The sequence below is a fragment of the Acartia tonsa genome, chromosome 6, assembly GCF_053477335.1.
Source record: "Acartia tonsa isolate MP-2025a chromosome 6, ASM5347733v1, whole genome shotgun sequence".
Taxonomy (NCBI): Eukaryota; Metazoa; Arthropoda; class Copepoda; order Calanoida; family Acartiidae; genus Acartia; species Acartia tonsa.
This window is the reverse complement of record NC_137265.1, coordinates 27884791-27956879: the sequence shown is the minus strand read 5'-3', so window position 1 is coordinate 27956879 and position 72089 is coordinate 27884791. Positions and strand designations below refer to the sequence as shown.

The 72089-nt window shown below is 31.4% G+C and overlaps 1 protein-coding gene across 1 annotated transcript; it reads right to left on the bottom strand.

Moving 5' to 3' along the window:
• Nucleotides 1–22703: 22703 nt before the first annotated feature.
• On the bottom strand, nt 22704–58766 carry LOC145322257 (uncharacterized). Its single transcript, XM_080164130.1, has 14 exons — nt 58465–58766; nt 57434–57506; nt 56856–56985; nt 56320–56506; nt 47627–47771; nt 46970–47170; nt 41933–41969; nt 41294–41336; nt 36590–36663; nt 36154–36196; nt 30435–30527; nt 27319–27390; nt 26343–26389; nt 22704–24527 (listed from the first exon to the last, which is right to left on the bottom strand). Exons 1-14 carry the CDS (start codon nt 58564–58566, stop codon nt 24401–24403), a joined length of 1374 nt encoding a protein of 457 aa, XP_080020256.1. The 5' UTR covers nt 58567–58766; the 3' UTR covers nt 22704–24400.
• Between the last annotated feature and the right edge of the window lie 13323 nt (nt 58767–72089).

Sequence of the window (72089 nt, the reverse complement as noted above, 5' to 3'; positions counted from 1 at the left end):
GGGACACGAGTTTTTCTTCTCCCATAGACAGGGAATAGCATACAGAAATTAGTGTCAGTGCTAGGAACACAAGTTTTTCTTTTCCCAGGGACAGGGAATAGCATACAGAAATTAGTATCAGTGTGCTAGGGACACAAGTTTTTCTTCTCCCAGGGACAGGGAATAGCATACAGAAATTAGTATCAGTGTGCCAGGGACACAAGTTTTTCTTCTCCCAGGGACAGGGAATAGCATACAGAAATTAGTATCAGTGTGCCAGGGACACAAGTTTTTCTTCTCCCAGGGACAGGGAATAGCATACAGAAATTAGTATCAGTGTGCCAGGGACACAAGTTTTTCTTCTCCCAGGGACAGGGAATAGCATACAGAAATTAGTATCAGTGTGCCAGGGACACAAGTTTTTCTTCTCCCAGGGACAGGGAATAGCATACAGAAATTAGTATCAGTGTGCCAGGGACACAAGTTGTAAAAAATTTACCATTCTATTTCATAAAGATTTGCTGTTGGTCTTATTTTTTTACAATCTGTCTGAATAAATAGCTTTAAACAACACCAATATCAAAAGTTATCATATTGGCTGTTCTGAATGTATGTATGTCTTACACCCTAAGGCTCTACACTCCCCGATGACAATGCAACACCTCTCTTGATGTTTGTATTAATTGCACCAACCTAAAGTTCACATAACCTTGGAATCTGGTAACGGTGGGTGTAAAAAGTTAACGTGCGCTTCATGGACCCAACTGGGAAATCCACCCGCAATTTTACTAAACCTTTAATAAAACCCGCATTTTTATGCTAACTTTAGGTTGGGTTAGGTCAAGTTTAAGTTTTAGAGCCCTCCAGATTCTAAGCCTGTCGTAGGAACCTAAATCTATTTAAAACAAACCAAAAAGCATCTTATTCTTTCGTATCATAATTTAAGAAATCCATAAAAAAAATTAGTCTTACATCGAGTATAATTTGAATATGTTAAATTCCATATTTTAGTTATGCATGACTTAAAATTTGATCGCTAATTTCCCAACGGTAAAAGGAACCATCCGTTAGTTTTAAATCACAACTTCTTAATAAACTATGAACACGATAGATATTAATTAGCTCGATTCTCAAATCATGAAAATACGTAAAAACATAAATAATAAACCCTTAGAGGTAAAGATAAACCATTTTTAGCTTAAGTATACAGTTTAAAGGAGCAGCTTTTGTTAAATAGTAATATTTTGCTTGGACGAGCATTTCAATGTAAATTCCTTTATATGGCATCAAGGGGCTCCGCCTAAAAAGGAGGGAAGGGTATTCCCAAAAAAAATTTTCTCTATTAAATACATATAATGGCGAGGGGGGGGGGGGGGGGTGATGAGTTTTGTTAATAGTTAATCCTTCCTTTCACGTTATTATTTGTTTTAAAATAAGAAACACCTTCCCTCTATATAGAATAATATTAGGATGTACTGCATTCATGGTAAAATATTGATGGTAACGAATATTGCCAAAAATCTATGAATTTTAAAGGCTGCTAGCTGCCAAACGGCTGAACGTACAGATCATACCCGCACATATTTTAAGCGGAATAAGAAGGGCTACAAATAATCTGGAATAGCCAAGATCCAATTATGCACAAGGAAAGGTTCACTGAAAAAAAAACGCGTAAAATAGGCCTTTTTCGCGCATTTCTATGCACTGCGAGATACTTATGCATTATTGATTTATGGTTATTCCAGATTATTGGTAGGCCTTCTTATGCTGCTTAAAACAGTGTGCGGGCATGATCTGTACGTTCAGCCATTTGGCAGCTAGCAGCCTTTAAAATTCATAGATTTTTGGCAATATTCGTAACCAGCAATATTTTACCGTGAACTGCAGTAGATCCTAATATTAGGATACTGAACAGGCCCAACTTATCCTAAAATAACAAATATTTATGGTTCCTTTTTTGTATATTGGGTGCAATCTTTCATTAGAGTATCTATAATAAACAATAACCCTGCTATTTTAGTATAATTATCACTTAAAAATATTAAAATAATTAAGTTAATTATAAAATAGTTACGCCTTTTAAAATAGTTGTTTAGAATTCTTGGTGATATCTATTTGGTTAAATAAACCCCTCAACAATAGAATATAAAGTTTTCAATATAAAAATGATTTGCAAAGTTTTATCATGTTCTACTTGAGCACTTTATAATATTGTTAAGAGAGGGGGGGGGGGGGGGTTCTGTATGTCCACATGTGATTTAGAGGAATATTTCAATTTTTTTTTTGTATTTTGACAGTAAAGTTAATGAAGCAGAGAACAACATGTCACATCTCATTTCTTCTATCTATCTATTTATCTATCATCTATCATCTATCTATCTATCTATCTATCTATCTATCTATCTATCTATCTATCTATCTATCTATCTATCTATCTATCTATCTATCTATCTATCTATCTATCTATCTATCTATCTATCTATCTATCTATCTATCTCTAAACTTTATTGAAAAAATCTATGAATGCTAATATTATTGGCAGTATTAAATTGTAACTGAAGATTGCTTAATGCATGAAACATGATGTTTTACAAATAAACTTTTGTTCATTCTATGTGGACTATATCTATCTATCTATCTATCTATCTATCTATCTATCTATCTATCTATCTATCTATCTATCTATCTATCTATCTATCTATCTATCTATCTATCTATCTATCTATCTATCTATCTATCTATCTATCTATCTATCTATCTATCTATCTATCTATCTATCTATCTATCTATCTATCTATGAAATTAAGTCATATCCACCTGTCTTTGCATATATAATGCACTTCCTCGGTGCGAAGTTGTTCAGTTAAAGTTGCAAAACAAATAACTAAAAGATTTAGAGATTGATTGGGTTTATGACTGCAATAAAGAATTAAATCAACTTTTATGAAATTAGTTGCTACGGCCATCATATCTTGGGGCTCTATATTCAAATAGAGAGGGAGGGGAAAGCTCAAAACCATCCCAAGACTTTAATTTGAAATAGAATAGACTAAAACTATATATTATACTAGTGGCTTCTCATCGTATCTAAGAGAAGGGACTGAAAAATAAGCTAAAACCATTCCAAAACAAAAAAGTGAAAATCTTATTTTCAGTTAAGAAATATATTTTGCCAAAAATTAATTCAGCTGGTTGTCCTCTGGTTGTTCCAAAAATAGCCTAAAACTTGCATTAACTATTATAAAGCATTCCTGAAGTTTCTAAATAACTTTATTTAAAAGGTTAAGCCATCGACTTGAAAATTAAAAGTAAACATTAGAATTTGCTATTTATCAAAATTTGCCTATCCATCTATAATACAAAGTAGAACGATGTCTGTCTGTCTGTCTGTCCGTCTGTCCGTCTGTCTGTCCGTCTGAAGCTTAAGATCTCAGTAACCACTGAACCGATTGGGCTCTACTCTTCAGGGAATATACCTACTGGTCCTGTGATGGTTTTAAGCTATTTTCTTGGGGGGTGGGACACCCCAAACCCCCCCAAAAAATGAAAAATACCCCCCTCAAAAAAAAATTGTTTTTACTTTTTCTTTTTAAATCTAAAATACGAAAAATTAGGTTGATCAAACCTCTTGGGGCACAGCCCCTAGAGGCTAGGGGCGAAGCCGCTAGTTTATCTATAATTCACATGTGGAGATGATCTTTAATTCAGAATATCATAAAGAATTTATTATCTCAACTCACAGATAAAAAACTTAAGGGTTTAAAGAAGAATAGGCCTGAGTTTTATTCTTAAAAGTACATTAATTGATTTGTTTTTATTGAAGGATAAGTAAAATTAAAACCATTGAAATCAATAATTTTTTTGATTTTTAGTTATTACATTCCCCACAAATTGAAAGCAGCTTATAGTTCGTAATAAAAAATTGTCTATAATTTGTATAATTGTATGACGTCATTTTTTCTTAGGCACCATACGCTGCTTCCAAAATTTAAAACTTTTTAAAGGTTGGGTTAAGTTGTATTTTGTACCACAGGATTTTTGCTTTTTGCGCACATATACTCAACACATCTTTATAAAGGAACTTCTACAGGGTGGCTCATAATAAACAATATAAGAAGAAAGTAACAGTATGACTGTCCGTCTGCAGCTCAAAATATAGTAAACTGCTGGACCGATTATCGAGAAGCTGAAAAATATCCTGTGTGATGTCATAAAAATGAGTTTTTTTTTTCAATCTCTTTTTTTAAGGGTTTCCTTTCCCACTTCTCCTCTCACCCCTTCTTTTTAGACTATTTTTTTACGTCAAATATGACTCATTTCACCGCTTCATTAACGATATATTGTTCCCCATTACAGTAAAGCTTCTTATACATAGGTCCAGAAAAGATCTATAACTATTTTTGGGGAGGATACAATCACCCTACCAGGAGGAATCCCTAACCTGAAACTAATAATTTAAAAGTAATCCTATGGCATAGGTAAGCTTCACATAGGTTCAATGATGGTTTTTTGCTATTTTATTTTCAGATTTAAGTCCTTGGATGGTTTTAAGCTACTTTTATAGCCTTGTATATTAAATCAATTTTCAAAAGTTTTCTTTGCCTTTAGGTAAAAATATATTTGAAATTGTGTATTCTCTAGAGCAATTTACTAAAGAACTACAAATGGATATTTTTTACAATTCACCCAGTTAATTGTTTAAACCTACACTACAAGCTCCAAATGCACAAAAAAAAGCACTCACTCACTCACACATTATATTTTCAGTGGGGCATTTGAATAGAAGAATGTTTATTTGTGTGGGTATGTTTTTTCATCTAGTTTGTAGATCTTAGTTTCGTATAAATTTGATTTTTAAACTAATAATAGTTATTAAGGTCATAACCAAGAACATATTCATAGTTGCCGATGTCTGTTTTATTGGCCCAGGCCTTTGTCCTTATTAATTATTTTTTATATAAAATTGGCTATATCATGATACTATACATGAGTTTTCAGTATGGATTTAAACCAGTTCATTAAAGCTTAAATTAATCGGATTAAAAAATCTCCAGCCATGTACCAAATATAACCTGACCTAAATTAGCGTAGAGAATCAATTACCAGAAAAAACTGACCTTCCCCCCTTTTCTTCAATTAATATAAATAGAATGGTGGTTGGGGAGATTCTATGCTAGACTAGGTACAATGAGTGAAACCGCCAATTCTTTGCTACAAACTTAACGTCCGAGTCATGGTTTCTGTTAATTATTGATAAAACTAACAAAAATACACATGGGGGCCTCACTGGACTATGCATACCACATTCAGTTGAAAATTAAAAACATTATAAAAATTGAATTATCGATATGCGTATGGATAGATAGATACATATAGATAGATAGATATATATGGATAGAAAGGTATATATGGATAGATAGATATATATGGATAGATAGGTATATATGGATATGTAGATATATATGGATAGATAGATATATATGGATAGATCGATATATATGGATATGTAGATATATATGGATAGATATGCATTTCAAACTGTTCCTTCTTTTTAAAGTCACGACCAGAAGAGATATTTTATTTGGAGAACAACTAGTTTACCAACATAGCTCAAAATTATAATAAATAAAAATTAAATTTTAAAGTCAAATAAGTATACTATTATATTGAATTTGTAATAAAAAGAAAAGAATATTATTTTCACTGGCTGAAAGTTCAAGCTAAATTTTTCAGTTTCTATTTTTATGAATGTTATGTTGAAAATTGTTAATATCTTCACCCCTCCCCCCAACCAATAAAAAATAATGAAATTCATGATGTTGAATAAAATTGGTAAAGGTTCATAATTCATATTTGATTTTATAACCTCTCTTATATAGGTAATTTAATACGGCCTGACCTTTCCTTATGGCTCTTTCCTATGTATCTTATATTATTATTTTTACAGTGTAAATTTATATGTTGCAAGTAACTGTGCAATTGTGAATCTGAAATAATGTACCCTTCCATCATTTGCAAAATATTTTTGCAAGCAAAAAATGTGCCAATACGAAGAGCTGTTGCAATTATGTAAGAATGTTATAATAGTATAGAATGAATTATGTATTTTCTCTCAAATTCACTTGTCAAGCACAAAACCCCATTCAAAATAAAAACATGGGGGGAGGGGGGTCAAGTGCTAAATATAATAACACATTCTCTTGTTCTTGCTCCTGTAGCCTCTAGCTTATATAGTGTTAACTGTTCGCCTTTTCTAAGATCTTACATGACGTATGAACTATATACATTCAACTTATCGCTTCCTTCATATTTACAAGGAATTATTATTTTTGAACTATTTATAGATGATTCGTTTTTTTCATTTATGAATGGATTGTGGTTAAAATTGATAACATCATTAAATAAAAAAGATTAATATTGTGTTTATTAGATCATAATTTTGTAGTGGGGATGCTATATATTTAAACTAGCGACTTAACCCCTAGAGGCCTCTAAAGACGCTTCAGGGAAGGGTTGGGTGGAAGGCTACATTCCCCCTTCAATTTTATTTTTAATAAGAAAATGTATGATTGGGTGGAGTTTTTTTTATAACCTCTGAACATCTGCTCTATATCTACCCTTGTCAGTTTGTCCATTCTTGAACTTTTGTGCTTGGATACTTATGGATGTTTTCATCCTTGTTTTATTGTGAAGATTAATAGTTTTTACTACAAATACATATGGAAGTAAATTAAAAGATGCCCAATCATTAAAAACATAATTTATTGACATGCTACAGTTACATATAAATTAGCTAAAAATAAAATATTATTTCAGTATGTAATTTAAGCCTTATATTGATTTAAATACCTATAAATCATTATTAGATAAAAGTGGTTTTAAGGGACATAGACGTCCAAGGGAGGGGTTCTAGGTACTTTTCCACAAATCGATTCCCCATAATCGAATTCCCTCTTTTAAATTCCCAAACTTCATTTTGCCAAAGTGACAGATTCCCCCAATTTAAATTCCCATTAAAATTTATACCCCCAAATTATGATATCCATAATGCACTCATCCTAATTACACTTTGGCGACAGATCATATATCCTAAAGTTTACATTTCCACGTGTCCTTCTTAAATACCCTAGAAATTATTAATTGTCTCTAAATTAAGAAGGGGGAGGGGTGGGGGGGTGGGGGGGTGGGGGGGGGGGCTAAACCAATAAAACTGCTCAAATTCTACATTCATTTGCCTATTGCGAAAGGGGTTGTATTGTATTACATAGATAAATAGTGAAATAATGAAAAGGGTAAAATTAAGCACTGTCCACTTTCACTTTTTAAAAGCGAAGCTTTTCTATAATTAGGGTCAGTCCGTCCGTATGTCCGTCCATAACAGATAGCTTTTTTCATTAATTTAGTCATGTTAGAATTGTCCTATCGATTTCAAACTTTGCACGGTGATTCCTGTAGAAGTTAGGTACGAGTTAGAAAGCGTAGCAACTCTATAATCATTACCAGAATGTCCGTATGTCCATTTTAAACATGTTGATTTTTTTCGTTTTTAACAACAAATTTGTATGTAACCTATTTATCCGATTGGTCTGATTTTTGGTATACTGATTCCTGGGACAACAAAGTACAATATTATAAGCGAAGCAACTCTATAATCAAGTCCTAAAAATGTAATTTTACATTCAACATATTTTCATCAAGTTTTATTAATATTTGTCTATTAATTGGGGTGCTAGATTCCTAGAGTTTTAGGTTTTCGTGATTTTTCTCGATTCCTATTCAGGATTGACGACTGAAATCATCAGAGATTGAATATGCTTATATTCTACATATTTCTATCAAAGATTTGTCTATTAATTGCGGTGTTAGATCGATTCCTACATTTTTAATTTTTCATGATTTAAAGGTTTTGTGATTTTGAAGTTTTCGTCATTTCCCTATTTCATCAAATATATTGGATGACACTGCTCTATAGTAAATTTATTCCCAATATCCATTTATATTTAATTAGCTTCGCTGCATGTTGTCATCCTTGTTTTTTTTTTTAATATGTTTTTTTTTGGCTTTATTGAAAAAACACTTGACTGCATTTTAATGGGGGAATTTTATGCTTTAATGAAAACTTTCTAATTGTTAAATGAATATATTAGGAAAAGGAACAAGATTTTACAGATTTTAACTAGACAATTTACATTGAAAAAGAACGATTTTGTTTAGTTATAGTAAAACATGTTAGATCACTTTTGTTTACTTTTGTGTGTGTCAACCTTACTTCAAGTATGTGACAAGTGCAGCATCAATTTAAAAAGCCATGAAGTTTTAAAACATATCTATCCTTTTTAGAAAAGCTTTTTATTGGCCCTGGATGTAATCTTTGGTATTTTTTTTATAGTAAAGGTCAATTATAAAGTAAAATTAAATAAAAGTTAGAAATTTTAGGTAAGAGGCAAAATAAATCTAAATTGATTTTTCGATTGGATGTGCCTGTCAGGGAAGCTTAATAAATGTCATCTTTTAGACTATTTTCTTAACTTTTCCTTTCCTAGAGGATAGACAAAGGAAAATATTTTAAATTATAAATACCTAGCAAAATTGCTTCTAATACTTATTTTAAAATATCCTAATTTTCCCTTTTAACTAAAATGTTTAAAAATAATGTGGAGTATAACTTAGGGAGGGAATTATGTTGTAAAATAAAATAGAAAATGTCAAAGAATGAATTTTATTTTTCTCAGTATTTTGACTTAAACAAAAGATAAAGTATTAGGTAAATTATCATAATTTTAATGGTGCTTATTATTTCAGATTTTGAGTTCAATGCTAAGAATCAGGGGAAAGTGCTACAAACCTTAAACTCATTTCTTATTATTTACATAATTTTCAGAAGGTATTTAGGAGGGTTATAACCTTAACAACCTTGCTAGCATTTATGAGAAGCTTCACTGTAAAGGAGAACCATATGACGCAGACAGAGAGACACACATCCCTAGAACACATTTATAAAAAATGATAAGCTTAAATTTACCAATTTCTATATCCCACTACCTTCCAAATAACACATACACGCACACACATCCTATCTGTAACAACATACAGTCAAATATCCTGTATTAATGTAACAGGTTTAATTCGGACACTAATAATAAATATTTTCTAATTTCTATGTGTAGTGGCAGATTTCAAATTTCCTTGATATATTAATATTCTTTAATAATTTGAAGGTTTTGCTAGTACAAAAGCATGTATTGGATGAATTTTCTATATTGTTTGGATAAAAAAATAATATTTTATTGAAAAACTGCATTTTTATGCATAGGTTAGGTTAAGAGAGCTCAACACTAACAGGATATAATAGTGTAACACTTTGATAATTCTGTGTGTCCCAACCATACCTAACATACGGTAGAGTTGCATGTTTTGAAAAGATTATTTAAGGTAATATTAAATGGGTCAAACCTACTACGAAATGCTTTTACGTTGATTTAGACAACGAAACAAAGATGACTATGATCAAAAGAGTAATGCTTAAATTTGTTTGATTTTACAGCTATTTTCTTAGATGAATAAAGCACACCGAAACAGTAAAAAAAATTTAATTACATAAATTTGAAGACTAAATGTACGAAAATACCTAACACTTATTACTAAAAAATTGAGGTTAAATATGTGGTAGCGGCTGAAGTTTGTCAACCGCTTCCCGAGTACGGGTATTACGGCGGTGTGAACAGACGTGGACAAGTGTAGTTATAGAGAAGCTGTGCTTCTCTATGTATCACCAAATAACAAACAGAATATAATTTGGGACGTTACTTTATTCAGAGCTCACAAGATACTAATTTATAATACAACAAAATGGTCAATGCATAGATTGGAATAATTAATACGAAAATCAGAGGTTAAAGATATACATACAATAAACATAATAGGCAATATTTATCCCCCATCCCTGAAAGGGGTGGGTAAAAGCAAGATAATCAGATTAAACACAATAGGGTTGTCAAACTATAAATACTTTAATACAGGAGGGGTTTCAAATGGCCCCACCTCCTACTTAGGGGAGATCTCTCGGACCGCCCGCAAGTTGGGAGCGAAGTTACTATACAATTAGGGGCTTAGGGGTGGCGAATACCACAAATACATAATTTTCCATTTACTATATAATAATTTACAATATATATACAATTTTCTTCATGTAACAAAGTTAAGTAACAAAACTGCGTGTTAAAATTTCAATAGAACAATCCCGCAATCGGACAAAAAACGGATTTAAATTTTCTTAAACTATTGTCTGTTCTGTTTAAATTGAATTTCACAATTCTTTTCTATTATGACGTATTATCAAATTCTATCCAATCAGGAGTTTATAAATTTGATTGAATGTTTAAAATTTGATTATCTCCTCTTCTCTCTCCTCTCACAAGATGATTTCTTTTATTTTCCTTCTTTTAAGATTGACAAAAAGTATTTTCCAGTATAGCTTCGAAACCGATTGATATCCGCTGGTTTAGAACCGGTTTTTAGCTATACTAAGAAATCATGTCTCATCGTATTATAGACAATTTTTAATGAATGATAAAATAATAATCATAAATTAATACCAGTTTTGTTAGCCCATGCCTTTGACATCTCGGGCTAACAAAACTAGTTTTGATATTACAATTGTACATTTTTATATTCGCGGAAAGCTGTTTATAATACGATTCGATAAATAACTATTCCTTCTTTTAAGATTGACAAAAAGTATTTTCTGAAACGTCATGCCAGTTTCACATTATATTAGATGAACAAGGACGAATATCTATAAAAAAAAGCATAATATTAACAAGGGCAAATATGACTGAAAAATTATAAGAAATAACAAGGTATAAACTTTAGATTTTAAATAGAAATAAAGAAGCATAAAGTAAAGAGCATAAAAATGGTCATCATGGCTGACTTATTATTAACATATCAATATTTTAATAACAATTAGGCAATTCCTAAAAATTTTCCAAGGAGTTAAGGTTTCCTTAGCATTACATGGTTTAATTTTAGGAATATATAATACTCAGGATACTCTAACTCATAGACTAGATTTTCAAATTCTTTAGGATTTGATTCAATATTAAATTTTTATTGTTCATCCGCTTTTTTTTCTGCGTTGGTAAAATGTCAAAAAAAATAAAGATGTATACCTGGAACCCTGCAATTAATGGCATCCTACGGCCACCCAAAACGTTCCAATTACTTGGTTCAGGTAGATTTCACCTTGTGACACGCTCTGTCCAACTTAGAAACATCCAGAACATTCCATATTAATCCATGAAATTTGGAAATGCATCATAAACATTCAAATTTGTTTAACTAATTTAAATTTTTCGCCAGGGTTTACCAGCCGCAACTGTTTATCTTTATGCATTAGAAACTTGAATATTAATTAACAGCAGAGCTCCGATTCTTTGCCAATAAGCATTAAAATTCTCAATAAAGCCATAATCAGTGTCGACAAATCGATGACATTATCTAGTTTCAACTACTGAACATACTTGAAATTTATAATCGCCAAATTTAGCACAAGTTGCAACTGTTCCGCGTAAACTACCGCAGATCCTTATATAAAAGTAACAGAATGTATGTTTGTGTGTCTGTTTGTAATAAAAGATCTTGCTAACTGCTGTACCGATAGGTTCTTCTTTATAGTGAAACTTCTCATTGGTACTATTTTAGAGGAGTGTACTGTACCTCCACCCTCCCAAGAGAAATCGACACTGGAAAAAAACAACCCCCCCCCCAAAAAAAAAAAATTACTTTTTCTAATTAAAACTAAAATTTCCCCCCTTTAAGTGCCCCTAAAAGCCTCTAGGGGCGTAGCCGCTAGTTGTATATAATATGTTTACTAATGTATAATATGAAAGATAAACAAAGAGATAAATGAACTAGAAGGAAACCCATGTTCTTATGTATTTATCAGGGAGGGAGGATACAATGGAGTGTACAATGCTCAAAATCTTTGGGTACTTTTAATGTATTTATTGGTTGGATCCAAACTAGTAGTGTCCAAAGTTTTTCAACCAATGAATTTAAAACACAGAAATTGTGTTGATTATTATTGAGGATGTACATTGTACATCTGTTTATCGTTCATTGTCTTATCTCTTAATATCTCTTAATATTGGAGTGTAATTTACACTTGTATTATTCTTCGCTTGCTCAAAATCTTTGGGTACTTTTAATGTATTTATTGGTTGGATCCAAACTAGTATTGTCAATGTTTTTCAACCAATGAATTTAAAACACATAAATTGTGTTGATTGTTATTGAGGATGTACATCTGTTTATCATCCATTGTCTTATCCCTTAAGATCTCTGTTATCATTACTGGTGTCCCATTCTTTCCACCAGCCTTAATTGAAGAGTATGCTTTAATAGCTAAAATACACAATAACAAAATAAAATGGAATATGAGAAGCAAGAAAAAGTTGCTCCACAGATTATGACGTCATACGATAGAATAACCAATGAGAGGCCAGCATAAATTTTACCATTGGTGCATACTGCCCTATCATTGGCTATTCTATCGTATGACGTCATAATCTGTGGAGCCACTTTTTCTGGCTTCAAATATTATCAATTATATGATCTAACTTAATTGAATTGTTTTTTTTCTATCATGGTATAATGGATAAATTTTAGACAATATAAAAATACAAGAATTTATGCGAAATTTATGTTTCACAATATATACATCATATTATTTGCTTTTTGTTTGTTTGTTACTACGCCTATCTTGGTTTGAGACAGCCATACAAGTTACTGAGACTTCTCTATAAGACAGAATATTTCAACTGACCACTGTCTAGCTGCTACATGACTGTTTCTTGTGGTCAGGATTGTATTAGTATAATTTCTAAGCTGTCATACAATATAAATGACTAATGATAGACCAGTATACATTTTAATTGGCCAATTGTTAAATATATGCTGGCCTATTATTAGTCATTTGTTGGTCATATGACGTCATTTTTATTAGAAACTATTTGCTCCTTTATTCGCGTGTCTACAAAAAAAAATATTTATCTGCGGATTGGTTCTATACTAAAATTTGCAAAATTTGTTATTCCTACAATTAATAAACTTTTTTGTATCCATTTTTATAAATAGTAATGTCCTTGCTTGGGTTTGTTTTTATACGCGGGAAAAAGGATACATTAGTTTTTCTTATAATTTGGTAAACAACTATTATTCTTACACTTTTTACTATCTTGTAATTAAGGTAGTAGTTTAGAAACATTTTTTTTAATAATCTTCAAATATTTATTTTATCTATTATTTTTTGTGCTCGTATATATGTAGGCAGGCATTGCAAAAATAATTTGTTAGTTAACCTTTTTAAGGGAAGGAGAGGACATTTATAATTAAAAACATTGTGTGCTTTTTATGAAATCTTGATAAACTAGTAATGAGAAATATATTTTCAATCAATAAATTTAATCTGCAGAAGTGGTAAATTTTGTTTTTACAATAAAGAATGTATACCAAGTTACCCTACATCGTCCAATTCCTTCAGATTCCTAATCTAAAAGGAAAGAACTTAAATAATCTTTCTTAAAGCGTAGGCACTAGTCATAACTATAATACAAAGAATCTTCCTTTAATAGTATATTGTGATATGTATTATACAAAACAAAGATATTTTCTGAAATTGTAAATCTGTTTTTCCAGTGCATATTGATCCATTCTTTTACTTAACTATTACAGGAGATAAAGTAACGCATACCTGGTTATTATCCATCAATCTCCATTCTTTTACCTAACTATTACAGGAGATAAAGTAACGCATACCTGGTTATTATCCATCAATCTCCATTCTTTTACCTAACTATTACAGGAGATAAAGTAACGCATACCTGGTTATTATCCATCAATCTCCATTCTTTTACCTAACTATTACAGGAGATAAAGTAACGCATACCTGGTTATTATCCATCAATCTCGCAACGGTCAACACAAGTACACATTGTTTGCAGGTGTTCAAATAATCCCGCTAAAAATAGATACAAATTTAAGCAAGGGAAAAAATTATACAGATTTACACATTACTCGTTCCCCAAGACTTAAATAAAATAGCTTAAAACCAACGCAGAACCTATATCTTCAGACAAAAATTTCTTACTACTTTATATAATTGAATGTTAATGATCAGTTGTATGCAAAGGGTTTTGCCTTAGCAATTTGAAACTTGAGTGGGTTAAAAAGAGTACCCTTCTTAATTAAAATTTGAATGGGTGTGTGAACTAACCCTTATTCCCCTCCTCACGCCCATTGTTGTTTTAATAAAAACATTAGAAAATGGAGTCGGTTTGATACGCATTATAAGTTAGCTGCTCTACTAAAGTTAAGTATTTTGTTTGTGTGTTAGATCACCGCTCAAAATAAAAAGAAGGGAGAAAGGGGTAAAGGAATTACGGGGAATTTTGAGCTAATAAAGAGAAAGGGAAAGTAGTGCGGAAGTGGGAGGGTATGAATGTAGGTAAGGAATGTCACATATTAGGATCTCACAGTAAAATTCAGATGAGAAAAGGGGAAATAAGGAAAAAATAGGAAGTTAAAAACAGGGGAAAAGGAGAAGAAAAAGTTTAATTTTAGAAAAGTTATATACACATAAATAAATAAGAGAAATGAGTAATAACTCTAATGGTTCTTACTTTTTTACATGAAATATTGTTATTGCTGCACTTATTATGAACATTATTAACTTCATAATTAAAAGCTAATCCTTACTCCGTGTAGGTTGAGAGGGATATGATATGTCAATGTTAGTTAAGTGGCTTTGCATTAACTAACTTAATTCAATTATGCACATATCAAAGTACTTCCCCATACCTTGACTTTACATATATGTATATGATAGTAGATTCGCCGCTAGCCTCTATAGGTGATTCGCAATAAGAGGAGGTCGGGTTAAACCCCTACACTTTTGGGGGGAAGATTGGTGTGGTGCCTTACCCTCCAAGAAAATAGAAATAGAGAAAAGACTAAAATATATTCGTATAACCAGTAATTATAGAATTTGAAAAGTATACTTTATATGCAGCATTTAACAATTCTTTGTGCCTTCTAATTGGTTGAGTTAAGGTAAATAATGGTTAGAAGAGCCCCATGGGGATTTTACCTCGATAGGTTAGATCAGTGCTAGATATATAGTAGTTTTGTAATAAGAAGTAGTAAGGGGGGCGGATTCAGAATTAAGTTTGAGTGAAAAATAAATATTTAATAAAAGGCAAATAGCATCTTTAACGGAAAATATGCGTGTAATTACTATACGATGTTTTGGCTATGACACAAAAATATTTTCTTGTTTGCATCTGTAATAAGCAGGGATCTAAAGGGATAAGATAATGGCAGATAAATTGATAAAAAATATCCTTCCCTAGATTACAATTAGTGGTTGAAACGCTTGGACACAAACCTTAATAAATAAACCGATCAAAATTCAATAAAAGTCACCAAAGTATTTAAGCCAACGAATAATAAAACGTGATTAGAAAACTTTGGGGACTAGTGTCACCTCCCTCCCTGGTAATAACCTAGAAAATAATATTATTAGATATTTACATTACAGGATGTTTCATGTAAATTAACACCGACTTTAGAAAACTTCATTAACATTATTTCTCGTATTCATTCGAATCCGGTGGATAGGAACCGGTTCTCATCCATACGAAAAAACCATGTCTAGCATCGTATTATATCCAGCTTTCTACGAATATAGAAATGTACAATCATAAGATTAAAACTAGTTTTTTTTAATTGTACACTCTATATCCGCGGAAAGCCGTTTATAATACGATACGAGAAATAACTATTCTCGTATTCATTCGAATCCGGTGGATAGGAACCGGTTCTCATCCATACGAAAAACTATGTCTAGCATCGTATTATATCCAGTTTTCTACGAATATAGAAATGTACAATCATAAGATTAAAACCAGTTTTTTTTGTAATTGTACATTCTATATCCGCGGAAAGCCGTTTATAATACGATACGAGAAATAACTATTACAGTATTGACGTACAAGCTTTTTATATTAAAGGGGGGTGTGGGCTCTCCTTTGCAGGTAATTACACTTATGGGGCAAAAAGAATCTTGGGTGTAATATTATTGTGGGGTAGTCGGTTATTACCCTAAACTTTTTGGGGGTAAGTGTGGGGGTAGAATCAACATATTGGAAGTAAAAAGAAAAAGAGGTAAAAGAAAAAGTTTTTTGCTAATTTGTAAAATCCAAAGACGTTGAAACATGACTAGAAGGGGGTAATTAATTATCCATTGATATCATCAATGGTCAAAGTTCTATTTGGACGAAGCATCCTGTATAAGATACAGTATTATAAAAGACATAAATCATATTTTATCCATAAATGTTTTCCATGACAGAAATAACTACCTTATTTTCCCTTTACAACAGTATTACAAGCGTTACTACTTGCTGTAAAACTAAAATATCAAGGCTTTATTTTTATGGTTTGTTTAAGGAGAAAATAGTACTGTAACCTCAGTTAAGTTTAATTCTTAGTAGCGAGACTACTTTATTAGACAAATATCAAATATCCGTCTGTATGTCAGTTACGCTAAGGCAAAGTTTAATTTTGAGGCTGTAATGTAGAAGAGAGGGTTAATTTTTTTGTGAAGATTATCCTGAACAATGAGCACCTATACTCTATTCCTCATTACCTGTCCGTCTGTCTGTCATGCTCTAGATGGCATTGAACTATTATTTATTGCAACAATGTGTTTCTCTATGATTGTTTTGGTGAGGACTTTGCTGGGTTCCTACTCTATAAATCATTCTACTTTAATGCTTATTATGTCTGATTCGCTACATAAGATGATTTCTACCTTGTTGCTTTTTTTAAATACTAAGGGCTTTGTATTCGTAAAGGGGATGGAGGTGGCAAAAATGGCCTAAAACAGGAAAAATATAAAGAAACCCTTAATAGGAGAAAGTAATCGGTTCAGTGGTTAGCAAGATTTTAACTGACAAAGAAACAAAAAAGTATTATTTAATATAAAAGAATTACATGCAAGTATGGGGCTTTAGTCTGACTATCTTGAAGTAATTGAGATATTGAATGCAGATAATTTAATAATATAACATAATAAATAATAATTTATATCAGATGTATTTTCAATTATCATGCACTTTCACTTGAATAGATAATTCATCTAATAAAATATTTACTACCATTTTTTTCTGAATTAAATTGATGTTCATACCCAATGATGATATGCATAATTACCCTTTTTCTGTACAGTTACAATTAGTGGTTGAATCGTTTGAACACTTAACTTAATGAACGAACCAATCAAAATTTACTAAAGTCCTAAAAGTTGTTAGCTAACTAATAAGACAACATTAGTTTAAAACTTTAGGAACTAGCATTATAAACAGCTCAATGTCCCCTCCCGATCCCTGCGTTTACATGGAAAATATCAATAATTTATCATAATTGACTAGCGGAAAAGTGCAGGGCAAAAGAGTCATTCTTTAGTTGAAAAATTCCTCTTGGATAATTGGTTTCAATTTTTTCACAATTTTTAATTAAGTTTGCAATTCTTGGTTTAAACGTATGAACACTCAATTTAATAAACCAACCAATCAAAATTCATTAAAACTTACTAGAGTTGTTAAGCCAAAAAAATAAGAAAACGTTATTATAAAACTGTGGAGACTTGTTTATTACACAATGTGTATTGTTTAATAAACAAACCCTTGTCCCCCACTCTCTGCTAATTAATGGCTTGGTCCCTAAAATTTGGTTGAAAAACCTTCAACCAAAATGAATAAAAATAAACCTGTTTGGCACATATGTGAAGATTCCTTACAAGCAGAACCAAAGATTTATCCTTTAATATAAAGTAGTAAAGGTTTTTGTCAGAAGCTTATGATCTTGATAACTACTGAACTGATTGAGTTCTTCTTTAGGAGGAAGCTTCACATAGGTCACGAGGTGGTTTTAAGCTATTTTTATGTCCCCTTTCCACCCCTTTAAATATTGGGCCCCCTAGATGCTAGGGGCGCAGCCGCTAGTAGTAAAGAAATACAAATAAACATCCTACCTCTTTTATAATTATTTTATATACGACTAATATAAATATAAATTGCAATCTTAATGACTTACCAGAAATAAAAAGTAAAGAAATTTGATAAATTAACTTTATACACTCAGTTTATCAATTCTACAAATTAATTATTACTTTTTATAACAGCAATAGTAGAAGAAATCCAGATTCTTAGAAGCGAAGTTTCTTCGAAATGTCTACAATGTCCGTTTAAACGTTCAAAATTATTTCAAAAATAAAATTTTATTCTGTGTACAACTAGAAATTAAGTGCTAAGATAATTGTGAAAAAAAAACTTTTATAATCAGACAAAAAGCAGTTAAATAAGGAAAAAATAAAAAGTATGTTTTTTATTTGTAGACCAACTTTCCCTAGATATTGATATTATTATTACCTACAAAAATTGTGAAAATAGGAACAAAAGCATCAAAAAAAACCTCAAAATCAAAGTTAGAGCTAATTTTCCCTTTATCTATAGACTCAAGAATCGTACAACGGGAAATCAAACTTAATATCTTTACTTTTTTAATATCGGACAATAAACATTAAGCACCTAATTTTAAAAATGTATGTTGAAATCAGAAATAAATGATAAAATCAGCCAAAAGACTGCATAAATATCTTCACAAACATTTTAGACAGGGACTTTTCGAATTACAGAGTTCCTCAGCAACTAATAAACATTTAACATAAATGCAATATAACGATAATACAATTTTAAATATCTAAATCTCCAAATTAGTCGCTAAAATTTACTATTTACGTGTTTTTAAATACCAGCGCATTATTGGATGTCTTTTGACAAAGAAGTCACGTGTTTTTAGCAGCAAATTCAAATTCTAAAATTTAAAATTGTGTCATGACTTTAAGGCCACCATAGTATATTTCGTACAAAACAATAATCTGTAGACAAATGTCCAAATATTTACCTAAATGTTTTATATTTTTTACCAAGGCTAGTGGGTAGCAGGGATCTTAAGTGATAAGACAATGATCGAGAAATTTATATACTTCCCCAATAATGATAAATAAAATCACCCCTTCTGTGAAATTGGTTGAAAATAACTTTAAAAATTATCCAAAGTTTTTAAGTCAACATATGAAAAAACAAGCTAATAAAACTTTAACTATCAGTCCAAAATTTCCTTCCTCCCTGATGGGTAGATATCTTTCATCGGGCCAATATTATAATATGTTGGTGTGTCAAATATATGTGTCGTAAAGTTGATACATTGTCAAGAGAACGAGAATGATTACATCCATAATTTACGCGGAAATGACAAGCAAACAAAATGCATGAATATTTAAAACTCGAGAGAAAGTATCTAATAAAAAAGTAAGAGGATATCTTCCTGAGTATTTTATCAAAAGATACCACATATCCGTGGACTGATATGGTTTTCCTTATAAGTGAAGTTTTGTATAGGGGTCCCTTCTCTCATTTGGAGGTGCACCTGGAGGCCTCTATAGATGAAACTGCTTATGCAATCCTTTTTATACAAAGTAGGTAGGTTTTTCTGTCTAGCTTAAGATTTAAAAAACTACTAAACAGATTGTGTTCTCCATTTAAAGGAAGCTCTTAATAGGTCCCGGGTTGGCTTTAGTCTATTTAATTTTAGATTAGAGTCTTGGGATGGTTTTATGATATTATGCCCTTCCCTACCCTTAGAAGACCCTTCTTACCAGGGGGCAGCCACTAATTAATAGAACATAAATTTATATACTTCTTTTGGACAGATATTGCACAGTCAAAGAATAGCTTTGCTAGAAACTAGAGAATAAGATAATGTCCATGCCAGGGATATACTTAAAGATTAAGAAAAACTATAGTTAAGAATTTTTACTTAAAGGAGGTTAGGCTTCATGTATTGGCATTTATTTGAATACGTATAATGTATACCTCTAGAAATTGTTGATGGTAATAAGATGCACCTGTTTTGTGTCAAGCAAACCTGCCCACTCAAACTATTAACGTTACGCATGGCAGAAAGAAGTTTTTATCGTCTCTAATTATAGGTCGAGATTCAAACCAGACGAGAAAAAAAATAAAGTTTCCAGTTGTCGCCTCAAATAAATAATAATATAATTTTTCATGATTATTGTCTTTGTCATTGTTTGGTGTAGTGTTTTACCTACATATTTGAAATATTTCTAAAATGTGTAGCCACAGATTATTGTAGAAAAAAGTTATGCACCTAATTTGACAATACTATTCAGTCTTTACCCATAGAAAAAAAAAATATATTATCTTTTTATCATTGCGCATAGTAATGTTTTTAAATGCCGCAATTACGTATAAAACTATAGAATTGTTCGATTTAAGGAATATGCAGAAATCTGTCATGTGTGACGTCCTAAAACACATCTCTTTTGTTGTAGGGATTTCCTTTCCCACTTCGATCCTCTCATCCTTCCTTTCTAAACGTATTTTTATGACGTCACACGCGACACTTTCCGATCAGATTTAAATTCGAACCCATCGCATCTCAGAAAGTTCATTTGAAGGCGACGCAAATTACAATTTCTTATTTTTAGGCATTGTTGTGTTAAATTTAAACTACACTTTTATACTTTCTATTCTTACTTTTACTCTTTTAAGTTTTACTAAAAACAAGGATGACAACATCCATAAAAGCGAAGCACTGAAACGGTAGGACAAACGGACATTAACACTTGTATAGTGTCAGAACTGAATAATCATAATATAAATGTATAAGAGTCAAAGCAAAATTGTAAGTAAATTTGTTGAAAAACTGCTTGATTCAGGATAATGATTATGGACATACTTACATTTTTAGGACTTGATTATAGAGTTGCTTCGCTTATTACATTATACTTTGTTGTCCCAGGAATCAATATACCAAAAATCAGATCAATCGGATGATTAGATCACATAAAAATTTGTTGTTAAAAAAGTAAAAAAATCAACATGTTTAAAAAGGACGTACGGACATTTTGGTGATGATTATAGAGTTGCTACGCTTTCTAAATCGCACCTAACTATCAAAGGAATCACCATGCAAAATTTGAAATCGATAGGACAATTCTAACATGTCTAAATTAACAAAAAAAAAAGCTATCCGTTACGGACGGACGGACGTACGGACGGACGGACGGACCCTAATTATAGAAAAGCTTCGCTTTTAAAAATGAAAAATAAGGTGATTTAAATTCCTTTTTAGTAGTGAGGCTACTCATAAATAGAATTAGGTAATGGATATAAAATACGTGTATATTGTTGTCGTTAATTTGGATTGCTAATATAGTCCTCAGACGTTTGCCTCCAAGGTTAGGGGTAAAGTCATAATAGCTGAGGAAGTGAGGCATCGTTATAGCCAGATGGGAGAAACATTTTATCAGGGTATGCGAAAACCTTTCACAATGTCTACGTATTCTATAACAATTAATTTAGTGTAAGAATTGATCTTAAATTTGGCCATGAGGGGAGAGTATTTAAGAAAGAAAAGATGAAATAAATATCAATACAATTTTTTAATAATGATTTCTATGACAAAAAGGCAATATTTTATAAGCAAAGAATCAGTCAGCATGTCCGTATTAAGTACTCTATATTTAAGTGATTTTGTGAAAGTTCATAATAAGACTTCTAGACAATGTTGAATATTGAATGTGTTGTTACTTTATATTTGTTGATGTCCGTTTGTCTGTCTTGTAGGTTGGTGAGCTTTGCTTACATTGATGTTGTCATACTTGTTTTCTTACAATCTCATCTTAGTGCTTAAGCGGGTTAATCTTTAGTTGTGTAAATTTTAGTACACTTTAAATAGTCTAGATAATACACCTTGCTTTGAAGTTGCCGTGAGTAGTGGCTAGACATGACTCAGGGTAACATGTTTTAAATAGTCTAGATAATACACCTTGCTTTGAAGTTGCCGTGAGTAGTGAATATACATGACTCAGGGTAACATGTTTTAACAACAGTTTTGTAAAACAATCAATTGCATCACAAAATTCTGTGATTTGAATGTACCTTCAATAAAAAAAAACAATCGATTTTTTGGAATTTTTAAAAATGCGAAACCAACGCAATTAACCAACGCAAAGTCGGACTGTTCTAATCTAATTGTAAAATATCTTCGTTTATATAAATAAGTTTTAGGACATAAATAATTGGTTTCTATCATGTATGCGTAAGAAAAATATGTATGGGAATTAAGTGATAGAAAGTAAATGTAATATTGTGTTCCACGTAGAAAAAAAGGGTCGCACTAAGACATACTGATATGTAGAGTAGTTCCGCTAAAAAAACTCTAAACATAATATATGTATTTGCATCAGTTTGACTTTCTTAAAGCGTTTGATAATATTTCGCATAGGTATTTATTACCGTATTATCTAACTTCATCGCATTTGGAATGACTTCGCCAATGAAGAGGCGAAACTTAATACCATGCACCAGTTAGGACTTCTCAGACAAAAGTCGTGCAATAAAAGGGTTGGTTGTCTGTTGGATATTACTTAACCTAACATCCTTGGGTGTTAGAGTATCGCATCCCATTACAAGCAGATGATGCTCTGGATTTTTTTGATGGTCACTTAAAAATCAAAGGACAAAACTGCTCTTACGAGGTAAGGTATCTAATTTATATGAACTAGAAAGCAAATATTCATATAAAACTTTATTTAATTTATTAAATATCACATTTAACATAAAAACAACAATTTTCCATTCTTCAATTTGATTATTAAACCCAACCCCTAACTATGATATAAAAGGTTTTTTGTTTGGAAATCCTATTGAAAATAATCAAATCATTCAAAGCATATGTTTATTATTATATATTTTGAAGCAAGTCCTTGCCCATGTGGGGTACATTACAATTGAGTCAGTTTAATCTCTTCATTAGTCTTACCTAGACTTTATATATAAAAAATCAAATAACCTTACCTAACCATGATTTATAGATGCGATAGAAGGGTAAAATGTATGATGATTTTAAGCCCCTCAATAAAATGCCCTAACATATAAACTAAACAAGTTTCTTAGATTTAGCATGTAATAATAGCTACGGATGACGGGCATAAAGAATATGTCTTTTCACATTTCATTTGAAGCAGCTTATAGAGCCTATGAAAAAATCACGTCATACAATACAAATGACCAATGAAAGGCATTGGTTATTTTTATTGTTTGACTTAATTTTTATAAGCACTATAAGTAGCTTCTTTTTATTTCTTTATATTAATGGAAACCCTTTAAGATTTGTTTATATGTGGTAGAGATTCCATCCAACTATTTATATTATTAATGAAGAAAACCAAACACATTTCATTTCTCAAACAATATCTCAAATGTCAAAATAATTTCACAAATATAAATTCATTATTCATTAATGATTATTCCAGGCTTCGAAACCGAATAATATCCGCTGTATTAGAACCGGTACTCAGCCATAATGAAAAATCATGTGTAGCACCGTATGACAGATAACTTTCCACGAATATTGAAATAATAATCATAGAATTAATAACAGTTTTGTTAGCCCAAATCTTCGGCCCCTCGGGGCTGAAGAAACTGGATTTAATCTATTATTTTTTTCATTTTATTTCCGCGGTAAGCTGTCTATAATACGATACGATATATGACTATTCCTTCGTCTGACTTAGATTTTTAAGATTTTTAATGAAAAGTTAAATATTTTGGACTACAATTTTTCTACAATTTTAATATAAAAAATTTGAGGTAAAGTTAGATTGCTACAAAGCTATACTAAAAGCCAGATATAGAATCGCAGCATTACTCCAATAACTTGACTCGTGCGTCTTACATTTTTGTAATTTTAGGCTAGGGACACTCTGGTGAGTCCATTATTTTATCTCAAATCTAGCATCAGCAAGGAAATAATGCTTCGAACTTTTCCACCATTCAAAATAAAGATTTCTTTTTAAACTATTTGCTTGATATATGTAAAAGTTATATCATTGTATTTTACATTTCAAATACGATAAAATGATCATAGATATCAATATTTAATTAAATTGACTTGTGAGATAAGTTAGAAAATAATTTTTTTATAAGACAAAAAAATCTTTTTTGAATAATTCTTTAAAATTACTGTTGCTCTGCTTACAGACATAACTATCCTTGTATTAAATATTTTACATGTATTCTGATTTTGGTAACCCTGTTTTTTTCTGTATATAAATATCTTAAGTTTTTATCAGAAATTTAATAATGTCACACAAGGTCTTTAAACTATTTCATGATATTTTTCACAATAAAACTTCTAAACTAAATCATTTTTGTCACATTTTTCACAAAAGTTTTAAATGTCATTTTTTTCTTCATATTAAATTTATTGTTTATTCTGTGTCTGGATGTCCATCGTGGTGTCCATCTTGGAGTCCATCAAGTCCATCTTGTGATAGTTTGTCATCATTTCCATTATCAATATTTTCCCCATCTCCTTCAAGGTTATCATCTTCGCCTCTGAAACAATTATCATGATGAGTAAATAGGATTGATACGAAGTTTTTTACAAAATGGCGCAATATTGGCCTACCATTGGTCCATTAAAATGTATACTGGCCTGCAATTTGTAATTAAGTCTATACATTGGACTACCATTGGTCATTTGTATTGCATGACGTAATTTTTCTATAAACACTATAAAGAACTTTTCTTGTTACTTCTTATTGCTCCACTACTTGAACATTATTGTGTACTTTCACTCAAACCTACATTTGGATCACCACATTCCCCTCATCCTCCATCCCCTTATTTCCACTTTTTAAAAAAAAGCATATAACACATCCTGCAGCGCCTTCTATCCATGGTATAATACCCTGCAAGGCTTTTCGAACCCTTACTTAACCTAGCCTAACCTAAAATAAATTTGAAAAATATTCTCAAAAGACCACTGAATACCTATCTTATAGCTAACTTTGTCCGTTTGTCCATCTCTGATTTGTTGAGCTTCGCTTCTTAAGGATGTTGTTATCCGTGTTTGTTTATTTATTTATTTACCCATTTCATTTTGTTTCAAGTTTGTGTCGAAGAAAAAGTTAAAATATCTCCTGGGACAAAACTAATGTTTCCAACCTTTGATCAATATTTCATCTCAATTTACCCAGGGATATAGGTATAGAAAAAATAGGAAATAAAATAATCACCCATCCCCCGAAAAAAGGAATTTATGTGTGAAATTCAATATTTTTAGCTTTCAAGAATTGGGGGAATGAGCAGGAGGAATATTAATTTTGGGTTATCTGGTCCCTTTTTTCTTGCAATTTCTCTTTTTCTACATCCCTTCATTTTCTCTCTCTCTCTCTCTCTCTCTCTCTCTCTCTCTCTCTCTCTCTCTCTCTCTCTCTCTCTCTCTCTCTCTCTCTCTCTCTCTCTCTCTCTCTCTCTCTCTCTCTCTCTCTCTCTCTCTCTCTCTCTCTCTCTCTCTCTCTCTCTCTCTCTCTCTCTCTCTCTCTCTCTCTCTCTCTCTCTCTCTCTCTCTCTCTCTCTCTCTCTCTCTCTCTCTCTCTCTCTCTCTCTCTCTCTCTCTCTCTCTCTACCCTTCGCTCTCTTTACTTTGACGTCATATACCTCTTTAGTATAGGGATTCCTTAGACGTTTTGACAAATACTGAATTTATGGATTTAGGAGGGAGGCAGGGTACATTGGGCTGTGAATTACACTTCCAACTAAAGTTTTATTACCCCTGGGCCCTGGCTCAAAACTTTTTCAACATAGTTTTAATCTGCAGAAGGGACAATATTGTTTATCATCATTGGATATGTATATCAATTTATCGTCCATCGTTTTATCTCTTATTCACTCCCTTTTAACTCAAGTTCGAAGCCACTAGTAATTCAAAATACAAATATAATATTAGTTTTAATATTCCATCTGTTTCTGTCATTTATACAATCTTTTCTTCCTGTCCTGTTTTTAAATTTTTTTATATCTACGTTTTTTATACGAATTGTAGCTACTCTATAACTAATGTAACTGGTAAGATCAGATTATGTTGCTTCATTATACAGCGGTTTTTTTTACAATGGACCAAAAGCATTGCTTAATTAAATCAATTACCATTGACAGAAATAATGAGCAATATCTTATTTTCTTCATTGGCTTGGGGCATTTTATTATAGTTCTAATTAAATTCTGTCAATGGTAAGTGGGTTTCATTCTTGTTCCATTAAAAAACACTGTATAATTCTTTACTATATACGCAATTTTTCGTGTAACTTTTTTTATTCGTCGATTTCTACATTTGATATTTATGGTAATAAAAAATAAAATAAATACCTTGGTATAGGATCCAAATTTAAAAGTTCAATTCTCTGTTGTTGTCTAATATAAAATTAGCATAAGTTATATTATAACTGAATTTAAAGAAATTTTAAAATTATTTTTGATAACATGAATGGGGTATTCCTATCCAGTTTTTTGTTTAGGAATGAATATTTTTATAAATGATGGACCGATAGGTCATCATTTATTCACGAGGGTAAAAAATATTCATTCCCATATAAACGACCCCTTAAATAGTGGATGTAAATATTCATTTATTTCCCCGGTATGATCATTTATATCCCTGGTATCATTTAGAAGATTTTTAATTTTTTTTGAAGATTTTAGAATTTTTATTAATTACTAAAAGAAAGAAAAATAATACCAGGGAAATAAATTAAATTTAAAAACCAAAATTAAACCACATTTTAGCATAAAAATGAGTTTTTGTTTAAAAGAGAATGATATTCCTATCCAGTTTTTTTTGTTTAGGAATGAATATTTTTTTATATTTCACATAATTTATTCACGAGGGTAAAAAATATTCATTCCTAAACAAAAAACTGGATAGTAATACCCCATTCCTAAACAAAAACTGGATAGGAATATCATTCTCATTTAAACAAAAACTCATTTTTATGCTAAAATGTGGTTTAATTTTGGTTTTTGAATTTTATTTATTTCCCTGATATTATTTTTCTTTCTTTTAGTAATCAATAAAAATTCTAAAATCTTCCAAAAAAATTAAAAATCTTCTAAAATTGATACCAGGGATATAAATGATCATACCGGGGAAATAAATGCATATTTACATCCACTATTTAAGGGGTCGTTTATATGGGAATGAGATATCATCAACATGATGTTTTTTTACGCAAATTTTCATGAAAATACATCAATATTTTGTCTACCAAAACATTACTTATTACCTTTGATTTACACTATAGATCAATTGCCAATGATATTGTAATTAATATAACTTGTAATTCCTGATATTATCATTCTTGTCTGGTACCAAATACTGACGGATTTCTTGGAGTGCAGAGGAGATTCTTCCATACACCTATATAGATAGATAGATAGATAGATAGATATATTATCATTCTTGTCTGGTACCAGATACTGACGGATTTCTTGGAGTGCAGAGGAGATTCTTCCATACACTTAGAAAGATAGATAAATATATAGATAGATAGATGGAAAGATACATAAAAATATAGAAGGTTACATATTTTTTTGATTAGTATGCAATATCTACTTTCCATTAATAGTTTAACAAAGGTTATTCCTCCCCCCCCCCCCCTCCCATATATAATAATCTGTGATAAAATATCATAATAACTTTATTATCTGAAGTAATATAATCTTATTATATGACAATAACTTATCAATTCTGTGAGATTCAATATCACTTTAGTTATTTAAGAATATTACAGGATATACAGGGATAGGACAAGGAATTATAGATAAATTTCCACTTAATTTCTTTTAAAAATAGGTTCTCCCCTTGAACTGCTTGTCAATCACCAAATTCACCCACCCACCTTAATGTTAAAATAAATTGGAAGAAAGGGAGGGGCATTTATTTCATGTACCAGTTGGGGGAACTATACTTGTGGTGCGGGGCTATACAATACCCAATATAACCTAAAGTAATAAATTAAACAGCTTTCTGCTGATATAAAAATAAAGATTATAAGATTAAAAAATATTTTTATTAGTTCCGAGTAGCCGAAGGACCGGCTAACAAAACTGGTATTGATTTTATGATTTTTATTGTAATATTGGTGGAATATTGTCTATAATATGATGCAATACATATTTTTTACTATTGCTGAATAGAATAGGTTCTAATCCAGCGAATATTAATCGGTTTCGAAGCCATACTGGAAAATATTCTTTCTTGATATTATATATCCCTGCCTGGAATATTAATAATATTTACCTTTATAACGCGGAAAACTAATATGTCTCTTCTTTACAAATATATATCAATAAATTATTTCTTACAGTAAAAGCTTCAATGTAACATCAGGAATAAATTGGAAACACATAAAGATTTTATTTATGAAACCAATATTTAAGTTTTTTTTGCTATACTTTCTAGATAATGTCTAATTGTAACAGGAATCCCCAAACAAGACGGATACTTCCTGACCTAGAAAAGCTTTGCTTTATATAAAACCAGTGTCGTGGGGTAGGGGGATGTATCGGGGGCTGCATTTCCCTTGTTTACCCCCTTATAGTTTTAAAACCCCATGATGAATTACTGTGCACATTGTATTAAGCACAGCAAATGCCTTGTTAACTCCAAATAATACAGTGTGTTTTTTTTATGAGAACTTTTTTGAAAGCAATTTTACCCCACTTATAGTTATCAGAATTTAATGATTAATGGCTTATTTTCTTCGTTTGTTATAACCATTAATAGAACAACAAAAAAATATTACAATTTTTTATTTAAAAAATACAGTAAATTCTAAAATTCCAAACTTAGGTGTCAACATCTAAAAATGGTTTAAGCGCATTTTTCTTATGCTCAAATCTTTTACCCTTTGCAAGAATAGTTGCAAAACGCTTCAAAGTTGAGTTATAGAACTAAGAATTAATACAGTTACCATTGGAGACATGTATTATAACATATTAAAGTTTGAAGGCCATATCTCAACCAGGGAGGGAGTACTGGCCCCCCAAAGTCGACTACTGAAAATCCAATTTTTTTCTTGCAAACGGTAGAATATTTTAGCTTAGGAAAAATGCGGTAAAACCAATTTTAGATGTTGACACCTAAGTTTGGAATTTTAGATTTAATTCTACTTTTTAAATAGAAATTGAAATATTTTTTTGTTGTTCTATTCATGGTTATAAAAAACGAAGAAAATAAGCAATTAATCATTAAATTCTGATAACTATAAGTGGGGTAAAATAACTTTCAAAAAAGTTCTCATAAAAAAAACACACTGTATAATCTAAAAAGATACTGAAACCTTTACTTTATTCTAAAAGTATGATATTTCCTCATATGTTTTTTCTCACTAAAGGACAACGCTGCAAGTATAATCTTATTAGATTTATAAATCATTCTGTAATTCTACAGGCCTTTGAAATTACTGATGGGGATAGGTGTTAGGGTTGGTCCATTTCCCAATTTTTTTAGATTTTACTGTTATCATAAGTTGCGGAAGTCATATATATGCGGGGGGTATAAAAAGTGCCCACCCCCTTATAAAACCAAAAGTTTTAATTCCTTCAAACACAGGCATGTTGCAAATCAAAATGACCGCATTGAAATGCTGATTACGAATCTGAAAACCGTTTTGAAAAATATTGCTCCTAGTTCGAATAAGATCTCATTAAGTACCTAAAAACAGCTGATTTAGTCGAAAATGTTAATTTTGTTAAATCATTTCAGACTGAATCAATAATTTTTAAAACGGTTTTCAGATCTGTAATCAGCATTTCAATGCGGTCATTTCGATATGCAACATGCCTGTGTTTGAAGGAATTTCAATTTTTGGTTTTATAAGGGGGGCGGGCATATTTTACACCCCCCGCGCGCCCGTTGTTTTTGGATTAAAAAACCTCTTTCAAGTTTCACAGGGTTTTATAATGGCCCAGTAACCCTTGCCAATGTCTACTAATGTAAAATTCCAAAATCGATCCACCCTAATAGGTGTCTTACCAAATTCCTATCTCCATATTTGTGAAGCAATAAGTATGAAGTAAGTAACGCATAAGATAATTATTTTGTCACAAACACATAACCAAAGTATCATTATATCAATATTATGTCATACAAGAAGCAAAATGCAAATATTTATATTTAAGATAAATTTTCAAAATTTTAAATTTTTCATGATTTCGTGATACTTTTTAGGTAATTTTACAATGAAAATCTATGAATTATAGATGAACCTGCTATAATTATTCTAAAAATACTACATTTCCAGATAATTTGCATTTTAATTCGTTCTATGTAATACATGTTTTTGTGCATTATATTGTTGCCAATGTAACCTAACTATGCATATAGATATATCTACCAATCCACTTTTTTATCTACTGGTCTTTATTCCTATAAGTGGGGGGAAAATAGTTTTAACTTACCTCTGCCGGTGGACCATAAGTAGAAATTTCCACATGTAAATCTTCCTCTAGGTGTTTATACTTAGTTTCTCCTGTATCAAGCAAAGCTTGCTCCTGAAATAGTTACAGGGTAAAACTTTTGGATTGGCTGTAAGTATATAATACATCAATGAGTGCCAAGTAGATAAAAACCCGCGCCTGTGGCTCAAAATGTAGTGCATCCCCTCGTCGGTGATAGGTTCGAATCTCGACCCGACCCCGCGTCAAAACTAAAGACTTTAAAAATGGTTCCTACTGCTTTTGTGTCAGGTAAGCAATATACATTTTTTAGAAGGGGGAATGCCTTAGCCCATAAACAGGCACAACTCATTAACTTAGGACTTCTCAGACAAAGGTTGTACCATCAAAGGGTTGGTTGTCTTTTGGATGTTACTTAACTTAATATCCTTGGTTGTTAGAAAATGGTCTGGATTCTCTAGATGATTGCTTAAAAATCGAAGGATAATCCCGCCCTTACTAGTTAAGGAAAGATAAAGACTAATCTATATTGTAAGTAAATGAGTGCTGAGTAGGTAAGAACTTTTCTATATAAAGTATGGATTCTGTGCAACAAAATCTGTGGGTCCCTTAATCTGCATAATAATACACAGGGAAAAAGGAATGTGATTCTGACAATCAATTATAAGTGCAAATTTTCTCTCAACCCCTTTCCTTTTTCTCCCCCTTCTTACCCACTTCCCTTTCAGATACACCAAAAACAAGTTTTACTCCAACAAAATATTTAATTTTCGGCAATTTCAAATAGGATTAATTAGCTGAATAGTAGCCCCTGAATAATACATAAGTAGATGAGTGTCTAGCAAGTTAAAACTAATCTAAATTGAGTATGTCTTCTGTGCTCCAACATAGCAAAATATGTGGGTCCCCTAATGTGTATATATTATATATGTAAGTAGATCAGTGCCGAGGAGATAAAAACAAATCTATATTATAAGTAAGGTTCCCGTGCTCCAACATATCAAAATCTGTGGGATCTCCCCTATGCATATACTACATAAGTAGATGAGTACCTAGCAAGTAAAAACTAATCTATATTTAGTATGGTTCCCTTGCTCCAACATATCAAAATCTGTGGGATCCCCACTGTACATATACTAAAAAAGTAGATGAGTACCTAGCAAACAAAAACTAATCTATCTTAAATATGGTTCCCGTGCTCCAACATATCAAACTTTGTGGGTCCCCCACTGTGTATATACTACATAAGTAGATGAGTGCCGAGTAGGTAAAAACTAAATTGGGTGTCAAGATCTGATTAGGAGAAAAGAATCACAATGGCATCAAACTTTATTTTTACAGACAAAATATCATAAATACATATTTTATCTAAAGAAAAACTGTTTTACTTCTAACTAAAAGACGAGTTTTGTTTTGTTAACAGTTAAGTCAAGATATCATCTTATAATCATGTTTTTAAAGCAAAAGGGCAAAAGGGTGTCTATCTGTCTGTCTGTGCATATGTTTTTAGCAAAGGATCTTTATTTTGAAGTGAAGCTTATGATTGGTCAAGGGAATGTTTATTATCACTAAATAATAAAGATGAAAATGGAGGGTCAAATTTCCCCACCCAATTTTCCGTGTCCTTTAGAGTCCTCTAGGGGCGGAGCCGCTAGTTTTAATTAACACATTAGTTTCTTTTTTAAAACAAGCTAATATTTTTTTTAAATCTAGGCATTTTCTCCGAAATGTTCTTTTTTTTATTTTTCTAAATAATATGATTTATCCACCCCACTGTGTGCGACAAAACTTGACCAAATAAGAAATCTAAAGTAGATTAGGGCTATACAAAACTTTTTAGAATATTGAGTCTACATCTAGTAGTGCAACTAGGAGGGGTGTATAGATTAGGGATATACAAAACTTTTTAGAATATTGAGTCTACATCTATTAGTGCAACTAGGAGGGGTGTATAGATTAGGGATATACAAAACTATTTAGAATATTGAGTCTACATCTAGTAGTGCAACTAGGAGGGGTGTATAGATTAGGGCTATACAAAACTTTTTAGAATATTGAGTCTACATCTAGTAGTGCAACTAGGAGTGGTGTATAGATTAGGGCTATACAAAACTTTTTAGAATATTGAGTCTACATCTAGTAGTGCAACTAGGAGTGGTGTATAGATTAGGGATAAACAAAACTATTTAGAATATTGAGTCTACATCTAGTAGTGCAACTAGGAGGGGTGTATAGATTAGGGCTATACAAAACTATTTAGAATATTGAGTCGCCATCTAGTAGTGCAACTAGGAGGGGTGTATAGACTAGAGATAAACAAAACTTTTTAGAATATTGAGTCTAAATCTAGTAGTGCAACTAGGAGGGGTGTATAGATTAGGGATATACAAAACTATTTAGAATATTGAGTCTACATCTAGTAGTGCAACTAGGAGTGGTGTATAGATTAGGGATATACAAAACTTTTTAGAATATTGAGTCTACATCTAGTAGTGCAACTAGGAGTGGTGTATAGATTAGGGCTATACAAAACTTTTTAGAATATTGAGTCTACATCTAGTAGTGCAACTAGGAGGGGTGTATAGATTAGGGCTATACAAAACTATTTAGAATATTGAGTCGCCATCTAGTAGTGCAACTAGGAGTGGTGTATAGATTAGGGCAATACAAAACTATTTAGAATATTGAGTCTGCATCTAGTAGTGCAACTAGGAGGGGTGTATAGATTAGGGATATACAAAACTATTTAGAATATTTGGTCTACATCTAGTAGTGTAACTAGGAGGGGTGTATAGATTAGGGATATACAAAACTATTTAGAATATTTGGTCTACATCTAGTAGTGCAACTAGGAGGGGTGTGTAGATTAGGTATATACAAAACTATTTAGAATATTTGGTCTACATCTAGTAGTGCAACTAGGTGGGGTGTATAGATTAAGGATTTTCAAAACTATTTAGAATATTGAGTCTACATCTAGTAGTGCAACTAGGAGGGGTGTGTAGATTAGGGATATACAAAACTATTTAGAATATTGAGTCTACATATAGTAGTGCAACTAGGAGGGGTGTGTAGATTAGGGATATACAAAACTATTTAGAATATTGAGTCTACATATAGTAGTGCAACTAGGAGGGGTGTATAGATTAGGGTTATACAAAACTATAACAAAGCTATAACAAAAATCTTTTATAGATTATTGCGTGCCTGTCCAATAAATTTCTATTGAATAACTAATAATTACTGTCCTCTATATAGATTCTAGGTATACCCTTATCTCTCTCTTTTCTAATTTTCTATAGACTTTTACATACAAATTATCAGAGAAGAGAATTAGTTTAGATTATGTATTTCTTTTACAGTTTAAAATGATAGTATATTTATCTTTAAAGTTTGAAGTTGTGTGCACATTCCATATCTTGTTGCGTACATTATTTGCGTTTTAGATGGCGCACCCTGAAACTCATGTAACATGCGCTTACTGAGGGACAAACGGACGGACGGACATGCTCTATACATAAAGTAGCGCAAAAAAGATAAGTTTTACTTTTACATTTTATATAAAGTAATGATTTTTTCTATTTGTGAAAATGAATAAGAGATTGATGGTAAGAAGGATAATGTACTCAGCCTTATGTAGTACACAGCACAATGGGGTACAGATAAGTTTAATAAAATAAAAATCTTCAAATTATTTTTTAAATCTTCGAAAATTTCGAGAAGCTGTTTATAGTGCATATAAAAAATGACATTAAACAATACCCAAATACACAGGCTAAATTACTAATGGCAGGCCAGTATACATTTTCAATTGACCAATGATAGGCCAGTATGACGTTATTTTTTATAGGAATTATAAAATGATTCGCTGATACAAGTTTTGGTATTCTAACTTAAGGAGTATTAACATCGAACCAAAATGTATTGAATACGCATTTTAAAGCCCAATATCATATTGTAGTTTTTTTTATATAAATAAAGTTTAAAAGTTTTTTTTTGTCGATTCATTTCATCCCTGTCTATAGAATGAGGAAGGGATATTTAATATTCCCCCATGATAAATTTTCTTCTTTTCAGCCATTACAAAATATTCTCAGATTTTCTTCATTGGAAAAGACTTTTCAAAGTTTTATTCAAAAAAGAAATATTTCAATGTGTGTGTCTAAAAAAACCTCGTAAATGGCGGGACCGATTTCAGATAATTTTAATATTGTTTCAGGGCAATTTTTAAATTTATTTGGCGGGGAGAAGAGATTAAGCGATAGCCGCAAAAAAAATTTTAGTCTTTCGTGACGACGCCTCTTAAGGGGCATTTTATTTTCACTGTAGCATGTTAGGTTAGGGGATTGCCCCGAGAGTTAACCAATTGGCCCCGCAGAGGCTAGAAATAGGATAAAAGCTACTGTGAAATTACGACGAAACACCCCTTAAGAAGCGTTGTCACGAAAGGGACTATACCCAATCTTTTATCACAAGAATTTGTTTGGATAGGCACATCCCCCTCCCCCTTAAGTTATAGTCCCTAGTTTATAGGGACAAAGCCACTAATGATATTCCTATGATATTGGTAATCTATACTATTAACCATTGATTAACTCTCCCTGTGTTTATATTGAGAATTACTAATGAAAGGATACATAAAAAGAAAACTCTAATGAATCTAAATCTAGACACGTGTATGTTTGTCTGTCTTTCTTATGAATGAATGTGTCTGTCTGTATGTCTTGTATGTGTCTGTCTGACTGTCTGACTGTCTGTCTTGTATGTGTCTGTCTGTCTTGTATGTGTCTGTCTGGCTGTCTTGTATGTGTCTGTCTGTCTGTCTTTCTTGTATGTGTCTGTCTGTCTTGTATGTGTCTGTCTGTCTGTATGTCTTGTATGTGTCTGTCTGACTGTCTGTCTTGTATGTGTCTGTCTGACTGTCTGAAAAGTTGAAAAGAGAAGCAACATACAAATTTCTTAGGTTATTTTGACTGAAAGTCTGTATGTACTCCTAATTCGTTGGTAATCCTTCACTTCTGCAAAATTAAATATATCACATTAGCTAAGTTTTGCATATACGCAAAAACACTAAAGCTTTTTACATTATGGCGTAGTGTTTTATGAGAAAATTCAATTCTAATACACATTGACTCAAGTAAATTTTTTTTATGTTTTGTAAATGTGAAAATAAATTTTCTAGCTGCTTTGTTTCTACACTAATACTTTTTGTTAGTGCATTAGCTCTAAAGTATTAATACTCTTATACGCCCTGTTAAGCTTAAGATATTGCGTTGACATATGATTTATATAGTTTTAAGTTTAATGATTTTTTAAACTAATTTTTAAAAGCGAAGCTTTTCTATAATTAGGATTGGCCAGTCCTTCCGTACGTCCGTCTGTAACGGTTGGCTCTTTAACTTAATTTAGACATGTTAGAATTGTCCTAGTAATTTCAAACTTTGCATGATGATTTCTATAAGTAAGGTAAAATGCGTGGCAACAATATAATCGATACCCGTACTTCCATTCAAAAAAGTTTGATTTTTAACTTTTTTGACAAATTTTTTTATGAAGTATATTTGTTTCTATCAATTCAGAGCTTCGCTTTTTTTGGATGTTGTCATCCTTCTTAGGATATTTTTAGCATCATCTTTCTCTTGTGCAATAGGAATTACTTCCTAAAACCCATATCTACCATAAAACACTGATATTACAGTGATAATATGAAATAAATTCTTACTTGTTGTCTTGTTTTCATACTTCCTCTCCCAAATATAGCCATCCTGAATAAAAACTAATTATTTATAGAAGTGATGCGATGATTTAACTGTATCACACAGAAATAAATCCAAACTTTTCATAGGTTTACAATCAAATATTACAAAATAATTAATTTAACTTAATTTTTAATAATAAGAAATCTTTTAGACACTTTGAACTTACCAAAGCATTTGATTATATTTTAATACATATCTTAATATTTTTTCTTCAAAGCTGAACTACAGGGTTTTAACTACTTTTAAGAGTTGAAAATAAGTCAACAAACAAATAATCACACATTTTATACTTTTGTTATTTAAGGCCATAATAAGATATGTTTATTAATGAGAAAGTTAGTTACAGAGTAGCTTGCTTCACTACAAAATATGTCTTTTTTTTCTAAATAAATGTTTTACCTCGTCTGTGTTCTATCTTGTAATCTCTTTAGGGAGTTTCCTTTTGGTCCCAACAGTTTACCAACAAAGTTAAACTAAATAAATAGATAGTTAGATAGATAGATAGATAGATAGATAGATAGAGAGTTATATAGATAGAACGATAGATGGTGAAAGTGTATTTATACTTCATTCATTTCTTTGATGTCTTTACCAGGGATTAAGGTTTGATAAAAAATTAATTGAAAAATGTGTACCTATAATTTTTTTAAACCTATGTAATATTAGATTTTTAAAAAGCAAATAGTTTCTTCTGAATTTAATTAATTAAGAGCTAAAAAGCAATCATAACTTTAAATTTCAAAAAAAAACTTAAACTGGTTTTATAATTTTGTAAATCTCAATGTATTGTAATGCATCATTCAATTTATTATTTTCTGATCCCTTTATGACTGTACTGTGTATATACTGAGTACATCTGGGTCTCATTTTGTACACATTGGTTTTTTTTCAGGTTTCAAAATAATGTTTAAGGTTTATTCACTGAAATGTAAAAATAAGGAGATTCTTGAAAACATACACTTTTAGAAGCAGTATTTCAGAGGTTGTTTCCTCTTGTGCTTTTTAAACCTGCGTACATTTTCTATCTACTAGGTGTCTGTCATCCATCAAGGCTTATTACATTTTTCAAGCTTAGTGTTAAAACACATGTGAGACAAAAATATACTCACTTTCACATCATGTCATGAATTTGCAATTTTGTCAGTCTATTTCTACTTTCAATGCTAAACTTGGCAGAATTAAGTTGACTCACTATTTAAATGGTTAATATCAGGATGGGTGGGAACATTGGACTGTAAATTATATACTAATAACCAACGTTTTGTTAGGAATTCTTTTGTGACTTTTATTAAATCTTAATTGGTTGGTTCCAAAAAGTGACCAAAAAAATCAATCTACAAAAGGGGCAATTTTGCTTATAAATATTGGAGATCAATTATCGTTTATTGTCTTATCCCGTAGATCCCTGACTGAAGTGCCTTTTGTTGATAAAATAACAACACAAGAGTTCGACACAGCTTTAAAGTATAATAATTTGCCATAGAAATAAGTTTTCTTTTAAATAATTTTAGTGAAGGATAAAAAGAGTAAAAATATTAAGCAAAAGGCACATTTGTTGGAAAACATACTTTTTATTTTTGTCTTATCTTTAAGTTTATATTAAATGGATGCTGTCATCCTTGTTAGTTTTAATATTGGTATCAGACTGTAACACAGATATCAAGATAAGTATTTTAGCTTAAATCTTTTTTTAAACTTTTTATTAAAGATTAACTCTTTTCAAAATTTGCTCTTGGTGCAAAAAAATCTAGATTTTTAAAAGTTTTGTTTTTTTGAACTTTTAGAAAATTCAAAAAAAAAGATTCTTACATGTTAAAAATTAAAAACGTCTTAAATAAAAATAAACCCAAAATTTGAAATAAAGAGAAAATATTTAACATTCTGTTAGTTTCCTATTTTTTCCTAAGAAATCTTATTTTAGTTACAAAGTTACTCTATTTCTTTCCTTTTGTGAATGTCTATCGTAAATAAAATTTATTTTATAGGATAAAATGTGAACACTGCTTATTTCAAGTGTAATTTGTTTTAAAACTACAAATACTGTATATTTGTATATTTTAAAGATTCACCAAATTAAAAAATACTTTTTGGTTACTTTTTTTCGTACGTTGTTTAGCTGTTCTTGATACTAATATCTATATATGCACTTCCCCTCTAATATATGTTTTCATCCTTGTTTTATAAAAACTTTTAATTCTTGATTTACTTTGAGTCAGACTTTTTTTACGAGGAAACTTTATCACAAAATTTTCATTTAGAAACTTTTAACTTTGGGGGAGGTTAGAGTCAATTCTATACTTTTTAAAACCAATACATTATTTTTTCTTTCCTTAATACTAAATATAAAATGAATCTTACAATTTATACTTAAAATTATTGGTTCAAAAGTATCCAACCACTTGACCGATAGTATTTATCCTTATGGCAAATCCTTATTCTTTTCCGTCCTAAATGTTAATGGCTAGTTTTTTTCATAATTTTTGTTTTACTTCTAATCATCTTCATTTTAATTCGATTTCCATAGGACTAGAGTCGTCGTCGAGCCTTTAATGCATTAATTAAATAATGCGAATAAAAACTATGTATTTAACCTGTTGTTCACTGTTCAGTAATTCTATGGACGTCTTTAATTTAAACGAGGACAAGTACATTCGAAGATTTTGTTTCTCGTCGGAAAAAAATAGATTCTTTTGCCCGCATTACTACAGACACAAATCAATTATAGTAGAGTAGCTTTACTCTCTCTAAAAATGATTTAATTTGGTCTGCTTTTGTATTCAGCTAATATGTTTTTTTTTAAATCAAATTATTTATGTAGAAGCTTGACTGTGAAAAAGAAATACAAAGTAGAACAAAGCTTAAAATTTCATTAGTGTTACGTGCATATTTACTTTCAACTTTGTTTATTTTAACAGCTAACAAAATCAATGAGCTAAAAACAGGGCTCGGCAGTCGTAGCTATATACTTATTTAACCGCTAATTGGCAGCTGGGTGACAAAACAATAAATATCAAACAGTGGTAATCAGTAAGATATATAAGTTTTCCGGAATTTTAATGTTAGGGGGAGATTTGAAATCTGCATCAAATTTTAAGGATTTTTTACAAAATTCGTTTTTTGTATAATTCTTTATCTAAAAGCGAAAATGCATTTTAAGTTAATTAATTTTGACCAATAGGATAGGTGGATTTTAAACTACCTGCGCTCTAATTGGTTGAATGATGTACGCCATCCAATTAGAGCGCAGATTTTTAAAATCCAACAATCACAGATGCCAAAATTAATTAACTTAAATTGCATTTCCGCTTTTGGATAAAGAATTATAGAAAAAACGAATTTTATAAAAAATCCTCAAAATTTGATGCAGATTTCAAATCTCCCCCTAACTTTAAAATTCCGGAAAACTTATATATCTTAGTAATCAGTTTAAAATCTCCAAAATAAATTCTGCAGCAACTAAACTAAAACATTTTAACTGACAACAAGAAAAACATCTCTGTTTCTCATTTAATTTCCGCCGTTAAAGTTGTCGGCCGCCGATCCCTGATTAAGAATTTTGTAGCTAGGCTTGTACTAAAATATTGTTACATAAATACAAACAAAAATAATGTATTCATAATTTTTTCAGCTATGATATGTTATTTTAGTTATCAACAAAGAAAACACTTTATTTTAACTTGTGCTGTACTTTTTAACTAGAGGAAAGTTGGGGGTAAAATAGTTAATCTTCAAATGAAATACTATTGTTATTTCGGGTCATTCCCCCACATGTCAACAAATTTTACACACAATTATTTTCTTTATTTGGGGGATTTTAATGATCTTTTCTGTCTGTATATATTGAATTAGATTTAAATTACAAATTGAATTAAAATTTCAATCCAATATACAAAGTAGTAGGCTTTTTTTGTCTGTTGCAAAGGATCTCTTACAAAAGCCTTGAAAGCTAGGGGCGGAGAGCAGCTAGTCATTAATATTGAGTTGTTGATACACTGCATGTACAGGTCCTTGTTCCCCTCAGTCGTTTTTGCTCCAAGCTTCTTTCTATTTGTATCTTTTATGTACATGTATTTTTTAGTGGGGGTTAAGAGTTAAGGATTCTTAAACATTGTGCCATACTTAAATTTTAAAATATCTAGGTAAACCTATCAACTTCATCTAAATACTATTCTAGATTCATCAAATTTTTATTTTAACATTTAAGTCTTTAATTTTGTTTGCATAATTCTTTTTGCTCATGTTGATCCCTTTACCTGTTCACAAAGGAGTTGACAAAATCTCTTAAATTCAAAATTGAGTCAGTTATAGTCCCAGCCTGCATTAAGTTATGTTTTTAAAGAAAACTTTTTGCGGAGCTTCTAGATTAAGATAGTTTAAGTAAGATTAAGAAAGGCACCTAAGTGTGATACTACCTTAAAGCATGGATGCCTACCAGTTGTTAAAATGAAACCCTAAGAAATCGGAGGATGAAGGGGGTTTAAAAATCCAAAATATGATCACTAAACTAACAAATGGAAGTGTAAAACATTTATCTCTAATAGGAACTTTAAGAGTAAGTGTAGGCGAAGGGTTATGTGGGGTCCACTGACGTTTAAAAGATATTGCCCCGAAGTGTAGCAGTAAAAATAAACATTTAAACTCTAAAGAAAACATTGTTTTTGCATGTAAATGTTTTAAGCAATTAAGAAAATATATTAAAGAAGCTCTTTGGAGTATTCTCTCATGAGTTTAAATATTCTAATTTTATATTGTGCTAAAATTGTTTTAATTGGATGGATTTTTAAATATTGTACACTACTAAATGCAAAAAAGATAATAAAATTTGACAGTATATTGCTTCTCAAAAAGCCAATTAGCTGTAAATTTTACTGGTCCTAATTTTTTGTTCTCTCGTTCCTTGGATCAGACATATACATTGCAATATTGGTGAATTTTATTAAATCTTTGACGAGATTGTACAAGCAAGCAGTACCTAAAATTTTTCACCAATAATTTGAATATATTAAGGAGATAATTTTGTTAATTGTAATTAAGGTGTAAGTATTTTATTGTTCCTTTATGATCTTGGGTGTGAAAAAGAAGAAAATAAAAAACCTTGCTAACCTTTGGATGTTCATGAACTGGAATCTGTACTTTCACTGTTAACCTAAAATAAAATTAATATTTATAAATCATTTTACTTTTGATTGTCTGTGTGCTTATATGTCCAGTAGGATCTTGAGTAATCACAAACAAGGGGAGGGGTGGATGAAAAAAAAGTTTGGGATAAATTTTTAGAGATAGAAATTTTTGTATGTGCTTCGCGTGCTATTTTAACCATTGTCCTATTTAGATCCCCCCACCCCCCCTAATACCTAAGACGTACTAGTTTCCATATGATCTTTGTTTTATCCTCAAAAAGCAATTTTAAAAAAGACTTCGATTTCAACAAAGAACTAACTAAAAGTAAGAATTGTAGAATAGTTTTTTTCTCGTATTCATTCGAAACTGGTGGATTAGAACCAGTACTTATCCATACGAAAAAACTATATCTAGCATCGTATTATATCCAGTTTTCTACGAATTAAAAATGTACAATCATAAGATTAAAACCATTTTTTTTACTCCGCGCCTTCGACATCTCGGGTTTAACAAAACTGGTTTTAATCTTTTAATTGTTTATTTTATATCTGCGGAAAGCTGTTTATTTATAATTTTATGCGAGAAATAGCTATTATTTGTAGATAATTGTATTGTGTATACCTGAATGGGCGCTGATTAAACACATCAATAAAGTTCTGCAAAAAATATTGGATTAAAAATTTTTGAAAATCTATCATTTGAAGAAAAAATAAGATTTTTTATAGTTTACAGATTGTTGCTTAATTAAAGATTTTGATTGAATGGTTTAAAGGACTTCATCACAAAGAAGTGGTTGAGGGAGGGGGGGGGGGGAGGTGAGTGCGGAATGTGCCACTTTCTATTTTTTTTATTTAGGACACAAAAGTTGGTATTTTCAAGTAATTAAATTTAATTGCCCTTCAAGAAAAGGACAACAAAACTCATATCCATTAAAACTGACACTAAAAAATTATATAATGATAAAAATTAAGCAATTTTATGTGAAAAATTCTCTAATACAATTCTGAAACAGGGAAAAATTCATATTTTGTTTTGAAATATATGAAATATTTAATAGAAATTTTGATCTAATATCTTGGTAGATTAGTTTCTTTAATGAAGCTTTATCTTATATTTTGTAAGTTTTAGTAAAAATGTTTTTTTTATAAAACAAAAATGGTTAGATATTCTTAAGAAGAAAAAGAATTTTTCTTTTTCTTCTTTTTATGGCAGCATTATTTATTGATTTTTTATATGATAGGCAGCAAGAATAATTTAAGTAATAACTTCCCTACAAATTCAAAGCTTTTGGGTTATATGCTTTAAACTAAGCTTTAGGCTAAGGACGCATCTGTTATTATCCAGTGATCTAAACGGATAAGACAATGGCCTATAAATTGATGAACATCCCTAATGAGGATACACAAAATTACCCCTCATGTAGATTACAATTATTGGTTGAAACGTTTGGACACTCAACTTAATAAGCAACCATTCAAAATTCAATAAAAGTTATATAGCCAAGGAATAAGAAAACGATATTATAAATCATTGGGGACTAAATAATAAACAGCCCAATGTCCCCTCCTCCCTGGTTATTATCTAATATGCAGATAAGTAAATTGTAATACATACAGTAATTTTATAATCTAATGTGAAAAGGTAAAAATCTGATGACAGGTAAGCTTAGGGTCTGATTTTGTACATACGTTTTTTCTCTAGAGTTTTGCAAATTTATATTAAGATATTTTATACATACTAAAATGTTTAAAACAAAGAGATATTTAAAACCAAATATCAAATATAATTTTAGAAACAGTATTTTAGTGGTTATTAGCCCTAGTACTTTTAAAACTTGTGTACATTTTAAGACTGCTGGATATGAGTCACTAAAAATCTGATATAATGTATGACTTCCAGCTAACAGGATTATTGTACACATAGTTATTTGTGAACTTACAGATTTATTTCAAAAAGTATATGTACAACATGAACATTTTAAAGTGCCCCCAAAAATATGAAAGAACCTTAAAACATGCCCCTGTGAGCAGTGAGTTCAAAAACAACTGGACACAGTTTTTTGGAAGTTATTATTAGAAGTTACGATATGTCTTTAAGTTTTATTTGAAAAGTACAACATGTACAAATCCCAAAACAGTCCTTGTTGTCCATATAAGTTGATAAGTTTCAGAAGCCGTAGTATTCACATTATACATACACCAAGTATAATATAATAATAACATTATGTAAAAGCAAGCGTAATGCAATATGAGTATATATGTAGAAGCAGGTAAATGTCAGGGAGGGAGAGGACATTGGGATGTTTATTACACTAGTCCCCAAATTTTACAACAACGATATTTTATACTTTAGCTCAATAATTTGCGGACTTCTATTAAATTTTGATTGGTTGGTTTATTAAGTTTAGTTTAAACGTGTCAACTACTAATTATAATCTACAAAAGGGTTAATTCTGTGTTTCATCATTGGGTATTTGCATCAATTTATGGGCCATTGTCTTATGCCTTTAGATCCCTGGGTATGTGAATCTTTATCAGGGATACAGGGATCATAATTTAATAATCTCCCCGCTCCCCCACTTCTCAATTCTCATGATAAACATTGGAAGTTGGTAAACTATTACAATTAATACAATTATTATGTAAAGGATTTATTATTTAATTAAATCTTTATTTAAATGTATGAATAGAAGGGTAGGTCAATGGACTACTTTTGTAGCTTGACTAAAAAAAAGTAAAAGGGATAAATTATTATTTTAATTATTAGCTTATTAAGTGCAATACAAACCAGTTTTCTGATATTTTTTTACAAAAAAAAGCACATTTTTGAGAAGAAACGTTGTATCTCTTTACTTTTTAGCTTTTATTAAGGCATTGTTTTCTCATGAGATTAGAATGTAAAAAAACAGCAAAAAAGCTACTCGTATTTTTCAGATATGCATATTGATAAACAGATTTTAGGTGGAACAAAAATAGGATAGATCTAGATGTAGCCCTCAGATTATATTTTTTCAAATTTTAAACAAGTACGTATAACTGCATTAAAAGCATAGCAAGCATAGAATTTAAGGAATTTTATTAGAAATCAAAAGGTTTCAAAATGTATTTTATAGTTTGAAGGCCGATGACAGGACAATGGCGATTAGATTAAACTAGGCACTTTTTCAAAATGATTTTATATTACCGAAATGGACAATACTTACACATTTAATAAGTAGTTTGGGGAAAGATTTTAACTATAACTTTGCCATAGAATAGACTGCTAATTTCAGATCATATTTACTCTAGAGAGATTAAGAAACAGTGCTCCAACCAACATTTAATTTAAAGTAAACTCTATGTTAGCCACGCTCTCAAAATGCATCCTTTATACGTTTGTGAGCACAAGAAAAACAACACAGATACACACACACACAAACACACACACACACACAAACTTCGGGAGGTCAAGATTCAAAACAACAAATTAACGTCAAATTTCATTTTTACTCAATTTCTTTTCAAAGACCTGAAATTTTGTAAGATGAATGAAAACTTTCAAACTTTTATTAAAAGTTACAAAGCAAGGCTTATCCACATTAAAGTATGTGTCCGACTGCACGTAAATGATATCTCTAACTGATAAAGTGTAACAATGCTCCTTATTCTATCATTTAAAATAGTCAGATGTTCTCCCAAGATATCAATAAAAAAAAATAATAGAGTTGTAAATTTTAGCTTCACATAGCTCCTAGAATGGTTTTATGCTATTTCTCTACTTCACAATACCTCTTCGAATAAAGAGTCAAAAGTACAATTATCTAATAATTACAAATTACCATAGTCTGTTCATTTGAAACATGTCTATAATTTTTGTAGTCACTGATATGATATTTAAAATTGTGATTATCTTGAAGAAGTTATGAGCGAATTTACTCTACAAATACGACTTAGATCGATAGTCAGTGTCTAATTGAAATTTTAAAACAACTAGTAAAGTAAATGGTAATCTTGTCTCTTGCTGATCCTCGCTTTAATTATGTTGCAATCCTTGTTTTTTTCTAAATTTTGTTCACTTTATGACGTGTTACAACAGTTTTATATTTTTATCAACTTTCTTGAACTTCTTACATGTGAATTATAAGGTATATTTTATTTGATTTGATGAAAAGCCATTTATATTGATTGAAAGGGTTTAATCGGCTGATGTTATTTCAAAGATGGCAATAATAAATATGTCTATATTGGGCAAATTTAAAAATATTAATTTATGTCTTTTATAGCCATTAAAAGATCATACCAGTGGCTACACCCATAGCATTCAGGGATCCTGGACAGATAAAAAGCTTACTAAGACTTAATTTCTTAAATATAAAAATAAAAGACCCTTGTTCCACCCGGCGACCTATCTGAAGCAGCCATGAAATTGAGACTCTCGATAGAAATTATATGCAAACAAAATGGTTCGACTAGTATATTAAAAAAGTTTTAAGCTTAATAATAATAGACTAAAAAAGAAAATGGTCAATAATTATAAAAAATTATCTTTTTTGTATTTGTAATAATTCTTACTTATATCACAAACCATTTATTGGTTGTTAAACTTCTATATAGCTATGTCTAAAAGTTATTTGCTTTACAAAAAAAAACTATTTTGGCTTACAAATATATAATGAATCTCGACCATTTGTGTTCTATTTTCTAAGGAAGCTTTCTATATTGACACTGTGATTTTTCTAGCTATATCCTTCAGGAGTTGATTACCCTAGTCACAACAAAATAAACCCCAATCCCTTCAAATAAATAAATTAAACATTTTACTTGTTTTAAAGACCCGTAGAGAGTACAGGCAAACCAGTTAATTTAATTAAAATTTTACAATTAATTGTCCTTTTTAATCCAATGGATCTGTTATTTCATCTCTACTTATGGACATAATTGTCCTTGATAATACATCCATTGTTCGAATTCCTATGGTATTTTTTCTATAGAAGCTGGATTGTAATAAAAAAAACAGGATTTTTTTTTCATAAGAAGCGCAGCATTAGATAAATATAATCAAAAAAACTAAAATTTTCAACAACAAAAAATACTAACATGAAATTTTAATTAAATAGCTCATTTGAAACCAAAGAAGTAAGTTTAATAATTAGTCAATAACAGTTGTTTTAGTCGCATAATTTAACTTTTGAATATCTATAGAAAGTTAGACGCATTTATAGAGTAGCTGCGCAATAAGAAATATTAATATATATTCTTGTTCTCTTCGTTTACTAGATATACATAAAACATACGTCAATCTAGTAATTTAATATGATAATAATCTATATTATTACTTGGAAGAGTTTTCTGGGATCATTTTTTAAACTAAAAGTGATCATATTATTAACGCTATTTTAATGACATTGTCACAACTTTGTTTCTTTATTACGAGAAATTTAATTTTTAATCTTTCTGTAGCTTAATCTCTCACACATCCCGGTATGGTTTTAGACTATTTTTTTAGATTAAAGTCTTAGTATGGCTTTATGCTTTACCTCCCACTTTACAAATAGAAAACCACTAGATGTTAGGTGCGCTCCCACTAGTATTATATAAGATAGATCATAAAAAAATATATAGTGACCACGGATATTGATAAAATAAAAGACAAATTCAATTTAAATCCAATAAATTTCCTTGTTTTTATGTTTGCCCAGAGATCTGGGATGTGATCCTACGCCGCTGCTTAGCAGAGACGTCGACGAAGTTGGACTTGGCGTTGAAAACATCAACGGCGGTGACGAGTTTGAGGATGAAAATCCGCCGCCAACTCCGATGCCCAACGGCGGGCTACCGCCATAAGCCAATGCTGAAGCCATGTTCATGTTCATTCCACTTCCTACAAAAAAAAAAAGTTGAATAATTAAAACTATAACTTACAAGAGAGCTATGGATGAAAGATAAAAAAAATATCAAAATGGTAAAACACAAATAAACGTGCATAAATGTTTAAATTACAAAAATATGATGTTAAAACCCTTTTTAGAAAGAAATGTCAGATATAGAAGGAAAATGTTAATTTAATTCAGTTTGACATAAGTAAAGCATTACAGAGCAGTTCTATTATAAAATAATTGTAATTTGTGTATTTCAAAACATTCGATTGCAATATCTCACTAAACACTGGTCCAATTGAGTTCTCAATTTTAGAAAAGCCTAACATAGATCCAAAGCTATTAATATGGATTTAACCCCTAGATGCCAAGGGCACACCTGCTGGTTAATCAAAAATGATAAATATACATTTTTTCATAAGAATGAAATTGACCCAGCAATGAATCAGTAAAAACTGTACCTGGTTCAGGTGTGCTTGACACAGAATCGGCGGATCCAGCCGAATCATTGATACCACTGCCTCCACCGCCGCCGCTTGCTGATAAAATGCAGCCGTTACTGGAGGCGGATAAATTGCAAATGTTGCTGTCAGATGAAGTACTGTACACAAATGAATATTATATTACTGCAATACTTGAGTATTTCTATTTTATTTTCCATTAGTAAAGTCTTCATTAAATGCTTTAATCGCGAACAAAATCCTCAAAGAAACTATACAGAACTTCTTTATAAAATTCTTCTTTTTTAAACTTTGACAAATTAATACAGTCATCCTATCTCTATGTATGAGTACTGAAAATTTATGTGTGTGTGTTTCTATTTCTGTATATATCTAAAACAGGATTTTAATATTGCAGTTTTCTTGGATAGAGTAATAACTAGTTAATGCCCAAAGAAAAATGAAAAATAGGTACAGTAAATAATAAGGATGGGAGACCAGTTACATGCACGCCGTCCATCCTGCACCATGCATCAATGATCCTAGGAGCTACACCAGAAGAGTCCTACTGTGCTGGAAAGGTCCTAGGGTAGATGCCAGACTGAATTCTGGTCACTTCCCCCAGTTCAGGGGGTTTGGGTGGGGCTAACAATCCTTCCCTAGAAAAAACCTGCTCACGTTCAATCTGCACAAAGTAAAGACCAATTTAACTTTGGGCTCGGGAACGAAGTAGAGGTTGGAAACAACAATATGATGTTTGGCTGGGAAACCGCTAAAGGACCAGTCAGACGGATGATTCTGAATTCCCGCAGACCAGCAAAAATTTGCACCTGGAATGTTCAGACAATGTTTCAGTCAGGCCAGACAGAAAACATTTGCCGAGAAATGCTTAAAGCCAAGGTTAATATCCTGGCTATCACCGAATCAAGGTGGACAAATAATGGAGAGTTTAAACATCATTCAGGCTTGAAAATACTTTACTCAGGCCATATGAATGAGGATCTAGGAAATAACCAAGGGGTGGCTCTTATGCTGACCAAGCAAGCAGAGCAGGCCATGATCAGTTGGCAACCCCATGGTCCAAGAATCATGGAGGCTTACTTCAAATCCTCAGATAAAAACATCAATCTGAGAATAATAGTAGCATATGCTCCTACAGAACAAGCAGATACAGAGGTCAAAAACGAATTTTATGACCAGCTTGACTCTGTATTTAAGAATGGTCATAAAGAAAAGGACCTGACCATGCTTCTAGGTGATTTCAATGCTCAAGTGGGGAGTAATAATGAGAATTTAGAAGAAGTCATGGGCAGATATGGCCTAGGCTTAAGTAATGGCAAGGAAAATGACAATGGTGATAGACTTGTAAGTTTTTGTACTGAAAACAAACTTGTCATTGGTGGAACCATCTTTAAACACAAGAAGATTCATACTGCCACCTGGAGATCACCAGATCAAAGAACCTTTAATCAGATAGATCACATCTGTATATCTAGACGTTTTAAAGGTTCTCTCCTTGATGTCAGGGTTGAAAGAGGACCTGATGTTAATTCAGACCATTATCTTCTATCTTCTAAAGTTCGGCTTAGATTTAAAAAGCAGGACACAAAGCCTAACCCCAGGAAAAAGTATAATTTAACAACCCTTCAAAACTCTGAAAAGCTACAAGAGTTTAAGCTCACTCTAAAGAACAGATTTGAGTTGTTGACTCTTCAAGAGGATGATGGAGTTGAAGATATTTGGCAAGGTATCAAAAAAGTTTATAATGATACTAGCCAAGAAAAATTAGGTTTTAAAAAGGCTAACCAAAAGCCGTGGATCACCCAAAGATCCATTGATCTCATGGATCAAAGAAGAGAGGTAAGACAAAAGACACTCTCCAGAAGATAAAGACCTGTATAAGATGCTCAGCAGGGAAATCCAAAGAAGTGTCAGAATTGACAAAAAAGAACACTTGGAAACCCTTGCTATGCAAGCAGAAAATGCTTTTAATCAAAATAGAATGAAAGATGTCTATGATATTACTAAGAGCATTGCAGGTAAAGTACACAAATCAGGATCACACATCAGGGACAAGGATGGTTCACTCCTTAAAACTAATGAAGATATTCTAAATAGATGGGCAGAGCACTTCACTGAACTGCTGAATCTTCCAGTTCCAGAGGAAGAAACTGAGATTCCACCCTCAGATGCACTTGACATTGACTGTCAAGCGCCAAATCTATTGGAAATCAAGGAGGCCATTAAAAGTTTGAAAAATAACAAAGCCGCTGGACCTGATAACATCCCAGCTGAGGTCATAAAAGCAGACCTAGATACATCTGCTGAGGCATTCCTACCTCTGATCACAAAGATATGGAATGATGAGTTATGCCCAGAGGACTGGAAGAATGGACATATCTCAATACTAGCCAAAAAAGGAGACTTGACCCAATGTGGAAACTACAGAGGGATAATGCGTCAGACAAGGATGCCTTCTTTCTCCCTTCCTTTTCCTCCTTGCCATTGACTGGATCATGAAGAACTGTGAAAGTAATGATGGCATTTGTTGGGAGCTATTTGGCAATCCCAAATATTTAGGAGATCTGGACTTTGCTGATGATATCGCTTTGTTAACAAGCAATAGAAGTCAAATGCAAAGAAGGACTAACAGGATAGCTGAAACTTCAAAGAAAGTTGGACTAGAAATAAATGTTCCTAAAACCAAAATACTCAGATTAAATGCAAATTCACAAGAACCAATTACTATTGGAGACCAAATTCTTGAGGATGTAGATTGTTTTGAGTATCTTGGAAGTAAAATTGATGAAGCTGGAGGCACTTTAACAGATGTTAAAGCTAGAATTAACAAATCTAGGACAGCCTTTGCCAGCCTGAACAAAATTTGGAATTCCAACAACATCTCCATAAAGACCAAGTTAAGACTGTTCAAGTCAAATGTTCTCTCTGTTTTGCTGTATGGGGCTGAAACTTGGTTCCTAAACACAGCAGTGGTCTCCAAGCTACAGACATATGTCAATAAATGTCTAAGGAGAATCCACAAGATCTTTTGGCCAAATAAGATCACAAATGCTGAGCTTCTAGAGCGCAGTGATATGTCAGACATTAAACTGACAATAAAACAGAGAAAATGGAGATGGCTGGGGCACACTCTAAGGAAAGGGCATGATGATATAACCAATCAAGCCTTGACTTGGAACCCCCACGTAGGAAAGAGGAAACCAGGTAGACCAAAAACAACCTGGAGGAAGGAACTCTTAAGTGAACTGAAAGAAAAGAAAATTCCATCTTTCAGCAATGCCTCAAAACGTGCCCAAAAAAAGGAATATTGGAGAACCATTGTGCATGGCCTACGTTCTGCCGAGAACTAAAAGGCAATGATGATGATGAATAAGTTACCCCTAAATGGTGTTTTAAAAATGTAGGCTATTCTAAACCAAGTTAACCAAAGGTGTATGTATTTTCCTTTTATTTTACAGATTTTTCTTCAGGTTCTCTATTCCTGGCAGAGTGCTATAAAAACAATGCAGACAAACTTCATGTTCTCTATCCCTGACACACCTGGTAGAGTAGTTATTAAAACAATGCAGACAAACTTCAGGTTCTCTATCCCTGACACACCTGGTAGAGTAGTTATTAAAACAATGCAGACAAATTACTCCTCTCATACAAAATACTTTCAACAAATAAAAACATTAATCTGCGTAAGAAAAATAAAACATTTGTGTCCTTATATCAAAAAGAAAACATGTTAAGAAAGTTAACGAAGATTAATGTCCTTAGAATTGAGCTTTTTTTCGTGTTGTTAGCTAAACAAAATAAGATTAGATAGAAAAAATAACATTATTAGTCTTCTTTTTAAAATTACATTCTAATTAGTATCGTTATCTAATATGATTAGTTCAACTCTGCTTTAGAAAGGCATTATTATTTTCAATATATGTTCTCTTATGTGGAGATTTATAAACACGTTGCTATTAGATCTATTTAAGATTTAACTAGTTAATTAATAATTTCAAATCTTAGTTTGAAGGAAAAATTTAAATTTTAAAACTTTTAATAATGTTTTTCATGTCATATACTATTTGTACTTTCTTTTAATGGTTCATGATGAATATAGAATCATTTACCTCATCTGGGCATATAAAAAAAACTCTTTCATTAATTTAAGTATCATAAAACCACCTTTTAAAAAAATGCCATATCACTTAATAAAAAGCTAAAAAATGAAGATATTATCAATAAGTAAAAGTATAAATTTTCTTTCATACTCATTGCTCATATAATTTGATTAATTATAAATTTTTCTTTGGTGTTAAGCTCTTAAGAAATGAAATAATTTCTAGCTGCCCTACTGTAAAAAGAAATATAATCTCAATGAATTATTTAATAACCATAAAAGGTGTACTTTACAACTTCTTAATAGACAATCTTATTTTTAAAACTTTTGTTATCCGTAATTAACGGAGTGGGAAAAATAATTGACTCAGCGATAATATCAATTTGACTTTAGATATTTCTTGTGACAGTTCCCCTAACCTCATAGAAAATGGCCTTTGCTTCGCTGCAAATGGATATTGTCATCCTTTTTTTTCTATGTGTGTACCATGAACCTTCTTCTATATAAAAACAAAAGTTGTTCTGATTTTCCTAAGAAAAGTTTTTGTTTAAATTATTAAGATATTATGCATAATACATTATGGCATTTACATGACATTATAAAGTTGGTTCCAGAGACCTGCTGCTTGTATTCAAGAATGAAGGGGAGGGGGGTATTGAACTGTATATTATAAAGGTACCCAAAGTTATATAAAAAACATGTTATTGCTTTTATAAGGTTTGATAGTTCTATTAACTTCTATTTCTTTTCTTCCGAAAATTTGAATCTACAAAAGGAGTTATTTTGTTTATCAGCATTAGGAATGTACATTAATTTATCGTTCATTATTTTATTCATTGAGATCCCTTGCTTAAACCCTAGTAATCGTGACTTGTCTAAAAACTTACTGTACTATCATAGCATTGAAGAACTAGGAAAAAAACTTATTATACATTCTTTCACACAAGCACATACTAGGTTCACTTCTTTATGGCTTCGCCCCAACATAAACTGTCCATAATAATTCATAAGAGTATACTAATTTAGTCATTACTAGAAACTTTTCACATACATATATAATATATATTTAATAGTGAATGTTGTCCCTTGGATCTACGATTTTTTTATGTTATCTTATATCACTTTCAAAACACTTGATATATAATTTTCTGCTTTTTGACAATGATTACAGCCAAATGTTTAATATTACATCTTAAGCCTTGAATTAAACATTTTTTTTTTAATATACATTGATCAATTCAGTTTCATTATTAAATTTTTTCGCTGAACAGATATGACTTTTCTTTACAATGACGCTTTAATATACATAGATCCTGGGAAGTTTATTTAATATATTCTATTTATTATACAAATAAAAATTGTCCCTAGAAACCCCCCCCCCCCACCTTTCTTTTAGAAAACATTAGGGTTGTAGCTACTTTTATCCAAAATAAACTTTACAAAATAAGTTGAACTTCTTCCATCGTACAAGCGTTTTATTTATTTATATAAGTTTCTATTTTCTAAATTTATTCAACTTAAAATAGAATCTCCATTATTTATTTAGTATTTTGACTAAACTAGAAAATACGTTCTTTCATACAATTTTATTCTTATATATACTTTATGTGCATGTGCATGTTGCTTTTATACAATGATCAATTAAAAGTTTTAAATCATTATATCTTATTTGCTAGCTTAATTTTTTTTGGGATCTTAATGAATTTTGATTGGTTGGTTTAAATTAGCAGTCTCCAATCATTTAAAACAATAATCTTAATTTACAGTAGGGGTAATTTTGTTCCTCAGCATTGGAGATATACAATGTACATCAATTTTTCTTCCGTTGTCTTTCAAGACGGTTTTTAATATCCAAATAAGGATTTATGTAGATTATAGAAATTTCGAATTTTATTTAAAAAGTGCAAATAAATCAAATCCAGGGATAAGGGATGGGAAACGTAGGAAAATATTATTTCAGGCCTATTTCAAGCCTAGGCCTATTTCTAGCCTAATAAACCAGTTTTGGGATAGCGCAGTGGTTCGTATAAAATGCTAATGAAAAAGCTGTGTGTGTGTGTGTAGATAAAGTATAGAATGAAATTCAGGTAGCTAGTTTAAAGTAAAAAACATAACTTTTTATAAACCTATATATTAATGGCTTTTGTTAAAAAGAAGTTTTTTCTCTCCCAAAATTTTATATCTTTTACTTTGGTAATTTGAACTGTCAGAAAGCTATCGTTGGGTTTCCCTCAGACAGATTTTAGTTTGTATTATTTGCATTTTTATTAATGAGTAAAAATTTTATTTGAAAATTTCATTGCTAATTAAAATTCAAAATAAATAAATAAATATGCACTTGGGTAACATTCTATCAAGTTCTTTGGATACTATACTGGATATAATGTAATGATATATCTGTACTGTGTTGTATTGTACAAAAATTAGGGTGAAGGTGTTGTATCAACTCCGTACTAAATTTTTAAAATTCAAAATACAACATCTAATTTATAAACTACCAAATGAAAATTCGTAGCTACCTTCTTTCCAAAAAAATAATCCCGTTATTTTTGTTTTTTCTATGTGGCCCTTTTTTAATGTTTAACTCTAAGCAGATTTAATAATTAAACTAATGTGATCTAACACCATTTATATTTATTTTTTCGTAGCAGACGAAATCATTCTTTTTTCCAGAATTGTCTGCTTCTAAAATTTCCGCCATCTGTGATTTGGGCTTGTTTTGTATCAACCAATCACCAATTGGCGGAGCCAATTGGTGATTGGTTGATACAAAATAAGCCCAAATCACAGAACACTATTGGTTTAGAGCGGTAGCCAATATGAGCCGTCCGCCAGTAAGGTCATTAAATTAGGCAAATGGTAAAAGTTGCATGATCCCTTTCAAAACCAGGCCGAGACCTAATTTATGGCCAGGTTTCCTATCCCTTATCCCTGATCAAATCTGGTTTTTAATGGACGACAAAAGTAAGGAGAAATAAAACTTTACTTTAATAATAATTCGCTGGTTTGAGAATTTGTATTTAGCGAAAGTGAGTAAAGACCACTAAACATATATTTGTTTGAATGCGGTTGTTTTAATTTAATGATAGGACAAGCTCTAATCATTATAATATGTGTATATTTAAGATGATGAGTTTACTAGAGTGATATTATAATATTTGCGCATCAAATATATACAAGCAATAAGGACTATTAAATTCATAAGAGGGGAATTATCAACAAGACAACAAAATAGTTAAAAGTGAAACAGTAGAAAAAGTAGAGAGAAATTGGGGTTATTAGGCTTTATATTTTACTGGTGCCCAAAGTTTTATAACTTTCTTACATTAATTGTTTTAAAACTTAGGGTACATTTGAGTAAAAAATAGAGGAGGAAGGGGTTAAATAAGTGTATCTCCCCGTCACAATGACCTTTTGCCGACACTTAATTGAGTCATTGAGAATCAACCAAATGTTGTATAAACACATCCAAGTAGCAGAAAACAATATGCTAGCAGACGAAAAAGGTCAATCGAAAAGGAATGGAGGTAGTGTTCTGTATATACACCTATACTATAGAACTGTTTAGGGTATATTTATCAAATCTCGATTGGTTGGTACTGCCTAAAATTTTAAACCAACAAACTATAGAAGATAACCTATGTTTTTAACCTACAGAAGGAGTAATTTTGTAATTATATTGGGTGTAATTAAGATCCATGAAAAAATAGATGACATTTCCGTCATAATTCAATTTATTTATCATAATAATTTTGAAACTTGCCAATAAACAAGAAAAATGGTTATTTTACTAACCTACTTACAGATTGAATAGAATATTATTAAAGTAGCTGCGCTACTTAAAATATGACTATGCTGCAAAAAATGAATAGGGAATGACAAAACCCAGATACTGCATAATTATGGAGTATGGTACACTGAATTTTAAAGTCCATGGAAAAGTGTAAAAATAAAGTTTTGTTATTTCGCAGTTAGATACATATATGAACTACTGTGTTTTACTAGGAATGAACCTAATTATTTGTCATATAATTGATTTTCATTAGAGATTATTTTCAATATCAATTCCATACTATATAAATATAAATTCTCCTTTAATTACCAGGACATTAAATTGATGTACTTCCCTATTGATGAACCTTACCCCCTCTGTCGATTTTAAACGTTTGGATACTCAACTTACTAAAGCAACCAATCAAAATTCAATAAAAGTCTCCAAAGTCAACTTTGGGGACTAATTACTAATTTAACACAAATACTCTTCAATGTTTCCCTAAAATTTAAAAAAATGGTGTTTCAGTGCTCTCTTTGAGGGAACTCTTTATGATTTTGAATCTTTTAATAGTAACATTTTTAAATAGCAACTTATATGAGAAAGTATCTAAATATCTGGTTGTTTGAATGGATGAATGAGGTTAAAAAAAGACATCAGCTCTTCCTAAATACTTTTATCTATTTGTGCATGAAACTGTTTTACCGGGGAAATGTATGATTTTTAATGCAGTGAAAAATGTAAGGGAAAAAATATTTCTTTAAGTACCTTGTTTAACTTTATTTAATCAGTAAAATAAAATAATCTGTATTCATTCCTGTATGAAGATTGTGTGGGTGCACAGGGTGGCGAAGACGACTTTTCACATTTGGCGGGAACCGTGGTGGACGAGGCAACAGTTGTAGTCACGTGACTGCTCCCGTTAGTCACGTGATTGCTGCTGTAAGTTGATGAGGTGACACGTCCAGTACTGCTGCTGTTTGATGTTTTGTTATAAGGGGTATGTCTGCAGTTATATTTTGTGGTTTATTTTAAATCTTTTTTTAAAATTTGAATTGATTCAGTATAATTCACTTATTTGATAACCATTACATCAAAATAATGTTTTTGTTAGCAAGCAGGCAAAAAGAGTAAGAGTGAGAAAAGACAATGAAAAAAAAATCAATTTTCCCCAAAAATGCAAGGGTCAAAATTTTGGCCTAATTTAGGTTGTTGATTGATTTTAACTCCATTGTTTTCTCCCTCAATTTTGATTATATTATAATGAATTAGAAGAAAAAAAATTGAAATAGTTTTTCTTATTTAAAGTAGTATCCCTTCTTGTAAGAAAGCTGAATTTAAAAATAAAACCCTTCCTGTAGCTTAAATTGTGATTATAATCTGTGGTATTGTTAGTGAACCTGGTGGGGTTAACTGGGATGGTTGTAGTAGCTAGCAGCGCATCCAGACTTCCCAGGTTACTTGCCGGCACACCTGTAGCTTCCAGCACTGAGCAAATAACATATCAAATTAAAAAATGCATAACAGTAACACAAAATATTAAACCAGGTTTGATGTTCTTACATACAGCTATAACGTTTTACCTATTTTCAGGTATCATACAAATAACAGACAATATCTTAATGTGAAAAATGGTATTCAAATTAACTAGCATCTAAGAGAAGGAGGGCAGTAAACTAGCCTAATATAATCCCAAAATACAAATTTTAAAATGAATAGCCTGAAACTATCCTGAGACCTATGTTAAGCTTTCTAAAATGAATCCAAATAATTAAAACTAACACATTGGCTAAAATATCCCTGTGTGAAGCTGTCTAAAATAATGTACTTATTCGGTTCCGTGGTTAGCAATATCTTAATAGACAAACAAATTAGCAAACAAACAAAAACTAAGTAGGTACTTTATGTAATTAGATAATTTAATTGAATATTATGCCTGTAGTTTGGTGTGTGACAGAGGGTTGTTGTTGATATGCCACAACTTGTTGTTGCTGCTGTTGTAATAACATCTGAAATTAAATATATAGTATGTCAACAAGTTTAACAAGGATGACAACATCTGTAAAATATAGTTGAACTTATTAAGAGGTTAAACAAACGAACATTCAAAAATATAGAGCATCAACACATTTAAATTATTTGGAAATCTGAACAAAATTTTTGGATACATCAGATATTTTTACCAAAGCTACATAAATACAGGATTCTTTATATGGACATACATGCATTTTTATACTTAAATATAGAGATGCTTCGCTTTAAATATCATACCTATTGATCCTTGAAAACCTTATTTAAAAAATTAATTAAAAGGGCTAAAATGCATCATGTTTAAAATGTTGCTGCACTTTCTAAATCGTACCTAACTATTATAGGAATCATCATGCAAACTTTGAAATCTATAGGACAATTTTGATATGCCTAAATAATCGATGACTGATATCTGTTACGGAAAGACGTAAGGACTGACCCTAATTATAGGCTGGGATGTTATATAACATTTTATTGTTTTTGTGATGTGCTTCTAAAATCTAATGTAGTTGATCCGCGACTGTAACTTTAAACATTATTAGCTAGTTGTCTGGGTCAATGATCTCACAGAGGTTTAAAAATGTACTCACTGCTGCTATGTCATAAAATGCCTTTGCCCATAAACAGGTAAAATTCAGTATTTTTATACAACGTTTTTGAAAACAAGGTGTTTTTTGTCTAAATACTCAGAATTAAAAGCTATGGCATCTCCTACAATAATCAACCATCTCCCTGAGGTATGAATCAGGGCTCGGCAGCCGCGCCTCAGCCGAACTTGAGTCTCAAATTCAAACCAGCTTGTGTGCAAAAAAGAAATTCTAAAAAGATGGATTGTCTGTTTAGGAACAGGTTAAGACATCCAGCCAAAGTTATAAAATGACGATTTCACTGAGTCTTACGCACGGTTGCCGAGCCCTGGTTTAAATGAAGGTTAACCTGTTGTTGTTGAAGAATATGATAGGGTTGTTGTTGCTGAGGTGTTGTAGCCACCTGCTGTGGCGTACTTGTTGGGTACACAGTCACTGGATAATAATACATTTTTCAAGATTTTTAATCACTTAAATGTTTTTATTAAAAGAAAACAAACTTTATATAACTATCATTTATTCGATTTTCTCATTATAAAAGTCTATAGCTCAGTAAAAGAAAATAGTCACTTTTCAAAATTTGTAAAAATTTACTATTTTTATTTCACTATGAAATATTCTTACTACTGATGCAAAAGTGAATAATATACTGAAGCTAAACTCCGTAAAATGTCTCGAGAAGAGAGGACGATTAGATTTTCCCCCACCTCCCCTATCCTTACCTACTCTCGGAGATAATTGGGGGGGGGGGGGAAGGTGGACTATGAGGGTGCTGTTTAGGATGTGTATTATAGTCTGACGGAGAAATTTGCTCTTAATTTGCGCTCCCCATATCCTCCCCCTACTTTTACATATTATTCCACCCCTTTCGTTTCCCAAATGTTTTCCTAATATGTAGATAAGATATAGATTACAAATATCATTCCTTTTCTTCTCTTATTACCTGTGTTCTATACTTATCACTGAGAGAATTGGTTTTTACTTATTGATATTTAGCAAAAAGTGTTAAGATGTTTTTATTTAAGATTTAATGTATATATCAAACAATAAAAGCAACAGTAAAGGAGGTTACATTTTTAGCTAGCTTGGCAGTAGAAAGTATAGTAAACTCTTATACAATAAAAACAGCTTTATTAATATACTGAAATTATATTAATATCCTTTAGTATATAAATTAGTAAGCTTTTTTGTCTGTAGCGAAAGATCTCTCTAACCGCTGAACCGATATGGTTCTCCTTTACATTGAGTTTTCTATAGGTCTATGGGAGGTTATTAACTATTTTGGGGGAAGGTATCTCCACCATCCCACCTTGAGTGCCCTTAGAGGCTTTAAGGGGCGCAGCCGCTAGTTAAATAATAAGAGCTAGCCTCTAGTAATGGGCGGACATCATCCAACCCTTGTTTTTACAAAGAACAAGATGCACATCAAATTTCGGAGGTGTATTGTGTTTGACTCTAATTTTATTATACTCTTGTCTATTCAGGGATATAGGGATGGATACAACATCAGAAAATAAATAAATCTCTAAAATTTTTCTGTGTGACATGATTCCTTTATCCTTATGATAAAGTTACAGGATGTATCTATGTATCTTTGTGTGTGTCTGTACTAAAATATCTCGCTAAATGATGAAACAATATGGATTTCCTTTACAATTTAGCTTCTCATAAGTCCTAAAAGATATTGCCTTTAGAAAAAATCCCCCCCTCCCCTCAAGTGCCTTTAGAGGCTTCTAGGAGTGTAGCCGCTTTTTGGCTAAAAATTATCAAGGATAAGAATGGACTTGAAGATAAATTAAACTGATGTACCTCCCTGTATTTATCAGACAAAGCATATTATTTATTCATACAAGAAAATAATAAAAGTAGTATGTTACACGACTCTAAAACTATAAGGTAACAAGATCACATTGTTCAGAAAACAGTAGTTTTCGCCATGGATTGGCAGCCGCGACTAAGCCTCAAATCAAAATATATTTTGATGCTTTGAAAATTTAAATGACAAGTAGGATTGTCAGATTTAGACTTCTAGCTGATTTTAAATATTGTAAAAGGTTGATTTCTATAACGCTTACATTCGGCTGGCGCCCGGCTGCCGAGCCCCAGTTTTCAACCACAGCATCTACGCAGATTGTAAAATTTAAAACTTTTTGAGCCTTTATTTAAGGCCACCTAAATCAAATACCTAAAATCAATAATTTAAATTAAATACATAAAACAAAAAATTACAATTCGAACTAAAATTAAATTAGTATCAGTTTGATTTTTTGGGATATGTGACAGGTGACGGTTAATCAATCTTCACCTAAAGATTGTGAAATTGGTCCTTTGGTAGCTGTATATTATTGGAGTAAAAAGAGATAGAATCCATTAAACCGCCACCTGTAAGCCTCTGGGAATTTAACCTTTTACAATCTTAAAAATCAGCTGAAAGTCTAAACCTGACCCAAAAATGGCAAGCCCTCTTTTCAAAAACTATTTCAAAGCCTCAAATCGGGTCTTAATATGAAGTTTAGCCTTAACTGCCGAGCCATGATTAAACCTTTACTGTTGTCCAGTCCCTCATTGCCTTAATATAAAATTCTGTAATCAAACACTTTGTAAATGTCTAACTGCAAGTATTTATACATTAAACCAACATATCTATCATTAACCAAATGTATGTATATCTTAATTATGTATTTATTTTGTTTAATACTTTAGGTGACATGTCTAAGATTGAAATTTTATGTTCAACAAAAATGCATACTTCAAATTTAAACTTTGGTATTGATTTTTTAAAACTATAAAGGTTGCGTGAGTGAGGTAAATTGTCAAATAATAAAAGTTTTTACTTGCTTTTATCTTTATTTGATGTTTTATTGAAGTGCTCTTTTATTTACTAAGTATATTTGCGATTACTTTTATTTAATGAAATCTTCCAATTTTTAACATGTACAAAACGGCCTGCTTAATTGCTTCAAGATCCATGTCAGATCTATATAGGAAATAAATGTCTATAAACGAGCTCAAGTTTTCCAAGGAATATATGATTAAAACTCATAGTGCTCCAATAATCCATAATAAACTCTCATTGCCCAGAACGATAAGACCCATTATTTTACTTTATTAAAAATAAATTCATTTTTTTCATTTCATGTTGCTATTTACCTTATATTGATGTATTTAATTTCTAATCATAAAAAAGAAAATTTAAATTTATAATATGATAAATTTAAGAAAACTATGTTTTAAAAGAATTCGATTGTGGCGACATTTTGTGTGTTCAAATATTAAACTAAAATTGTAATCATCATCATTAACCCTTTGGTGATGGTAATGTAAAGAAAAAAATATAATTTAAAAAAATCTTTTAAAAATCTAAAAATTATTAAATATTTACTTTCTTTTAGATAGTAATGCCGGGTGAGGAAAATAGATTTATTGAGAAATAGATATGCATATAGAAAACTAGCCAATAGGGAGATAATTATATCGAGCCAACTCTAGTAGTATATATCAACCATGAAAAAGAATCTATAACATGAGAACACTCTATCAAACTTTAAATTGTTACCTAGTTAATTACCTAGTTGGGCGGGATTTTCCTGCGATTTCAAGTGATCATCTAGAGAAGCCTCATCTGCTTCTAATTGGGAGCGATATTCTAATGTCCACTATATGATATAAGATTGAGTAACATAAAACAGACAACCAACCCTTTGATTGCACACCCATTGTATGGAAGTTCTAAATGTGCATGGTAATGAGTTGCACATATTTATCGGCCAAGGCATTTCCCCAACTTTTACTATTAGTTCTAATCGTATTAGTAGTAGATATAATTTTTTACGCTCCATTATGACGCGGTGTGGATCAGACTCAAAACTGCAAATCTACATATTATTAAAATATTATTTTCCTATTAATGTGATCACAGTGGTTTGAGGTTCAATAGGGTATGTACATCAGTTTTATATTTGTTTGTTTTGTCCACATGACAAATATCACGATTATTGGTGCAATACTCAGGAATATAGGTATAGGACTATGATGATGACCTCTAGGGGGCTTGGTATCGCTTGGTGTTCTATACCTGTCCACGCACCTTTAAACATACTCCGCGTCTTATAATTGCGGTGTAAATCGTCTTTTCGCCCTATAGACAACCAAGTCTTTGATTGCACGACTTTTCTCTTAGAAGTCATTACTGTGCATGATATAAGTTGCCCCCTGTTTTGGGCCAAGGCATTTCCCCTACTCTCGCCATTTTTGTCTCACACCTGACATGGCAGCAATAGTAACCATCTTTAATTATGACGCGATGTTAGGCCGGGATTCGAAAATATCACCTCCCGCCAACAATCTGATGCGCTACGTGTTGAGCCACGGCCGCGGGTTACCTTGAGACATATACCGCGTCTTATAATTGCAGTGTAATAATTATATGTAACGAACAATAAATTTGCCTGGTACATCCTTGAATTAACCATTAAGAATTTATAATCCTATGGCCTAGTGTGCATCAAAGTATAATACAATAAAAATATTAAACAAAGAAGGTCCATTATGTCCATATGTAGCGAAGCATCAAGAGTTTTATTGTTTATTTAAGGTTAGGCTATTTTAAGTAACGGTTAGAAAAGCCCTGTGTTATGTATTTTTATCAATCTAAGATAAAATTATATTAATAAAGACAGGATAATTTATGTATGCATTTAAACAATTATGCCTAATCTAGTTATCATATCATTCAAGGCTGAAAGCGAGAACTAGAAAGACAGCCAGATATATATATTAACAAGATTTATAAATCATTATGACAAAATTGAGAAATGTATGAAATTATTTTGAGGACAGACAAACAGACAGACATTCAAACAGACAATATATTACTGCAATATAAAAATATATAAACATACCTTTTTACAATTAGATTCAGAACAAACAAACAAACTGACCGACAGACAGTAAAATAGACAGACAGGCAATCAGACATAAAGACAGAAAAGGTATGGATCATATAACTGACATATATAAAAATTCAGGACAGACAAATAGACAGACAAGAAATCAACCATACAGACAAAAATCTTATTGAGGTTTTATCAATAATTTTTTTATTATCATTTTTTGACAGACAGACAAACAAACAAATAATAAACAGACAGGTAAACTAAAAAGATAACTGGCATAGAAAATATGCAAATTACTTATACACAATTATATTATCTCACATTATTAACATATTATATCATAGGCGTCCAAGGGGGGGGGTAATGGGGCGATTACCCCCCCCATTTAAAATTTACCCCTACCCTGAGGGTGCCGTAGGCACCCCCAACCATTTAGGAGGGGGTATTTACCCCCCCCAAAATAGAAAATCTCTAACAAAAAAAATTTTTGCGCACTTCGCACGCATTTTTAATACTAAATTTTTGATAAAATTTAAATTACCCCTCCCAAAAATTTTACCCCGGGGGTAAATTTTGGGGGAGGGTAAACAAATTTTACCCCTGCCAACAGATTTCAGGGGGGGTAATTACCCCCCTCCAAGCAAATTTTACCCCCGGGGTAAAAATTTTGGGGCGCCATTTTACCCCCCCCAAAACCGAATTACCCCCCCCTTAAAAAAATTTTACCCCCCCCAAAATAAAAAGCTTGGACGCCCCTGTATTATATCATACATATTAATAAACAAGAATGACAACATAAATAAAAAGCGAAGCGAATATGATGAATATGATTTATATTACTAAAAAGTATACAGAGGATATTAAATGAGTTATTTAAGCAAACAAAATTTAGCATAAATGGATATTTAAATCCCAAGGTTTAATGAAGAACGCGATAAGTTTGTTCGTTAGCGAGATTTTAAGAAAACGTTTTTTCTTTATTCTATAGGACTAGCAGCTGCGCCTCTAAGGGCCTTTATGGGAATTTAAAGGAAGGGGGTTAATTCAATTTAATTTTAATTTTAAAAAGAAAATAAAAGTAAAAAAATGGGGATTGAGGGTATCAATTGTATATCGGGGCGAGTTATAGATAGTTATAAACCTTCCCTGAACATATGAAAAGCTACACAGTAAAAGAAAATCATAAAAAGACAGACATCATGTTACTTTCATGTATCACATAAGGATGAGAGAATAGGTTGCTATTTCAGAGTAAAAACGCACCATAATATTAAGTGGTTCTGACTTTTCATTTCAGCTCATCAAAATTAGTTTAAGAGAGCGAATGTGAGAAAAAGTGGCAGTGAAAGGTTACCATATGTTGACATTCAATGATACTACTTTATGTCGACATAATGATTTTAACAAGAATGATTACAAGTAGCCACGCGCAGAAATTTTGAAAAATTATCAAGAAACGCTTAAAGGCCTCTAGGGACACTTAAGGGAATGGTGGTGGTCGAGCGAACAGACGAAGTAGATAGTATAGAAGAGTAGATGCTAAATGGTTGGAAAAACATTGCAATACGAATACGAACTGCCTGAATTTAAAGTCCTCATAATGGCAAACATTAAGAACATTCTCTTCAAAACCTATAGCTACTAGAATTATTATAATTCTGTCTGTCTTTCTTTATGTCTGTGTGTAGCGAAGGATCTCTCTAATTGCAGAACCGATAGTAATACGGTGAAGCTTTTCAAAAGTCAAGGGAAAGTTTATAAATATTTTTGGGGGAGGGTATCTCAAAACTTCAAAGAGAAATCACCATTAGAAAATTCCATAAACAATATTTTTTATTATTTCAAAGCTTAAAATTGAAAGTGGAATGTAGACTTCCGCCTCTGACTTCTTATTTGTTCAACCTATTGTCTTTTTGATGCTTAAGATCTCGGTAATTGCAAGAACCAAACTTTAGGAAATCCAACATTGGCGGCGAGCATTATAATCATATTCACAGTTATGCAAATCAATGATATGCTAATTTTCTCTTAATTTGTTCAGGAATATATGGATATAACAATGATATATATATTTATAGTTATGCTATTCAATGATATGCTAATTTTCTCATAATTTGTTCAGGAATATATGGATATAACAATGAGAATTATATATTTAGAGTAATGCTAATCAATGTTTTGCTAATTTTCTCATAATTTAATCAGGAATATATGGATATGACAATGAGAATTATATTTAGAGTTATGCTATTCAATGATATGCTAATTTTCTCACAATTTAATCAGGAATATATGGATATGATAATGATAGTTAAACTATGCAAATCAATGATATGCTAACTTTTTCACAACTTAGTCACGGAAAAAAAGGTTAGGACATACTATTATTCTAAAAAAATGACATGCGGACGGTCGGTCAGACAGACAGACATACAAGCTAAAAGTCTTAAAAATACAAATATCATACTGCCGCTTTTATCGAAATATACATGGAAAATTACAGCTTTGTGAAGCTATAGCAATTTGATTATATTCCATAATGTCCTTTCCATGCATCCTTGGAATTCAATTAAAGTGATAATTGTTTGATGGAACTTAGTTTTCCTCTACAGGTTATATTCAGATATTTAGATAATATTCATCACAATAAATTTAAACTGCACAAGCTCAGACAGAAAATTTTTACAACCACGTTTTTGCAGTGCAGCTGCTCTATTTTTTCCTTTGTCTATATGACTTTGCATAACGCGATGTGAGATATGAAATTTATTGGTTATATTTCAAAATTAAGTAAGACATGATTAAAAGATCAACAGAACTTACAAATATGATCTATTGTCTTCTAAGCAGCAGCGCCCCTAGAATCCGGGAAAAGGGGAAAAAAGACCATCTCAAGACTCAATTCTAAACATTAAATAGCTTAAAACCACCTCAGGATATCTGCGAATCTTTCATAAAATGGAGAACTGAATCAATTTAATTAAAACTTTAAGCTACAGACAAAAAAAAACTTACTACTTTATATAATAGGGCTGAAAGCTTCTTGCTGTTCCGCAGAATTCTTCTTTATTTGCTGTAAATCATAATTAGCAATTTTCAAAACAATGCAATAAAATAAGATTTTGCTTCTGATAGACATTGTCATTCCAAATATTTCAAATTTATACTTATATACTTATACGTGAAAAACATTTTAAAACAAATTCAAGATATGGAAAATAATCTCGGCCATGTCTGACTTGAGAGAAAATGTAAAGCGTCGCTAAGAAAAATTTGTCCTAAAGAATATTTAATATCTGTCAAAACATCGCATCCTCTTTTTCTTCCATTATATTCTCTTTTCCCTGTATACAAATATATAATATTAAAACTAGTGGCTACGCCTCTAGGGCACTTTGCATTTTAGGTCTTACTTTAGATTTTTCGGGTATGGTATTTTTTCCAGGGTAATATTCTCTTGGGAGGGTATGTTACACATCCCAAAAATAGTTATAAACCTTCCCTGTAAAATAGAACCATATCGGTCCAGCGGTTAGTAAGATCCTTTGGTACAAAACCAAAGACAGCCAGCTAAACATTATAAATTACTTTTATAAATAGGAAAGCGGCTGTGCCACAAGTCTTAAGAAAATCTTGCTAAGATAATGGTTGCAATTTAAAATATAATTCCTCTCTCTCTCTCTCTCTCACATTATATTCCCATTATCCTACTTTTATGTATATAATATTAAAACTAGTGGCTATGCCTCTAGGCCTCTAGGGGAACTTGAGGGAAATTTTAATTTTAAAATGTTTCAAATTTTATTTTTTTGTAGAGGGTGGTATTTTATCAATGGAAATTTCTCTAAAATAGTTATAAACCTTCCCTGGACCTATATGAAGCTTTACTGTAAAATTATAACCATATTGATTCAGCGGTACAAACACACAGACAGGAAAAGTCGCCCTGTTACTTTTATCTTAGGATAGCGGCGGTGCCACAAACCCTAAGAGAATCACGCCCAGAGAATAGTTGCAATTCTAAATATAATTTTTATGAAATATTAAGAAACCTGAAGGGAGTAAATGTTTTTGGTGGACTGTTATAAGTAGAATTGGTCATGAATATCGACATAGCAACATGGAAAATAGCTTAGAACCTCAACAAGAATAATACTAACCTGTTAGTGATATCTTCCAGTACACATAGACAGGCATCCTTCCCCTTTTCTATAAGATTATTTTGTATAATTTTTTTATATTTTCTTTCTTTTGCATTTCTTGATTTCCGAAGAAGCGAAGCTACGCTATGATTCTAAATTAGCTACTGTATATTCGCCTTTCCAACTGAAACGGTTTTAGGAAACGAGAATTTCTTTGCTGCTATTTTATATAGACGGCGGATTTTTTCTTTGCAATCCTGTAGACAATGAGCATTCTATCTTTAACTAATTTAGCCTGTTGTTTTTTTAGTTTCGCTCATATTCTTTTCTCTCTCTCTCTTTTATTCTCCATCTCTCTCGCTCTTAATTGTGTTAAGTTTGGCAACATATGAATGTTGTCATGCTTGTTTCTTTGTCTTTGATTCTCTCATCCCCCTTTCTTCTTTCTCTCTTTCTCTCTTTCACTCTTTCTCTCCTACTTTCAATCTTGTAATTTCTTTCTTGGAAATTGTGTTGGGGCTACTTATACATAGATGTTGTCTTCCTTGTTTCTTTAATTTCCATTCTCCTACCCTCCCCTCCTTCTCTCTCTCTCTCTATCTCATATTATCTATCAATCTATTTGTTTCTCCCTGCTGTCATAAATTGTGTCAGTTTGGATCTCATTCTTTCTGGTGATATTTTCAATTATGTCTGTGTGAGTTTCAATACCATCCGCATAGGAGAACAATATTACTTTTCATATATATTTACAGGGTGTGTCAGCTAAAATGTACAAAATTTACTAACTTTTAAGATTTGTATTGTATAAAGTAGTAGGGTTTCTTTCGTAAGATCTCGCTAGCCACTGAACCGATTGAGTTGTCCAAGCTCCACAAAGTCCCAGAAATATTTTTTTATTCAAAGTCTTTGGGGCAGGTTTAAGCTATTTTTATGCCTCTTTCCTCTTAAATTGTTAAAATCTAAAGCAATATATATATATACACACTCTTTACCTGGAGGACTTTGCCAGGTTATTTTATTATCCTGTGCCCCCTCCCTCAAAAAAAATCATAAAGGGGACATCCTAAACTTTTGTCGCCTCCAACAGTTCAAAATCGAATATTGACAGCATGAAATTGGCCATGAATGATTTTAAGGTTAGAAATTGTAATGTATTCATATTTTTGGACATTTTTGGTGACGCGTCCTTTATTCATGATCTTTTCATCTGCATTCATATTTTAGAAGATAGATAGATATCAAGATAGCTGGATAGATAGTTGAATAGATAGATATTAAGATAGGTAGATAGATATCAGGGTAGACAGAATGTACTTTAAATTAAGTGCTTGCTACTCTAAGTGTGTATATTTTTATCTCATGTTTTATTCTTTTTAATCCTCTATTTAATTTACCAGTTCACACTTTTTCTAGATCTAAGTTTTGGTAGCGAAGACACTTTATAATTCGCTTTGTCTTTCTGCTCGTCCTTGATAAGATTTACTTAGATATTATCAAAAGCTAGATCTCTGAAATTTATGGTTGCATTCCCATAGTTATAGTGCATATTTAAGACTTAAATCTGAAAATGAAATAGCCTAAAACCATCACAGAATCTATATTAAGCTTACCTAAAATAGAATACCCAATTTGTGGAGTTATCTTATGCTTCAGACAATAAAATACTAATTTTTTTCTCCAAAAATTTAAAATAAAGGGTGGGGGAGGGGTTAAAGCACCCACTAAATTTCCTAAAATGCGCACAAACTTTCTTACTGTTGAATTTTAATAAATATTTATTATTTAGAAAAAGTAATATACAATGTTCGAGATACTAGGAAAAATATAATAAAGATAAATATAAATAAAGATTATCAAATTTCAATTATATAATTGTGTGTGCGAATGGGGCGTTTGTCCATATTTAGGTATGGAGACCGCTCTTCTATGAGTACTACTAAAACCTAATTTTAATGCAATACACATAGACATTCTCATCGTCGGTTCGCTTGTTTAGAATGCTTAACCCTCTATTCCCACAAGTATAATACGAATTTGGTTGAGCTGGTGGAAGCTCAACAAAAGACCCACGCGAAGTATTATGTTGCTTTAACCTAAGAATAAATGGTTGGTTTTGATATTCGATCAGAATCATATAAGTATATTAAGTATTAAGGAAGGAAAATGTTTTTATAAAGTGTATTTATATCACAAGTGCATAAGTTAAGTATGGAAATATTTACAGGATAAGTGTTAAAATTATAAGTAGAGTAGGACAGAAATGTGCCCTAAGTCCCAAGCAGTGAATTGTGCTAAGTGTTAGAGTTCTAACATAAGGCCTGAGCTCAATTCATGCTAAGTACTAAGGGGCCTAAATTTAAACTACAATGCATGCCAAACAACTAAGTCATTACCTTTTAAAGCCAGAAAGAGAAGTTGATGGTAGGAGAGTTAGTAAATAACTGAATAAATTCAAGAGGTACATGCTATAACATTAGCTCTGGACCAGGATTTTAGTGTTTGTCTGTGCAATTAAATATCTGTGTGTTAATATGTGACGTAAATCAGGCATGGTTGTAGGCATACATATTTGAACTGGTTGTTTATAAGATTACATTAACTATAAACATAATATCTTTAATAAACATATACTATTAGCAAATCACATACAGATTACCACGAATAGGCTAGCGTTACCTATATATGGTGTCATATAGGTAAGGATAGGCCTATGAATGCATAAATTGATACAAATAATGCCTTGGGCCTAGCTAAAGTACTTGTGTCTTGCCCCTGAGTGCTACTAGTTAATTGCAGGGCACGTGTCAATCAAAGGTTCATAATATGATCTATAAAGTGTTAACTTTATATCAAGCATAGATAGATAGTCGTGGATGCGAAGCATTTCTGTAAAAGTCTCATATGTACGTTCAAAGAATTTGAAAATTGAGGATCGCATCTCCAATGGGGGTAAGTTGTTAAAAAAGAAAAAAGAGAAAAAGAAAAAGTTTAGTAGTCCCAGTATATAGGCATATATAATAAACTATAATGTATTCCAAGCTAAGTTAAATACGCTTTCCATTAAGAAAGTATGCTTTGCGTATTTTCATAGCTGGGTATACAAGATGATAAACCTCCCAAATAGAATACATTCTTTTCTTGAGGGGTTTAGTTTTATCTAACATTGTCACATCAATAAATGTTTTTGCGTTGGTTGTTCTGGATAGTTCAGCTTCTTCTGATGATGAACTAGGTGGTGAAGTGCTCTCGTTCGAAGTGTAGGTTGAGGTTGGGGGTGAGGCAGATATGTAGCCAAGGGCGTCCACTTGTGCTACCTCGTTTCCATTCTCGTCCAAGGTGATTGAGTGATTTTCCAGGTCATAGTAGAGTTGGTTGAGGTCATTTGTAGAGAGGGATAGTGTGCTGCTGGAGCTAATGTTACTATCGGTCTCCACTCTACTATCTTCTGTGGTATTCAGGGCTGTATTTAACAAGAAATTCCTGATGGTGATGGACAGATTCTCTGAGAATCCATCGTACTCTGGTGTGGTGATAATGTTGTTGTTCTCGTCTATAGTGTCAAGGTGTTGACAGGAACACAACCGCAATCCGTCCAAGGTAGGGTGGTGGTAGGGCTCCAATACTCCATGATCATCTAGGTTATCTCCAGGCTGGTCCATGGTAGATCCTAAAAAGAGTTAGTGCGCGTGCTCCAACCGGTTCCTTGGGGTATCCTGGCTATGGTAATCTAAACAAAAGAGGTTTTAATAATCTTTTATTAATCCTTTTATCCCTGGGATATTCTAGAACTTCTTTCGTTACAGATAGACCTATAATGGATTGGTTAGTTATCTCTATTTCTGTTAAATATAACTGTTTCCTGAATATAAACAATATTTTATATAAAAATGTATAAGTACAATTAGTATTTACATATCGTATTATTTTCTTTGGTTACATTACTCGTATGTATGTAAAAATATAAGATTTTACTAACAATAGTTGGTAACCCTTTGTTTGTATATTTTGTATATGTACATATGGTTTATACCATTGTTGGCATTAGCTGTATTTATGTTATTTTTAACATGAATAAATTTTAATCATTTTAAAGACTAATATCTTACATTACGTCGCTATCAAGTGTACCTTTTAGACTTAATATCTACAAAATATATCGTTCGACGTCCGTAATTAAATTTTACGTAACAATAAGTTGTCAACCCTTTGTTTATGTTTGGGCGGTCAAAAGTGATAGGGGTTGGATTTGAGCGAGGTTATAAAAAGCTGGCGGCCCAGTAATTATGCTCATTTATATAATAATTGTCTTTGCGAGCGGAGCTTGCGTTCGAGTGTTTAATTTTACCGCTAAATTCCAAGAGAGTTTATATAAAAGTGATAAAATATAGTAACCCGTTTGTTTTTTATGAATGTTTTTATGTTATAGATTGTTGATATGCCCATTATTGCATTCGTTAGCCGCTATTTAAGACTCAAGAATCTTATTTTCTTCGTCGATAAGGCCTTTATCACTGTATTTTTAAACGAAAGTGGGTTAGAAGCAATAGGGGTACATCTTCGATATATGACAATTTTTGTTTTATATAATATTTGTAGTTTTGATAGGACATATCTGAGTCATCAGGTAAATTGACGTACCTTGTTTTGTTTACGTTTTCCGTCTGCAAAAGTTAAATTCGTTCGCCGTAAACAAAACTTATATTGACACAGATATGTTCCATCATTCTATTCGTTTTAACTTTTGATTACAGCATTCCCTTTTTATAATCAAAACTTATTGAGTCCTGATTCAAATTTTCTAAAACAATTTTACTATAGGTTTTAAAATAAGATTTTCTTTTTACTTAATTCAAGTATAATGACGTTAATTGATAGGTTATTTATGTTACGAGTAACTCAACCATAAAAAAAATTGATCGCTTACAAAAATTATA

Bases quoted from the DNA above. Each gene is read 5' to 3' on its own strand.
- LOC145322257 (XM_080164130.1), bottom strand. From the start codon at position 58,566: ATGTATTATTATCCAGTGACTGTGTACCCAACAAGTACGCCACAGCAG. The intron at 56,507-56,855 runs CAGGAAGGGTTT...AAAATATAACTG, and splicing joins TATAATCACAATTTAAGCTA to CAGACATACCCCTTATAACA. The intron at 30,528-36,153 runs GTAAGAATTTAT...TAACTATTTCAG, and splicing joins GTATGAAAACAAGACAACAA to GAGCAAGCTTTGCTTGATAC.